The sequence below is a fragment of the Chenopodium quinoa genome, unplaced genomic scaffold, assembly GCF_001683475.1.
Source record: "Chenopodium quinoa cultivar QQ74 unplaced genomic scaffold, ASM168347v1, whole genome shotgun sequence".
Taxonomy (NCBI): domain Eukaryota; kingdom Viridiplantae; phylum Streptophyta; class Magnoliopsida; order Caryophyllales; family Amaranthaceae; genus Chenopodium; species Chenopodium quinoa.
This window is the reverse complement of record NW_018745413.1, coordinates 839,282-911,370: the sequence shown is the minus strand read 5'-3', so window position 1 is coordinate 911,370 and position 72,089 is coordinate 839,282. Positions and strand designations below refer to the sequence as shown.

The window sequence follows — 72,089 nt, the reverse complement described above, 5'->3', positions numbered from 1 at the left end:
ACCAAAACTCTTGGAACGTATATACCTTGAGTATGAACATATGGGGGGAGTTATGGGGTTTTATATTTAACCATAACTTCTACTGGGGGTATAGGATGTTGTACTTTCCATTTTATTATGCGCAAGAAATTCGCCACTTACGAGTGGTTCTTTTATACTGGCACGGTTATCTCCGTGTTAGTACCCCTTTATTGGGGCAGGTTAGGGGGGAAACCTGTTCAATGCGTAATCAAGTTAAATATATAAATTAGTTATTTATTGGATGGTCATGTTGTATGTTTGTAAACGGGTGCAACAAGGTAATTTGTGTGATGATAGGGTGAAAGCATGTTGTAGGGAATAATTTCAAGCCTTAATACCACTAGCTTGAACCCCACTGTGGTCATACACTAAAGTACGGTGGCGTCCAAAAAGGAAGAAGATAGAGCAAAAGAGTCGCCAACAAGTTTTTTTTTAGGAACCTGTAAACCGTCCATAGGATGAAGGTTACACCCCTTAACGATCCAAGAGATCGTCAACTCCATAAGGTCATGAACCAAATAAGGGTTCGGGGATGATGGTACAAATCCAACCTAAAAGAGATTGAACTTGCCCTAATAATAGGCCTCTACTTTATTCTGATCGTATTCATGTGCGCTTTTTAATAGCATGCAATCAATAGGATTAACCCTAAACCTGTTTATCTATGTTGGTTGAATATTAATGCACAAATAAACTATTATTGGCGATCACTTGAATTATAATCACAATTAACCCTAACAAGATTATTAATTATCTTATTAAACATGATTACAAGTACAAATTCCCTTTAAACATGCATAAAAAGGCGTGATCAAGCAATAAAAATAAATATCAAGCAACAATAATAAATAATCAATATCATGAATAATAATCATAATAATAACCATAATCATCATTATAAAATTATAATCATCATCAAAATAATAATAATCATAAATAAAATAATCATCATCAAAATAATAATAATAATAATATTCATGTTAATATTAAAGCATAATAAAAGCAAGATCCTAGGCATGATACTAACAAGATTAATAACAAACCCTAGCATGTCACTAAGCAATAAAAATCAAATCTTTAACCCTAACACGATACTAACAATCATAAATATTAGGAAGAGAATAAAAGGCATCATAGCAATCATATTTAATATTAAAATTACCCTGGACATGATACTAGGAATCAAAATCAATCTAAGCATGATTTCTATATCATAATATCAATTAAAACCATTAAAGCACTTACTTTGATGCCTCGTACCTCTTTCTAATAACAAAAAACACACGTTAGTAACTTCAAGGAAAATAATAAACAAAACAATCAAATTAAATAATTGAAATAGAGATTTGGGACCAAACCCTCAGAAATTAAACCTTTCACGTCTATAGCGAAGGCAACTTCAAATATGGCTAGGTGTTTCTAGGTCTTGCGAATACGGAATTTTGTATGAAAACACAAAGTAAGAAGAATGATGAATGAAGAATGCTAATTAAAACTAATTGTAGAACTTGTGAATGATGAGAATTGGATGATTAGAGAGAATGGGTGATGAATGAATGAATGTAGATGAGAATTGATGATGAATGGTGAATGAAAACGGAGTTTTTAATACGATATTTATAGAGAAAATCAGCCAAAAAGATAAATTAAACAAAACAGAGTCAGACGCTCAGAAAACAGAGCTGGCGCCAACCCTGGCTAGCTGGCGCCAGGCACCAACACTAGCGCCAGGCCTGGGGTCAGACGCCAAGCTTAAATTTAACGCGTTTTCGAAAATCCGATAAGTTTACCGTACTAGAGGATAAAATCATATAATTTCTTCGAAAATGCTACTTGATTTTAATTAAAACTATGAAAAGTCAACAAAAGTCAATTTATCAATGCTAATTGAATTAGGAATGAAAAGAACCTTCTAAAAGATTCTAGAAGACTAAAACCATTCCTAATTGCATTAGGAATGATAAATCATATTAGGCCCTCCCCTAGATCATTGGGCCGCATATAAAGCTCAAACCGGGCCCATTTTAGTAAATTGGCCATAACTTCCTCCATATTCATCGGAATTGGGCTTATAATATATCGTTGGAAAGCTCTTGTCAAGCCCCATCCAACTACACTACTACTGGACCCATATCATGGACCAACCAAACTGGATTGGCTGTTTTCTTAAAATAAGTTTTCAAAAACAGGGAGAAGAGAAAGGAATTAAAACTATCCGCAACGCTAGACTTTCCACACTTTCACTTCATTCGATTATGATTCGAAGCGAAAGGTACTCATCACCGGGTTTTGTTTTGGGGAGACACAAACGGGTGTCTACAGAAGCCCCCACTTTGACTGAGTTTGGAGAAACGCCAGTTTCAAAAACAAAAGTCAAAGTGTAGCGATAGGGACGGAGAATGATTCAGAACGTTCTGCAATCCTAAATCACTCTTGTAACGCCGATACCTGCAAAACTAGCGTTAGTTAAACAGATAAAAGAGTTAAGAAACGCGTATCTTGCACCGTCGAGCACACGTCTCTGAAAGTAACCAATTGTTTTGATGACCTCCTGCAAGCTAGAGAATGCCATCCCGCTTGAAAACCGCTACGCATGTAACTGCTTCCAAATTAGAAGATTAGTTCGCCTGAAACGATCCTCCTCCGCATTGATAATATTCCACGTCCAAGGGAATACCATCGAAGATTATTTCTCTTGAAACAATCTCCATCCGCATTGATAATATTCCACATCCTAGGGAATACCATCGAAGATTATTTCTCTTGAAACAATCTCCAGTTGTTTGTGACAACTTTCCGCAAGCTAGGGAATGATGTCGAAGATTTCTTCTGAAGTCATCCTCATTTGATGCGATAATTTTCCAAAGGAAATTACCGAAGATCCACGCCTGTCGATCTTTAAAAGTTCGCCTGAACTTTGCTTCCGGCATGCCTGTACGTCGGCACTTTGCTGCTCGGAACCAGTATGTCGGTGCTTTTGCTGTGATGACAATCCTCTTTTCTTTGGGAATAGTTGCCAACACAACTCTTGTATGATGTATGACAATCCGATTTAGGAAAAGTTGTCAATGCTTCGTAACAATCCATCCTTGGAAATGTTGCCACGATGAAACGACAATCCGTACCTCGGAAAATTTGCCAAAATCCCATTTTTGAGAAAAGTTGCCAATGTTTCGTAACAATCTTTCATAAGAACTTTGCTACGATCGACAATCCACATCTTGGAATATAACTCTTGAAAGCAATCCACCTTGGAAATTTGCCAACGCTATGCAACAATCCTTTTGGGAAAATATTGCCACTATTGACGATTCGCGTCTTGGAACATTTGCAAAACAGATTCGACCGACAATCCACTTCGGGAAATTTGCCACTTATTGAAATGAATGACAATCCACGTTGAGGAACCTTTGCCGAAATTTATGATGAGTAGAGACCTACGACAATCCTTTGGGAAATTTTGCCATAGGGAACTGGGTGTATGACAATCCAATCTCGGAAAACTTGCCAGCGATCTATGAATGTATGACAATCCGAACTTGGAAAAACTTGCCAAACAAAGAAGGAGCACGACAATTCACGCTTGGAAACTTTGCCAGAGTTGACAATCCAATTTTGGAAAAATTGTCGTTGAAGAAGATGCACGACAATCCATTTTTGGAAATATTGTCAGTTGGGGATGACAATCCAATTTTTGGAAAAATTGTCATATAAGTGCTTGCTTTTGAACCGATTGTAATGAGCCAGTGTTTTAGGCTCTTAAGCTAAGTGAGACAATCTTTCATCAAGTCGACCACTTATTACGATTGTAATCGAGCCGACTACTAATCATGTCAAATTGCTTATAGGGGCTAACTGGCGTACCAAGGAACCCGAAATTGCTGCATGAGGTCGAAATCACCTTTCTGAGAGGCTTTGAGCTCTGTCGCTGCTGAAATATCTCTGGCGCCAAGTTTTGGAGTAGGGTCCTCCTTATTCTGCTGCGCCTGTAATTATTTTGACTATAGAACTTTGCCAATCTTTTTAATTATCTTAGGGTTGACCTAAGGCTTAATGTTGCTTGACTCATCAACTTGACACGACTCAAGGCATAAACTTGACTCGCTGTGATTGACTCGAGGTTGACTCGACTCAAAGTGTTTGACACATGTATTAGACTCAAATCAAAGTGATATGACACGACATGACTCAATGTGTACATGACTTGTGTGTGCATTGTAATGTGATCGTGCGACTCGAAAATGCAAAAAAGCAAAAATTTTCTGTCATTTTTGTGGAGGGTACCGACTTTCTCCCGAAAAAGAAAGACGCGAAAAAAGAATCGAAGTTTTCGAATGCATGTTGAATGAGCTTAGTCAAATGTTATTTTATACTATCTCTCAAGGTGCAAGGATTAATCCATCCTAGGCTATCTCAATGGTTGACTCAATGATGAAAGTATTTGGGTAACTTAGGCACGGAGGCTAAGCACTTCATACTTCTATGTAATGACAATTATGATTGATGGGTGATTTTGACGAAGCATGCTTCAACGTTAAGATTTCATGACAAAGGGTTCCTAAGGGAAGTATATTTGGTCATGTATCTGTGCAATGTGTGACAGTAACACTAAAGCTAGGCCGCAAGGGCTAAGTGTGTGGGAAAATATTATTTTTAGAAGAGTCAAATGATGGTGACTCTTAGGCTAGGTAATCTAATGATGTAGGGATCAAGCCCCCAAGTCTAGCTCTAAATGAATAGGGATGAGCATAGGAAATCCCTTGATATGATCATGGTGTAAGTGTGTGAATGTGAATATGAATTCATGTTTATTACGGCCGCACCTCAATGTGAGGTTGCCTACGTATCCGTTAGGAATCAGGCCGAACGTAGCTCTAGCCGAACCTCGCACAAGTGTGTATACCTCAAAAAGGTCTTTTCAAGGGTTGTAACGTGGTTAGGCTAAAGATTTATAAAAGAAGGGGATAAAGGCTCAAGACCCTAGATAAGCCCCCAAGGTGTGCAACCTCGCTTTTGAATCTTTATATATTTATGCTTGAGTTCCTACTCTCTTTTTTAGCTCACTTTTATCTTTTGCTCTAGCATATATTTTATTTTTATAAGTGTGGGCAATCCCGATCATGCGGTCTATCACTCACTTGGCATTCATGTTTCTCAGGCACGGTACCGAGCACTCGATAAGAGACGCAATCTGAGACGTGTTCATATCAAAGATATTTTCGTATCAAAGACATTGGAACACTTGCCCTTTTATACACTTTTATTTATTTTTGCTTGCTTATTTTTGCTATTTATTTTGATCATTTGAAATCACTCAAGCTTTTTAGAATTGCACAAGTTGCACACCATCCCATCCCAAGGTTAGGTAGATGTAGGTTGAAAAAAGAAGGGTTTATCGTTATACGAGGCTCAAAGTGGTTTATGAAGAAAGGATTGCATATTTGAAAGGTGAAAGGGGATATGATGTGGCTACAAGGGTTGCCTTAAATCATTGGTATACTTTGTGCTTAATTCGACATTGTTTTTTTTTTAATGCAATGCAATGTGATGATCATATATAAGGAAATAAATGCTCATTTTATTAAAAGAAAATAAATAATGATCCTACAAAATAAATCTAAAGGAAAAGAAAGGTGTATATGCTAGACTTATTGGGGAGAGGGTAAAATAAAAAAGAAATAGAAAAAAAGAGGTCACGAAATCTTGTCGTTGAAGCTCGCCTCTGTCTTGTGTTGTTTGCTCCGACATCATTCAGTCTTCTCGCTAGCTAGAGGCAATGGGATCTTATTTTCCTCTATGAGATCTTGAATGAGGTTTTGAAACCTGTAGGCATTTATCAGTAGTATGACCGTTTCCTCGATGGTACTTGCAATAGGAATTTGGATTCCATCTCGAAGATCAATTTTCTGGTGTTGGATCCTCGGTAGGGCCAATAGGTTTGATTGATCCTCGATCATAGAGACGATCGAAAGCAACATCGTAGGTCATTCCAATGGGTGTGAACTCTCGCCTGGGTTTCCTTTTAGATCCTTGATTGTCCATGGCTAAGACACCATTATGGTCAAAGGTACTAACATTATTACTAGAGTGGGCGTTTTCTGAAGAAGAAGGATTGTCGTTCTTCTTTCCTTTCCAGCCACCGTGGTTACTATTGTTAGTAGCTTTTTGCTTTGCGAGGTCGTCTTCGATTTCAATTCCGATGTCATAAACGGCCTTGAAAGTATTCAAGTTGTGTTGATATTTTAAGTGCTTTGAATACTTTTCTTGGAGATTCTTGACAAACATCCTCACATACTCCTTCTCGGTTTCAACTTGAATATTTCACTTGTATCTATCAACGAAAGCGTATATTATCGATTCCCAGGTAGAGGTTTTCTCTTTGTCAAGGGAGAAGTACCATTGTTGGCAAACGGTTTCAAGAGATAGTGAGAACATAGAGGGAAAAACCTTCTTATCGATACCCTTAATGTTCATTATGGTTTCAAAAGCTCTTAGATGAAAATAAGGGTTATCTGTTGCCTTGAATTTTGGGATGTCGTTGGCATTGAACTTCTACGAAAGAAGATCTTTGTCCACCGAGACCCCTTGTGATGTAAGCTCTTGAAACTTGTAATCGCTAGACAACTTGCTTAAACTCTCTTGCATGAGGTCAATTTGTTGTTGCTTCACGGGATCATCGATCCTAAGTGCGAGAAGCTTAAACGTCTCATTCACAGTAGCCAGTTGGTTCTTAAGATCATTGACTTCTTCTTGAGTTGCCATTATCTTCTTAGCCTTCCTCTTTTGACGAATCGGTTTATCAAAAAGTGAGACTTGAATAAAGAGGTTGTCCTTGATTAATCTCCCTTCTCTCCTCGACCAAGTACTGTGGAAAAGGAATTTGGGGATACTTATTGTTAATTATTTGACTCAAACTTTATTCAACATGCAATGGATGGAGGAAGTGAAGAAAGATGGAAGAATGTGAAGAAGATTTAGGTGGAGGGATATGAAGAATTAGGAATAGAATGTATCCCCAAACTCAAATGACGGAAAGACCGACTCATGCATGAACCTAAGACATGGTCAAGGTGACATATACTCAAAGTGTGCGCTAAGACTAGTGAGTGTAGGTGACATGTTGAGACTCGTGTCATGACCATGTGGCTAGACTATGTGACCAAGACTCGATTAATGACTTGACAAGGTGTTATTAATAGCGAAAATTAACCGAATGAATTAGCAAACTAGTTAATTAGACCCTAGGTGATGACTCGACCAATAATCCGAACTGTCGGCCAAGCGACAGGACTGACGTCACACTGTGGAGCTTGGCGCCAGACAACATAGTTGTCGTCAGGCGCTACACTCCATAGTGTGGCACTACAGCTCAGATCTTGGCGCCAATATTGGAGCGTCGGTCTGGGACTGTTTTCGGTGTTATTAATCAACTGGGGTATGCCTAAAGTCGTACTAGGTCAATTCCGATTAAAATATTAGACTTTAGACTCAAATTAATTAATTAATTAATTAGGCAAAGTTCTTTAAGTCATTAACTAATTTAGTCTCAACACAAGTCAACAAACGGTTAAGAGAAACATAAAATATATATGCACAACAAATAATGCACAATTAGTCAAGTAGGCACAATATGATGCAATGAGTTTGCAACCTAACCATGGCTCTAGTTCTCTAAAGTTCGGGATATGGTTTAGTCAATAGAGGGTCCATGGTTAATTGTCCGGATGCACCGCGCGGAAGCCTAACCGTGAAGGGTTGGCGCGAGTGGATGGGACACCGCGAGTTTTAGAAAAAACCCGCTTCCATGGTTTGGTGAATTCAACATCTCGGATGTACCCTTTGTTGCACGGAGCGTTCAATCGGGTAGATGGAGCAAGAATTCCCATAGGGTTATGTCCATATGTAGAACACATATGGGTTTCAGAAAAGTGAGAAAAAAATTCAATCAGGAAGTAGGATCGAGCAAACAATACGAAAAACCGGTCGAAATTAGAACGCATATTTCTGGCTCGGTATTGAGGGAAATTGGCACCAGCAAACAGAGATTGGCGCCAGTTTTTAACTGTAGCGCCTGGCGCCAATGCTGGCGTCTGGCGCTACGGCTAAAAGTCTGGTGCCAAGCTCTGGCCCCTGACGCTACTTCCCACATGCCTCAGCAGCTTTCTGTGCTCGATAAAATTTTCCAGTTTCGCGCGGTGTTATTTCGGTCCTAGTTGTGAAAGACATTCCTCAAATTTCCTACGTGTAAAAATCCTATGTTTTTAACTCATTACAGATGGTCTTTCCAATGAGATCTTTTTTATGCATATGACAATAATGTTAATCAAAATTACGCACATGAAATACTTAGAACTTTTTGAGTCTCATCCACTCATTCTAAATCATTGCCGAAACAAATTCAGGAATTAAAATAGAAATCCTCCCCAGTGGAGTCGCCAAAAACGGTAGGAAATAATTTCAAGCCTTAATCCCACTAGCTTGAACCCCACTGTGGTCATACACTAAAGTACGGTGGCGTCCAAAAGGGAAGAAGATAGAGCAAAAGAGTCGCCAACAAGTTTATTTTTAGGAACCTGTAAACCGTCCATAGGATGAAGGTTACACCCCTTAACGATCCAAGAGATCGTCAACTCCATAAGGTCATGAACCAAATAAGGGTTCGGGGATGATGGTACAAATCCAACCTAAAAGAGATTGAACCTGCCCTAATAATAGGCCTCTACTTTATTCTGATCGTATTCATGTGCGCTTTTTAATAACATGCAATCAATAGGATTAACCCTAAACCTGTTTATCTATGTTGGTTGAATATTAATGCACAAATAAACTATTATTGGCGATCACTTGAATTATAATCACAATTAACCCTAACAAGATTATTAATTATCTTATTAAACATGATTACAAGTACAAATTCCCTTTAAACATGCATAAAAAGGCGTGATCAAGCAATAAAAATAAATATCAAGCAACAATAATAAATAATCAATATCATGAATAATAATCATAATAATAACCATAATCATCATTATAAAATTATAATCATCATCAAAATAATAATAATCATAAATAAAATAATCATCATCAAAATAATAATAATAATAATATTCATGTTAATATTAAAGCATAATAAAAGCAAGATCCTAGGCATGATACTAACAAGATTAATAACAAACCCTAGCATGTCACTAAGCAATAAAAATCAAATCTTTAACCCTAACACGATACTAACAATCATAAATATTAGGAAGAGAATAAAAGGCATCATAGCAATCATATTTAATATTAAAATTACCCTGGACATGATACTAGGAATCAAAATCAATCTAAGCATGATTTCTATATCATAATATCAATTAAAACCATTAAAGCACTTACTTTGATGCCTCGTACCTCTTTCTAATAACAAAAAACACACGTTAGTAACTTCAAGGAAAATAATAAACAAAACAATCAAATTAAATAATTGAAATAGAGATTTGGGACCAAACCCTCAGAAATTAAACCTTTCACGTCTATAGCGAAGGCAACTTCAAATATGGCTAGGTGTTTCTAGGTCTTGCGAATACGGAATTTTGTATGAAAACACAAAGTAAGAAGAATGATGAATGAAGAATGCTAATTAAAACTAATTGTAGAACTTGTGAATGATGAGAATTGGATGATTAGAGAGAATGGGTGATGAATGAATGAATGAATGTAGATGAGAATTGATGATGAATGGTGAATGAAAACGGAGTTTTTAATACGATATTTATAGAGAAAATCAGCCAAAAAGATAAATTAAACAAAACAGAGTCTGACGCTCAGAAAACAGAGCTGGCGCCAACCCTGGCTAGCTGGCGCCAGGCACCAACACTAGCGCCAGGCCTGGGGTCAGACGCCAAGCTTAAATTTAACGCGTTTTCGAAAATCCGATAAGTTTACCGTACTAGAGGATAAAATCATATAATTTCTTCGAAAATGCTACTTGATTTTAATTAAAACTATGAAAAGTCAACAAAAGTCAATTTATCAATGCTAATTGAATTAGGAATGAAAAGAACCTTCTAAAATATTCTAGAAGACTAAAACCATTCCTAATTGCATTAGGAATGATAAATCATATTAGGCCCTCCCCTAGATCATTGGGCCGCATATAAAGCTCAAATCGGGCTCATTTTAGTAAATTGACCATAACTTCCTCCATATTCATCGGAATTGGGCTTATAATATATCGTTGGAAAGCTCTTGTCAAGCCCCATCCAACTACACTACTACTGGACCCATATCATGGACCAACCAAAATGGATTGGCTGTTTTCTTAAAATAAGTTTTCAAAAACAGGGAGAAGAGAAAGGAATTAAAACTATCCGCAACGCTAGACTTTCCACACTTTCACTTCATTCGATTATGATTCGACGCGAAAGGTACTCATCACCGGGTTTGGTTTTGGGGAGATACAAACGGGTGTCTACACATGTTAGTGTGTTTTAGTTACGCTTATGTACTCAGCATTGATGATTGTGTGTTTTTATGTTTATTTGGCCTTGTCTTTGCTTTGGCCCTACGACGACCCATTTCTAATGGCGAGTAGTGGGGACAAGTAGAGAGGAGCTTTTCAGGTGATGAAACATATTCATGATGGGCATGAGTGAAGAGCGAAGCATGCTTAGTTTCCATAAGACTATGATGTGATTCATTGTTTTATTTATTATGTTATATTATGCTTGTGAGATTAACGCAAAAGTTTTAAGTTTTTTTGGTTTTAATAAGGGCCTACAATGGTTCCAAGTTGTAAGTTGACTTCGTTTGACTTTACTTTGATTTTGGTTGACTTTATAGTTGACTTGTTTTGAATGTTTTTAAAGATAGTCTTTCGATGTGTGCCTTTGATAATTGCCTTAGCTGTTTTCATAGTGGCGGTTATGTCTTAAATTTTCCTATTTTTAGTTTTAGAAGAGCAAAACAGGTATTTTAAAGAAAAGGAATTTCTAGGGTGTTACAAAACGGTTGCGGGAAAGGGAGGGAGAGGGTTCAGGTGGGTTGGGGTGCAGATGCATCGCCGATCGTGGGTTCGGGGAGGGTAGTGGTGGGATGTGGTGGGGCTGTGGTGACGCTGGGGTGGATTTATGGCCCACTAAACGGATTCCTAAATGGAATCAGTTAAGTGGTGGCAAAATCCATTTTCTTAAAATTTGTCTGGTGTTAAAATATTTTTATTTATGAGAGTTTTAAAAACCAATTTCTTTTTTTTTTTTTTTTTTTTGTTAAAATCTAAAACTGATAAGGGCTCCTTTTTTTTTTTTTTTTGCCAATTAAGACTTAAAATTGAATATCTGAACTTAGCAACTTTATGGGCTTGTTTGGTTGCACAAAGAAAATGGGGAAAGTGGAAAATCATGGGAATTTGCAAATGAGTAAGTTATTTGGTTGACAATAAAGTGTAAATGGGGGGATTGCAAATTCAAGGGAATTGTGACTTCCCACAAAACATGGAAGATAATTACGTACCTAACCCTCTAGGTAAATCAAAATTCCCATGATTTGCAACTTATTTCATCCTAACCAAACAAGTTTAGACAATTCCTAGGAATTAGATATAAGTATTTAATTCCCATGAAATACAAATTCCTATGAGAATTAAATTCCGAGATGCTACACATAAACCAAGTTTATGTGGGGTAGACATAAACTCCCAGTAAAAGAAACTCTATGTCACTGCAAGCCAATAAAGAGGGGGAAAATTGAGCCCTGATACATTTTCGGTGCCATGGAGCTAGACCAGTGAGCTATTACGCTTTCTTCAAAGGATGGATGCTTCCAAGCCCACCTCCTGGTTGTCATCGCTCGATCACTTCCTTTTCCACTAAGTGATTGCTTAGGGACCTTAGCGTACGATCTGGGCTGTTTCCCTCTCGACTTTGGAAATTGGAGGGGGGGAAACATTTGGCTTTAGGCGCCTAAAGTCATTGTTAGGCGGGAGAAAATGCTTAGCACCAATCCCCATTTACTGCTCACAATCCCACCAACTTTTATATATAACTAGTCGTTGGAGCACGCGCGATGCGCGTGCTCCCCCGACGGTAAGATAAGTAGAATTCGTGGTTGTCTTCATTTTTGTGATATTATCGTGGTTGTTGTTCGGGTTTTGTAATAGCAAGGATGCATGAATTAAGTACTAACAAGGAGTAGTGATAAAGTTTTTATTGCGAAATAGCTATGGGAAAACAATTGTTATAAGTGAAGTTATCTAGAATTTGTTATAAGTGAAAGATTTAAAAAAAAATTTACTATTGTTTTAGATATTATTTTAGAACACACTCGTTCTCTTATTGAGTACCTAATTAATTTAAAAATAGATTCGTTTTAAAATGATTTTGATAATAAGAAGTAATAATAAGGAAATGCAAAGTTATGTAAAATGGATTAAATGTAAAATATATGATAGAATTGTATATTAGTTTATTACACTTTTTGAAGTAGATTATTTTCAAGTGGTTCTTCTACTGAAAAATACAGTAGTTAGAATTTGTAATCAATACGGAAAGTATAAAATTAATGATAAATATTATTTGTGTATGCCTTAAAGTTTATTTGCCGGTCATTTATAAATTATTATATGTTGAGAGGGAATAGCTTTACACTTTTTATATTTTAGATTATAGTCGTTGGAGCACACACGTAGACACTACGTGTGTGCCTCCCCAATGTTATGATATGTAAGATTCGTGGTTAAGATCGCATTTCATAGTTTGGTGTATTATTAACATGATAAATTGATGTTTACATGATCTTATTTGTGTGGTAGTCACTAATTTGATTTTAAGTTCTTCCTATCTTTTCTTCCTTCATATATACCGTCTCTTATATTTCTTCCTCGTCTTATCTCATTTTCCTTTTCTATTCATCCTTGCTTTCGTTTGACCTTCTTGTTCCTTTTTTTTCTCCAACCTATCCCCTCTCTTGTGTAGTTGGAATTGTTTAGTAAGCCTCTCTCTCTCTCTTATTCTCACCTGACCCTTCTCACTTTCCCGAGTCATCTCTCTCTTTATCACTCTATCTCATTTCTCTTTTCTATTCATCCTTGTACTCTTTCCCTTTCTTGTTCCTTTTTTCTCCAACCTATCCACTCTTCTAGTATAGCTCAAACGGTTTACTAAGCCTCCCTCTCTCTCTTATTCTCTCCCGATCCTTCTCTTTTTCCCGACTCATTCCCCTCTTTATCACTTTATCTCTCTCTCCCTGCCCCTCAGTCTCTTATTTGCTCTATTTCTTTCTCTTCTGACCCTTATCTCTCTCTTTTTCTCCCAGACACTCTCTTTCTCTCCCTCCTCCTGGCTCATCTCTCTTTCTTTCACCTTTAAAAGCTTAATGTACAGCTATTGAAAAAAAAAACCCAGAGCATAATGTACAACCAATTAACAAGTTAACATGCAACTTCCACTCCAAATTATCCAAAACAAAACAAATTAATTATATTCATAGATTATACATGTATCCAAAAGAACATATTAACACAACGAGTTGGACAAGAATCAAACCAAGCTATATAGAGCACATGATAAGAAGATAATTTACAAAGAATATAGAATTCCGGGCCTAGAAAATTCTCGACATAAAAAATGAATCTCAAAATGTGTAAAAGAATAAGCCAAAAAGCTACGAAGCTCAATATTATTACTCCGTACTACATATCAGTGAACTCTTTTGAAGCACACATTTTGTTTTGCCTGAACGACAAGATAAAGAAAGGCAACCTGTTGCATTTGAAGTCATAATTGTCATCGCTATATGCTTGATGCAATGAGCTGCAGTTGCTACTTTAGAGTATTAACCTGAAAGAGTCAGGCCAGAACTCCAATTAACCAAAACCAAATATTTTAGTTGAAAAGGAATTCTTGATATCACACTTGTAGTGTCATCATATAACTTCTTCCACAAAGTTAATACGGAATAGTATGTTACAAGCTTAGATCAATGCTGAGATAGTTTTCTTGTTTTTCCAAGCATACCTCATTGTTTTATCTGTAAACACACTTATTAATCCCTAATCAAAAGCATAAAGTGTAATAATAGTATAATACAGGATTTCAAGTTAACAATTACATAAACTACAGAAGAAATTATACGGATCGTTGAGCACTCTGCTAATAATTTATAATAAAGTAATACATGGCTGTCCATTTTGGGATCAAGAGTGTGTTATAAACGTTTAATCATTGAAGATAATTCAAAACAATTAGTTCAATTTTGAAATCATACAATCTTTTAATTAAAAAAAATATTAGAGTCATCTTTTATTTAAATGAAAATTTACCGAAGAGCAACAGTTCCAAGATGGTTACGCGAGGGTTCTTGAGTCTTGACTCCTCTGCTTGTTAGAGCAAATTATCTAGCAACCTTCATTAAGAAAATAATCACTTAGAAATTTAACGATCTTAATCAAAAAAATAAATAATGCCCTAAATTTAGAATGCTGAGAAATCAAATCTCTATTTTTTACATATACATTAATCCTCATCATTTTGGCAAATTATCAATTAGTCATTATCTAAATAGTCATTAATCAAAATTGGCCACATGTTAACTTTATAACTAATGTGTAAATAAATGGAAGAAGGGAAGATAAAATAAATAAGAGAAGCCCAAGAATTCATTTTAGCACCCCAACCAACTCAACACAACAACACCACATAGGCATCAAATGAGCAATAACAACCCGCTGCGATAGAACCAGGGTAGCAGACCGCAGTAAATTCTAGAAGGCATAGCTCCTAGCACACAACTCCAAATCGAGAAATTCTTAAGCCTAGATTGAATAACTTTTCAAGATCTAAAACATTGATGAAGAGACTATGAGCTAAAAACAACTTCAGGTCGATGATTTTTGGATTAACAGAACAGCAGTAACAGGGCAGCACCAAAACCACAGCGGCAACAGCGTGAAACAACAGCTACCCTCTGTAGTCACCCACAACAACAATATCTAACTTGAAAACATAAATTTTGGCAGCAAAGACCATATGCATATAAGCAAATTAAAGAGAGAAAGTATTGGGAGAAAATGGAAAGATAGGGAAAAATCACAAATAAGCTATTCATATTAAAGGTTAGATGAAAATTGAACCAATTAGTACAAGAAAGAGAAAGGGGCGATATAATAATTGTATCTGTAGATCAACAATTCTATTACATATCAGACAATAATGCTACTAACAATATAAAAAAATCAACCCAAAAAAACGATACATCACTCAATTTCAACCAAAAAAAACTGCCACACCTCTTAACTGAAGCAAGCAACACTGCCCAATTGCAAGCTCGTTTTTTGAAACCACCCCCAACCCAACATGTGATCCAGAGACCAAATTATTAGCGTCCACATTTAACATGATTATATCTTTAGGGGGGATCCAACCTGATGCAGAAGGGTAGTCATGAGCTGCAGTTCTAACGAAAACTTTGTGTGAACTATGTTCAGTGTTATGTTTTCAAAGATGAATTTGTTCCTGCAGAACCAAATAGCACACATCATAACAAGTATAGTTGCGAGTCAAGAAGTATTATCACAGCAAGGATAGGAGGAGTTTTCCCTGAAGAAGCAGCACGGTTTGGAGCCACATCCTTCCTTTTATCCCCTGCCATAAGAAAATTTCGGAAGATTTCAAGCCTTCAAGGCATAGAGCATATAAGTCTTATGATCTAGTACTTTGAAAGTGTAAGAATCAACACGTGACAGCAATCATCATGATACTTGCACAGAAGCTAAATAGATAATACAAGAATATGTTTCAAACTGATAATACAAAAATAAATGCATAACAAAAGACATACCATCATTGTGAACACAATGCAAAATTTTGGCATTCTCACAACTTCGCCAGTGATGCCTTTATTGTAAACTCAAATTTCAATGTCACCCTTAACATAAACTGAAGAGCTGCAACAATCCCAACAACATATACAATGGAGTAAATTATACACCTAAAGTTACACAAACATACTTTTCCACAAGTTGCTGAACAGCATATGCACCAAGCATTTCATTATGGACAATGACACGATGCCATTGGGCTGGCATTGTGTGAGACTATGATCAATGTATGACCGTCACTATGTGAATTTACATACAATTAATCCAAATATTCCTATTAAAACTGCAGAAATTTACTCAAATATCCAAAATACGTCCAAACCCTTATTAAATGCCAGAATCTTAGTATACATAAAAATACTCCTATAAAACTGTAGGAATTTTCTTAATTATACAAAATACATCAAATATATGCACGCATATTCAAGTATCAAATCTCAGTCATTCGACCAATATACTATGTTCAGTAACTTAATTAACAAACAGCATTAAGCACCTGTTTAGCGATTGTTAGCTCGAATCTCAGTTATTCTTCCATATCTCAGTATATAGAGCAGCAAAATCAGAGAATAAATTCAAAATAACAAATACAAATCGAATTAAATCTTTTATTTAGACAGATTTCCGCAAAATTGAACATCTAAACCCTAAAAACCAGAAAAAAAAAAAAAAAAAAAAAAACAAAAAAAACAAAAAAAACAAAAAAAAAAACAAAAAAAAAAAAAAAATTAAAGAAAACACACAAACCTGAGTAGCTTTGTAAGCATTTAAAGTATCTTCAGTAGCAGTTTTCCTTTCATTGGCAGATTAAAACTAAGCCAGTTCTCTCCTCTTTTTTCCTTTCTTAGGTCAATATCAAAAGGGCGAAATCACCACTTCTTCATCAAGAATTAGTTCGATTTTTCAATCGAAATTCAGAAAATTAATTAAGAAGAATTACCTTCGATTTTTCAATCGAAATTCAGATTATTAATTAAGAAGAATTACCAAAAAAAAAAAACATAGGACAAAAAAGGATTAATGGACTTCTATAAAATTATAGCTATACCCTAGATTGTTAAATTGATATTAGATGCTTATAAAAAGGATAAAGATCTTACCCCAATGAAGAACTGAAGCCCCATAATCATCATCAAATGGATGATCGGTGATTGCTGAAGGTGTCAAAGGTTTCCCTCCATAGGTTTCTGAGGGAGAGCGAATGAAATCGGTGAAAGGAGAACTGAGGAAATGAGAAAGAGCAGCCAAGCATCAACCTACCTTAGCTGGCAGTCAAAGGAAGGCCTGAAGAACAGCTGTATTCTCCACAGATGGCAAGCAAATGCACAAAGCTAAGCAAGGGCAAATCCGGCAATTCATTAAATGTAGGGGTGTCTTTGTAATAGCACCAACAATTACTATTCATAAGCTACAATAGCTACTTTTGCATTTTTATAATGGTTATGGATTATGGATTCATTTGCATTAGATTTTATATAATTCATTTGTCAGTAGATATTATAATTCATTTGAATACGGTATATGTTACAAAAGCATATATCCCCAATATCAATTTACATATTATTGTTACTAGAAAATGTTTTATCTAATATCATATGTAAAGGCATCACCAAGAGGTCAAATTTACTAGCTTGTACATAACAACCAACATGGGAATAACAATGACCGATATTTACAAACTAAAATTTAGGTATTGAATACTATTTAAATATAAGTTGTTAGAAAAGTAAATTCAAATCTAAAGTTGTTTCTAACTATTTTTACAAAGATAAATACTTACAAAGTAAGAATAACTCTTCAAATGCTAAATGTTTGCTTCAAACATCCAATATTAATGACAAGACTTGAGTTGAATTATTAAACGACTAAAGTAGTGAATGGTTAGAATCAAATAGTGGAGGGGTTTAAAAAAAATTCATTTGCAATACAATAAGGAAAATTTGCCAATTACTACCGCAAGTTAATACTACTTTGTAAACTACTACCGCAAATTTAAAAAGTTGTGAATTACTACCACAAAAAATTTGAAGATGTTGCGATTACTACCAAACCTCCATTAAACCCAACTATGACGTCATTATATCACTCTAACCCATGGTTAAAGCCCTTAACCATGACGTCATTATATCCCTAATCAATTTTCTTTTTTTTGGGGGGGGGGGGGGGTAGGGCTGGTTAAAGCCCTTAACCATGGTTAAACACGGGTTAAAGGGATATAATGACGTCATAGTTGGGTTTAATGGGGGTTTGGTAGTAATCGCAACATCTTAAAAAAATTTGCGGTAGTAATTCACAACTTTTTAAATTTGCGGTAGTAATTTACAAAGTGGTATTAACTTGCGGTAGTAATTGGCAAATTATCCATACAATAATTAGTTATATATGAAAATTAAATAAATTTTTTGAGATATATTGATAATAAAACCTATACTTTTGGAATCTTTGTTTATATCTTGTAAGTTGATTTCTAACTACTCATTATTGTTTTATTAATTATTTTTTTTCTATATGTTCATTAGCATTACTAGTATTGTCACATTCTTTAATACTACTTCTGTTTCATTTTTTGCGATGATTTGACATAAAGTAGAGAGGAAAAACATCTAATCGTTGCAAATAATATGAAATGGAGATAGTATTAATTTAAACATAAGATTTCACGTGAGAAAATTATTTTTAAATGGAGGATATATAATATTAACTCATTATCAGTTGTGAAATTTTTATAAAATCGAAATTATGCTTCTTAGTATTTGTAATACCCCTTATGGTTGATTTAAAACTATTTAATATACTACTCATACGAACAAGATGCATCTTTCATTTAGGGAGCTCATATTATGCTAATTTAAGATACTTCTAAGTTAAGTGTGTTTGGCTGGGAGTAGTCTTGAATCTTGATAAAATATTTTATACTACCTCCGTTATAGGTTATGTGCAACGATTTGACATAAAGCAGAGAGGGAAAGTATATAATCATTGCACATAACCTGTAACGGAGGTAGTAGATAGATTATATTTCCTCTATTTTTTTATAGTTGCAATACTTTCCTAAAATGGAAATGTCATAATAATTGTAAAACACTGTAGTTGGAAAGTGTTTTATGTCAAAAGTTGTACTATTACCCTTATTATAATCTCATGGCCCACTAAATTATACTCTTAACATTCTCTCTCCTCCATTTTAATTGTTTTAAACCACATGAGATCCACTTTCTTAAATACCGTGAAAAATAGTGTATTGCAACTATTAAAAAACAGAGGAAGTATATATATTATGCAAAAATAAAAATCTCAATTTTTACTAGGAAATTTTGTCAATAACTACCAATTAAATCACGTGTTTTGAAAACAACTACCTATTAAAAAAGTTTTTTAAAAGAACTACCATAAAGTTGTAAAAAGTTTAAGTAGCACTACCATTCTAACAAGTTTAAGTTGTGAAAAATAGTCTCATTTTTTATCACTTTTTACCTTTATGAAGGGTAATTTAGTCAATTTAGATGATGATTTTATGAGGTAAAGGTAAAAAGTGGAACCTACATGCCAAATATTCTACTTGGAATTATCAGAGTGGTAGTGCTACTTAAACTTTTTACAACTTTGTGGTAGTTCTTTTAAAAAAAAATTTAATAGGTAGTTGTTTTCAAAACACGCGCTTTAATTGGTAGTTCTTGACAAAATTTCCTTTTTACTACAACCACCCAATTTAATTAAATTGGAGGGATTAAATGAATTAGTGAAGGGTTAAAATCAAATAGTGGGAGGTTGAAATAAATAACATTTGGAATACATAAAATAGTTATCGGTTACTAATATATATAGCGTTATGTGAAACAAAAGTTTCAAATAACATATTTATACTACCCCCGTTACATATTAGTTGTAACTTTGAAACTATTAATTTTTCACCAATGATACCCCAAATCTATGTTTAATTATCCTTTTACCATGTAAGAAGATCTATACCTAATCTATATTTTATTATCCTTTAATCATCAATTTATACGGAGATTAGTTACCATATTAAAAAATAAAAAAATCATTGATTTCATATTGTTTGCAATACTAATATGATCTTATTCCTTAATATTAGATAATCGATCGGTTAATCCAAGCACAAAAATTTTTAAACTTGTTGTGTACACATAATAATTCTCGATCACTTGTTATTTTTAAAGTGAAACGATACTCCTTTATAATAATAATATAACGAACTATTAAATCCCGATCAATTGTGTTACCAAAGAGTGAATTACGCTACTTAATATTAATATTGGATAATAATTGATAATTAAAATGTTTAACGATTATTAATATTGTAATATACAAAAACTAACATTCCATACATTGTTTAAGCAAATAGTGAGATTATGCAAAAATAGTCATTTACGAAATGTAATAGTGAAAGTTTAAAATAAAATGGTTGAGGGTTATAATAAAGTAAATTTGGTTTACAAATAATAGTGACAGGGTAAAGTCGTATCCCCTAATAAAAAATAAATACCTAAATCCTCTAACTAAAGTAGATAGGGAAGTAGGGTCGATCTCCACAGGGAAACAAGTATTTTTACTCCTAATTAATTATTATAATCTAAATTATCTAAGTAACCAATATTTATGTTTGAGTATGAAACTAAACTACAAAGAATAGGAATAGGGAGAAAACAATATATAAAAGGATCTAGGGCATAGGTTCACCAATAAATAATACTCCAGGGTAAAACATAGTAATCAATCATTGACATTGCATAAATAACATGATTAACAGGCTCTCGCAATTTATTAATCAACATAGATCTAACAAGCTCTCGCAATTTACTAGATCTAAGTTCTTATTGAAAATAGCCTTTAATATCAAATTAACATCTGCTCGATTCATCAATTTAATATTGCTATACTTTTACAAGCCGCAATTGCAAAACATTAAAACAATCCAATAAGAAATTATCATGCAATACCAATAATCAATAATAGTCAATCATCAATGCATCAGTTAACCAGATTGTAAAGGGCTTTCGCTACATATTACAATCACATAATTAATTTACCGGTATTAAATCTCATCTCTCGAATCTCGACTTAACCATTTATAAATTAATCTACCTATTGAAACTAGACCTAAACATTAATTCTCATCTCTCGAATCTTGAATCAATATTGTCAAACTCATGCATAAAAGATAGGCCTAATCTAGTCACAGAGCATTAAATCAATCAATAGGAAATTAATCTAGCATTGATAATCAACAACAATAATTTACCCCTTCATATTATTTATTAGATCCCCACAAACCCTAGAAAGAAAACTACTCACACATAATTAAATATAAACTAAATAAAGCAATTAAACAAGACATGATCAAGGAAAGAGATTAAATAAAGGATGAAATTAAACCAAGAGTTGTAGAGAGAGAAACAAAAGAGAAAGAAATACTAAGAGTTTAATTAAGAGGAGAGAGAGAAAAGTTAGAGAGAGAAAAGAGAAAAGAAAACTAAACTTAAACTAAAACTAATAAAAAAACAAAACTAAAACTAATGAAAAGGAAACTAAAAACTAATTAATCTCCCAACCCCCTACGTAGTACGTACTACCTCCTTTTATAGGAAAAGGAGTTTGATTCTAAGTCAAACTCTAATTCCACTATCAAAGCTGCTGAATTAGGAGCCCACTAGAGCCGCAAACCGACTTAAAGAATAGCTGAAGTAAAGCCCAAGGAAAAAGCGCGTCCAACTGCTTATTTATTTAAGTGATTGGGCCCGATTGCTTGGAGCTGCGAGCTGGGCTTTGTGCTTCTTTTGTTGCCCATTTCTTCTCTTGTTTAGTCCGTGATATAATAACTTATAAAATCTTAGACCTTCTCTCGTATCAAGCCCTTAATTGTCAGATTAAATTTCTCTAACTCGGCCTTGGGTTTTAAATATATGGTCATAAAATACGATTCGACTCTAATATCTTTGTAGTGGCTCAATAAGCTCGGGAATTATCATAATTCCGCAAATTCCTACAAAATAAAACCATTCTCTACATAAACACTAGACAACGTATATTAGTAATAAAAATAGCTCCGTAGAGCTCAAATAAGCACAAATGTGACCGTGAGACGGGGAATAAAATATATATAAAATAGACTCATCAAATAGTTATCAATTACTAAAAAAATATCTAATTTTGTGAAAAAGGGTTTTAATTAAAATGCAAAATAAGTAAAAGTTTTAAAACATATTAATAATAATACTTTAAATTTCCCAAACTTTGTTTACATCTTATAAAGACATTTTCAACTACCATTGCTAGTTATGTTTTCATTGTTTAAAATTTATATTATTATTAGATAACTAATTATTATAAGGCACACCATTCATTAATCTTGTAATAAAATAGAAACTCTTGATCAATTCTTGTTTTTTAGCAGGGAAATTATATATGCTCCTTAATATTGAGATATTTTACAACTAAATCTCAATAACATGTATTTATCAAAAACTAAAATTATGCTCCATAATATTTATATTAGATGATTATTATAAGGTGTTTTTTTTAAAAAATAAATAAATTATATGGACAAAAAACACATCTTGATCAATTGTTAATTTTTAAAAGGTGAAATTTTGCTCTTTAATATTAATAGTACTACAATCATGTTTTAAACTTTAAAATTGTTAATTGCATCAATTACCCAATACGCAAAATATTCACCATGTTAACATCTTTATACTTTATATTTCTGTATAGTATACAACTGCCATTGTTTGAAAACTATAATGTAAGTTTTAAATAATAATTAAATAATTATTGTTACTGTAATATAATTAATGAATACTATTTAAATAAATATTGTTACTAAACAAATTAGAAATTTACAATCATTACAACCCGTTTTATTTTTAAGATATCATGTTTTTTTTTTTCCTTTTTTTTTAATTTCAATTTTAATTATCAATTTATTGACTCCAAGCATTTCATGAATAGGAAAGCTTGATGTTTGGTGCTAAAAAAATGACTATTAAATTCTTATTAATACATCATCTGATAATTCAAGGAGTTCAATTCATTGTGAATAATCCAATGTCTAACATCTATTACTGGTTAATAATCTAACATGAAAATTGTTCTTAGAACATTGAAAATAACGGATTTCAATTCACATAATATAATATCATTTAATTGACACAACTACATGATTGGGGCGAAAATATAACATTATTTATCTTCAAACCAATTTAATAATTTGAAAGATCAATATCACAGAGCTAATTAAACACAAAAAAAAAAAAGATCTAGATTTTGTATGAATGTTATGTTTCAAGAAAAAAAAAAAAGAGCATCCCTTTTTTTTCAATTTTGAACATAACATTCATACAAGTCAAAAAAATTTCACATACTTGATCCGTAACACAAAGATAAATAAAAAATAATTAAAAATTATTGTATAACAAAACATTGTATGACTTTATTGGAAAAACAAATAAAATTTTTAATCAAAAAATGAATTTTTTTTAGAAAATCTACAAGAATATGAAGAATATAAGAAGAGATAGAATTTAGCAAATCGATATTCAAACCTCAAAATTTTTGTAGCCTAAAATAATTAGTGGAGAATTAGTCGTAAGACATGATAAACATTATATAAAAAAGAGTGCTTTCCCTTAATATTGTTGGGAAGAATTGCAATTCCATATATACAACTATTTTTTTTTTTTTTTTATAATTCCCAATATACTATCCACCTCAGCCATTTAATGATTTTTTTTTTTTTTCTAGTTTTTTTTGGTGAAACCGCTATTTGAGATGGCGGTTTAAGTAGGAACACCGCAATATGAAGTAGCGGTTTCCACTCACTAGTCACTATCAAAATTTCATTCTCATCTCTCTACTCTTTCATTCTCAAAGTAATCACTTTTTCGATAAAACCAAAGTCCCCAATTCTCCATTGCCCATTATCCATTATACCTCACTCAAATTTCAGATCTCATCACTCTACTTCTCTCATTAATTCTTTATATTTTCTTTCTCAATTGCCTAGGATCCTCAAATAAAATTTGTTTGGGGATTTCTCATTTCTCAAATAAAATTTGTTTGCTGACTTCACCACAAATATCATTGTCTTCATCCTCACATTAGGTGCAACAAGGTTTATAAAACTTTTAATTTTAGTAATTATGTAGTTTAGATCTAACCATGAGATTGTTTTAGTTTTCCTCATTGTAATATTTTACATAATAATGAAATATATGACAACTTCTCTCTTGTTCTTGCACTTCTCTCTCTAAAATAGGAGTACTCTTCTTTTTTTTTTTTTATTTTTTTTTTTACTAACAAAATTAAGATTTGATTTTGTTTTTATTTGATTTGGAGTAGTGTAATTAATTTTACAGGATCTCGTTTCCCTTCTATTTTTCATATGAATTCTTCCTTGGATTATTGTAGAATTTTTTTTAGAGATTTTTTTTACATGAAAAGGAAACCGCCACTTGAGTTGGCGGTGTTCCCCCGATTGAAAACCGCAAATTTCGAGGGCTTGTTTGGCATCAATTTTTGTTTTCAGTTTCCTGTTTTATTTTTAAAAACCAAAAACCAAAAACAGGAAACAAGAAAAAGATGTTTCCACTTTTCTGTTGTCAGTTTTCAAAATTATCATAATTTTAATAAGTTAATATAATTTTTGATTCATTATGGGACTCATATCATATAATTTTAGAAAACAAAAAACTAAAAAACAGAAAACCACAACAATGCCAAACGAACCCTCAAGTGGCGGTTTTGTGTTAAACCATTAAAAAAAATAGGTTTAATTCTTAAATGGTGACGTGGACAATAGATTGAGAAATTATAATAGTTTAGCTGTATTTATGGAATTGAAAATAATTGGAGCATTATTCAAGGAAAAGGACTCAAAAAAGTTGTAGAAAAAATCAGGGAAAAAAATTAAATTGAAAACATGAAGAACAAGAAGAATGCTAGAAGAGAGAGAAGAGAGGAAAATTAGATAAAATAAAATTAGCCAAAAAAAAAAAACTGAGAAGAGAGAGAATGAGATAGTTGGGAAGTGGGTGCATTAATCATGTATAGAAAATACCAATCATATTTGAATTTTGATTTGAAAATTTAGTTTGAATTTTGAATCAATAAACCTATAATAAAGGCGAAACCAGGAATGACACTTATCATTTTCTGGTTAAAAATTTTTCCGCCTTTTTTTCCTTTCTTTTTTAGTTTTTTGACAACATATTTAATCCAATTATATTTAATTAAATTTTTTATATTTATTTAATTTATTAGGAAACTTTTAGTTACAAAAATAATTGATTGAAAATAATGTATTGGAATATATTCTTTTCCAAAATTTATTATCAATATCAATTTTTTTTCTCCAATTTTATCATTTGATAATAAAATTTATTTTGATTAAAAAAGAAAAATAATTTTGGTAGCATACTTTGTATTAATCTTAAAATTATACGTAACATTTTAAAGAACAAAATAAGTTTGTTATAGTATACTTCGTACACAAACATATATTGAAAAATTATTTAATTATTGTAAACATTTATGTGGTTATTACTAAAGATATATTTAAAAAGTTGATTATTGAATACAACTTATCCTAAAGTAAAATGAACTCAATTAAAATTTCATACTATGTCGATCAAAGTGACAAATGTATATGAATTCGTATATGGGTACTAACCTAAGCTAATATTTTAATTTTCTTACATAAAACCTTATAGCTTCTAAGTTTCTATTACTATGTTTATTTATTTATTTATATAATCCAATTCAATAACCTTTACATATTTAGTATTAGTATAAATTATTAAAATTCAAGTTATTTTGTTATAATTAATTTTTTTTTGGATAAATTATCGGTCGACTTAACACTATTATTTATTTGTTATAAAATTTAATTATGACTGTGCATGACACGGGACTTAACTTAGTGATTTATTAAAATATAGTTCCTCTGTTTTTATTTACTTGCAACACTTCTCTTTTCACGCTTGCCGATGCATTATTTCAATCGTTTATATCTTTAATTATCAATATGTAAAAATTATAAATGTTAGATATTAAAATAGTATAAATCGAGACGAATCTAACAAGATCCCACATGACTATATTTTTGTAAAAGTCAAACTGTTGCAAATATAAGAAAACGGAGGAAGTAATATTTTTGGGCCCAATATATAATCTTTACCTTATCAAACAAACAACACCTATTTTGAAGTATCTAAATTTAAATATCAAATTATTGACATTGATATCATTTATAAAAAGTACATACTATCTCTCTCCTGAAAATGGTTGTCTAATAAGTCCACATTTTATAAAAGTTTTTGATTTATTTACTTTTTTTTTCAATTTAAACTTGTACTCTGTATTTTTTGATTGATTGTATCTTTGGTTGTTTTTAAAAACAAGCCATTTGTAGAATCTTTGCTCTCACTGTCGCGTACGATCGCTCCTGCCACTATACAAGCTCAGGGCGACGAAAATGGAGGTTTTACCGACGATCATGGTAACCAACGACGATGGTATCGACGCCCCTGGCTTGCGAGCATTAGTGCGCGTCCTCGTCTCCACCAATCTTTACCATGTTCGAGTTTGTGCACCTGATTCGTATGTTTTTCACTTTTTTTGTCTTCAATTTCCTATTAATTCTCTGCAATTTTAATACATTATCTTCATAATTGAAATTGCTGTTACGTTATTTCTTCTGCTGGATGCTGTTTTGATAATTGCGTTTCTGAATTTGAGCATAGAAAAGGAATTTTGTGATTGAAATAGAATTTAATTGAATTCTGAAGAAATTCTTTGTATTTTAGTTTAGGGATGTCGTTACATCTTATTGTTAGAAGGGAAAAAATGGATAATTTGCCAATTACTACCGCAAGTTAATACCACTTTGTAAATTACTACCGCAAATTAAAAAAGTTGTGAATTATTACCGCAAATTCTTTTAAGATGTTGCGATTACTACCAAACCCCATTAAACCCAATTATGACGTCATTATATCCCTTTAATCCGTGTTTGACCAATGGTTAAGGAACCAGCCCCCCCCCCCAAAAAATGGATTAGGGATATAATAACGTCATGGTTAAGGGCTTTAACCGTGGGTTAAAGTGATATAATGATGTCATAGTTGGGTTTAATGGGAGTTTGGTAGTAATCGCAACATCTTAAAATTTTTTGCGGTAGTAATTCAACTTTTTTAATTTGAGTTAGTAATTTACAAAGTAGTATTAACTTGCTGTAGTAATTGACAAATTTTCCGGAAAAAAAAAATTTGTCACCTTTTATATTGTATAACTGTTGAATTAAAATTGTACTCTGATGATTTACTAACTTACAAAATAAAATTACATGTATATAAAAATCGAATATATGATAATTTATTATTTTATTTTGGTGTTAGAGATTGATGAAGCATTGTTCTTGTCGGATTAGTTTTTGTAGTGGTCTGCAGTCGTCAATCTACCTAAGCTTTTAATTTGGTTGGTCTTGCATGTTACTTATGGTATTAAGATAGTCAATCAATCAAAGTCTTAATCCTATAAGTGATCGGCTACATGAACCAAAAGTGATTATTACTTATAGTCATCTACTAAAATTTACCCCCTTCATTCCTTATGATCAAATGCCTAATTCTCATGTAAAGCCATATGCTTCATATCCTTTCTAACTCTTTCCAACCAAGTCATTTTTGGCCTTTCTCTTTCTCTCTATGGTCACACTCTTCCACTTTTCGCATCAGTGCACCCTCCAGACTTCATATTAAATGCTTGAACCAACACATGCGATTTTCCCTTACGACATCCATTTTCTTTTCTAGCAAACAACCTCATTTCTGATTCTATCTCTTAGAATGTTCCTACACATCCATCTTAACATGTGCATTTTTGATAACCTCCATCTTTTTATTGTAATTCTTCTTAGAAGCCCAACATTCTTTATCATTCCTTACCATTGAGCAACACTGGTCTTATAACAGTCCCATAGAATTTCCCTTCAACTATAAAAGAATGCTTCGGTCACGTAACACTCACGTGGCCGCTATCCATTTGCTATAAAGATCAAAAGGTTTAAAATCATAGCCATTAGTTTAATGTGAGACTTCCTTCCCATCATCAAGCTATATAGCCTAAACTACATAAACCAACTTCTATTCTTCTAATGCGGGACTTATTTCCCCCGTTATTAAATATCACCTATTAAGAAGACTAATTTAACGATCCTCCACTTGCACACATATTGTAGCACCCGAATCATACCACCTATCATCACTTATAGTGAGCATTGCAATTCTTGATTCATGCCAATGTTTAATTTATAAATCATGGCAACAATATCATTGGTGTTATTCTATACAACATTTGCGTCACCACCTTCCTTCTTGTTATTTTTTAGTATTCTTAGGATTCTTACAATATTTCTTATTGTGCCCTCTTCACCACATTTGTAACAAACAATATTAGATAAATTCATTTTAGGCTTCTTGCTAAAATAATTCTGCTTATTTTAAGTTGTAGCCTTTTGTGTTTCTATTGTTAGAGCAGTCTGCATAATATGTGTTATTTTAATGATGGGAAATAAGTATCACATCATATAGTTTATGGAAGGAAGTCACACATTAGTAGAATGAAAGAAGTTAGCTTATTCTATTTAACTTGATCTTGGGAAGGAAGTCCCAAATTGGTGAAATAGAAGAATTATAGCTTAGAGTAAGTGTATAAGTTTGAATATTTGGAGCATGAACAATTTATCGAAAGTGAAAGACTTTGACCACGGGCCGGATTGGGCATGCAACATATTTAGAAAACATATAGGTTAAGCGCCTAATAGGGTTACATTAGTCTAATTGAGCAGAAACCCAAACTTGTTTTCTAATTGTTGTAAAGCCCTTTTGTTTGTTAATTTTCCTGATTGGCCAATCACGTGAGTAGTCTAATTGCACTCTTTCAGTTTAATCGCTCGATTAGGTGAGTGTGCAATTGGTAGTTTCCTATGAATAATTAAGGAGAATAATCATGTCCAGTCATTAGAAAATCAGATTATCTTAATTAATTTAGGGAGTGGTGACTTTTGACTAAAACAAGTTCAAACTTTCATAGTCTCCTATTATAATTTCAGTTGAAATTTTCTTTCTATCTTTCTTATTTTATCCTTAGTGTTCTTAAGTGCTTTGAGGGAGTTTCAATTATGTTGCTATAGTTGATCTCATTACTTGGGGAAATCCTCAAAGCATATTAATTAAAAACCCATAACATTCGTAGTGGGATTAAATTTTCTTTAAGGATAATGTCAACACGTCCGTAATTCTTCATTCCCAATAGGTCTTTTTCAAACAATCTTAAAGCAAATTTTCATGTTTCTATCACCGTGAATGTCGTGAAGAATGTTGGTGATGCTAGAAAACTTGATGTGTTTGATGGTTCCAATTTTACTCTATGGAAAAAGGCCATGAAGTTCTTTCTAATGACTATGAAGTTATTCATGTTGATCTTAAGCCCAATTCTCAATCGTAGGAAGACGAAATTGATGTTGTGAAGGCTAAACGCAAAAAGCCTAAGGATGAGGCAGAGGGTAGATTGCTTGTATGATATCTACATACTGATGAAGAATCTAAAAGGAAATTTGGGACTCTTTGGAAACAAAGTACAATTCAAAAAAGCAAGGGGTAGATAAGTTTATTACTATGCAATTTTTTTGAATTTACCATGATTGATTCTTCTTCAATATTAGACTAAGTGCATGAGTATCTTATCTTAGCCTCTAAATTTAAGGGATCTTGATATAACCATTTCGACAAAACTACTTGTGGGGGGAATGACTGCAACATTAGCTTCTAGTTGGAATGATTATCAGAAGAAAGTTTTGTGTACTTCTGGGTATTTTACTTTGGAACAATTTAAAAAATTTACGAATTGAAGATGAAACTCGAAACCGTGATAAGATACTTGATGGTGGTTCTAGTTCTAAAGTAAATTATGTAAGTAATGATTAGTAGGGGGAGGGCAAGAAAAGAAAGGCTAATAGAATGGAAAATATTTACACAATTTTTAATATTTTAACACAACATAAATTTGACTTAGAAACTAATTGCGACCCATTGACCCATCTTGCGTCCCCTATTTATCATTTTTCTTTATTCATTTAATAATTGATCTCTTATGAAGGTCTTGCACTCTTTCCTAATCCAATGTATTGGATGCTCTACTCTTAAATTTTGTGAAAGACTTTTCTCTAAGAAATGTCTTTAAATTGGAATATAGTTGAAGAAGCATTAAGTTTGTGTTTTCTGATCTTGATTGATATGTGGCTGTGGAAAGTTGTTATTAAGGTATACAATTCACTATGTATGTGTCCTTTGTTGTTACATTAAACATAGTGCTTGGTAGTTTATTTATTTAGGAAATCACTCGGTTTTTTTAGGTTTTTCCTACTTAAAGCTTTTCTTGTAGTCTTTATGTTGCATCCTTGATTTTGAAGTTCCTGGTTTCACTATTGAAGATTATTGTACTATACCATAAACCATCAATTTAGTAGTATTCTATGCAGTATGCATTTATGCACTATTAACCTATAAAGGAACTAAACCAGTTTTTAAGAGTTTGTCCATAGAAGGTTATTGTGCTCATCATTTGCATTCTACCTTTTGTTTATGATCCTAATGACTTGGTGGTCATGGCTTTGAACTATTAATAGGTTGTTAACTAGATAGATTAAAAATTAATTCTGTGAAGTACAATTTACTTCAGGAAAATTGGCTTTAAATAATGCCAACTATTAGCGTGTGTGCAAGATATATATATTTTTTCACACTAGTTTGAATCCGCTTCAGCAACGCAACAGACTCCTTCTCTAAATCCCCAAGCGAAGAAAAGGTGAAGGGAATGAAACCATATCCAATCGCCAGACAACGAGCTTCATACTTAACCCGCTTTCGATGAGCCGCATCAACCACAACCCGTCCCGGAACAAAGTCAGATAGCCCTGTGCGTGTCAAAGGAGAAGACCCTGTGAAGTCGACACATACATCACGACCACGATCCCATGAATAAAGTAACACATCGCAGGTCTGAGGGCCTCGTCATTCCCTCCAGACAATCCTATGTCAACCTCCTTTCTTGCTGAAATCCCAGATCTGTAGCAAATATCAACAAATGTATCCCGAACAACATTGTGCCGATGTTTAATACCTACAATGCCAGCGCACGACACCGCATGGTCACCAAATACATCCCTAGTAAAAACCCGAGAGCAAGCAGATCACGGTGTCGAGATAGAGAACAATGGAACACCCATCCGATAACACAACACACATCGGTATGTCTTATCGTTCATCGTCTGACCCAATCCAGAAATAGGGACTGCCCGAAGCAAAGCAGAGGTGTGATCACCCTGCTGCGACTTCCACAATGCCAACTGTCCAGGAGACAAAGAAAAGGTGGATTCCGCAGAAGCGGTAACCTTTGTGAAATATATATATGACAATTTCTTCATGAGTTTAGGGGCAGCGACCTCACAAGGATTACATAAAATGTCAGACTCAACCATTCCAGTAAACAAACTCAACACATCTCCAAAAGGTTGACCAAGACCCACAATACCAGTACGACGCAGAAGCTGCGTCTGCAACCGAGAAGCAAGAAAAGCATAATGACGAACATCACCTGCGGAATAAACACCAAGCCCTCCAAACGCAAATGGTAAGGTGGCAAGCCGCCACTGCCAATCACCAAACCCGGGCCCCGAAGCAGTAACAATACGCTCCAAGGAAGATCGAAGAGCCTCATCGAAAACGCGCTGAGCCGCCTCGAATGCACCTGGAGGACAAGTACGCAAGGAAAAGTAGAGTTTAGAAACTCCAGTACATGCCCTAAGTAACAACAGCTCATATGAGGATTATCCAGCATAGCAATCTTATCCATAAGCGCAATGGTCTTGGTCAACCTCTGCATCACAAGCTCGCCACTAAACCTGGAATCAGAATTAATAAGACTACCAAGCAACTTAACACCATGCAATGGTTGAGCAATAGAAGGGGGAAAAACACCCACAAGCCTGCTTCGAGGGTCTTGTGTAGGCCAGAAAACTTCAGTTTTTTCCACATTGAGATACAACCCAAAACGAGGTCCTTCCTCCATACTCAACTGTAGAACCTTCCCTACCACCAAAGTGTCTCTAATAGTAGTGCCGTCATCTAAATACCACGCCTGAAGACATACCTCAAAAGCATCTTTGATTTTACACACAAGAGGTTGTAAAACCAAAGAAAAAAGGAGAGGACCAAGGAAATCACCCTCCTGAGACGATCATAGGGTGTGGTCCCCATAATACAGTCTAGCTGGATTAGAGTAGCAGAACTCAACCCACCGCGAAATACCGGGACAACGACGACGGACTTCACGTAACATGACCGCACGATCAACTAGATTGAAGGCATTTTGAAAATCCACCAACAACATAGAAAGACCAACGTCAGAACCACGCTCCTCAATCAACCGATTCACAGCATGATGAATAGCCTCACCCCTGAAGAAACCCCAACGCCAAATTGAAGACCATCAAAGTAACTGCCCAAAGACTGGCAACCATAACAACACCGACCTTCGAAACCAAACGTCGCCAAACAGTACCCACAGCTATAGGACGTATACCACCACCGGGCTTGATAAGTAGATTGAAGGCATTATTATTGTTATTGTTATTGTTATTGTTATTGTTATTGTTGTTATTGTTATTATTGTTATTATTATTTTTTTTCCTTAACATGAAACTTGTTTATAAAATTTCTTAACTGTGATTTATTTAACCTCTAATTTTCCTTATTTCTTCTACTTACTCTCTAACTCTCAATTAATTATTTAATTAATTTGTAAGTTAAAAAAAACAAAGACCACCACCTACTCGGCCATCCATTCCCTTTCCCCTCCCCTGGCAGTCAATGATGCAAGGGTACGCCAACCTCTTTCCTGTACCGGGGATGTATCGGGGTCGGGTACAGCCCGGATACGTCCCCAAGGCGTACCCTTGAAGAGTGGTACGTGAAGAAAATTTGGGGACGGCAGGGAGCACCTTTGGAAACGTTTCGAGGACGGATCATGTCCTTTTCCGACATCCCCAATAGAAGCCCAACCCACTTTTTTTTTTAAAAAAAAAACCCAATTTTACTTCTTTGATTTTGATTTCTCGAAAACCCTAAAAATTGAAGAAGTCACCTACAGCATTGCAACCCTTGGAGGCGACCACATACAGGCAACACTAGCGGCCAGTGATCTCCAGGCAGCCATTACTGAACCTTTCGAGATAGGAGAGAAAGAAGATGGTTTTTAAAATAAAAAAACTAAGGGCTTGTTTGACATTGTTTTTTGTTTTCAGTTTTCAGTTTTTTTGAAAACAAAAAAACAAAAACAGGAAACAAGAAAAAAGTGTTTTCACTTTTTTGTTGTCAGTTTTCAAAATTAGCATGATTTTAATAAGTTTGACTAATTTTTTATTCATTATATGACATATATCATACACTTCTGATATACAAAAAACCAAAAAACTTAAAACTGCAACAATGCCAAACGAACCCTAAATTATTTAATTATCTAACATTTCAATTGGTAAAAGGTAAAGTAGTTGTAATAATAAAAAAAAGGTAATTAGCTGTAATTCTGTAACTTTTTTCACTCTCCTTTTATCTTTTTATAATATTTTTAGTCTTACTTTTCTATTACTTTGATTTGTACTCAGTAGAATTTAGGAGTATTTGTCTTTTTATAAACATTGCATGGATTTCCTAAAAAAAATAAATAAATTGTATGTTTTTTTTTTCCTGAATTTTAATTTTTTTGATTTTTTTTGCCGTACTTGTTTTTTGGAATTTTTATTTTGCCGTTTTTCGTCCCCGTACCTGTTTTTGTACCCGTATCCGTTTCTGTGCAACCTAGGTGGCATTAGCCCTCCTCCCCTATCCGAGCTGTTGTCTAGAACCCTTCACAACTGCGACCTACCTCCACCGCCGAGCCCAACCCCTCCCTTTCCCCTGTACCCTCGCCTCGACCACCCTCCTAAACCCTAACCCGAAAATCCCACCCCTTCCCACCACCACGAAACAACCCCTTCCCTTTCCCACACCTCAAAGGTCGAAACAACCCTCTCCCTTCCCTTTGTCGTTTCGGGAAGTGGAAAAAAGATGGGGGCTGTTTCGTGGAGGTTGAAGGGAGGAGGGAGGGTTGTCGGGGTTAGAATTTAGAGAGGGGTGCGTGATTGCAACGGGGGTAAGGGGAAAAGGGAGGGAATTAGACGGTGAAGGTTGGTCGCCAAGAGTGGGGGGTTTCTAGGTGACGGCTCGTAGGGGTGAGGGGGATGGGAAGGGGTGGCTAGTGGTGGTGGGGTTTTTTTTTTTTTTTTTTTTTTCTCTTTTTACAAAAAAATTTATGCATTAATTTAATTATTAAGTAGTTAAGTGAGAGTTAATAGGTATTTAGAAGAAGTAAGGGAGATTAGAGGTTAATTAAGTGTATTAGAGGTTTGTGTTTCAAAAAAAAAAAAAAAAAAGTGTATTAGAGGTTCATGGTTATCTTCAACAAATTTTTTTTTATAAACAAGTTTCATGTGGCCAATAAATTTTTAAAAGGTTTTCCCGAACAAAAAAAATTGCTAAAGGTTTTTTTAGACATATTATCCTAAATTGTACTCCCTTTGTTTCCATATGATAATCCCATATGGAATCAATCATATAAAATAAGAAAAGAAAAACGTTTGCATTCTAACATTAAAGTGCAAGCACAATTTATAATTAGTTTTTTCCTTATTTAATTTTTTTTTTTACTTTATTTTGTTTTGGAAATCATCAACCATAATTGCATAATTCAAGGGAGAGATTCCCTTACTTAGAGCCATTGCATCAATCAACAATCAATTAATGTAACCAATCAAAATTTAATATGTATAAAATAGGAAAGAAAAACTAAGTTAAAAATAAAATATATTCAATATGGGTAGATTTTTTTTGAAACGCCTAAAATAGTATATAGGACTAACATTATGAAACAGAGGGAGTTACATAATTCGTCTGTTTACATATTCTAATTCTTCAAATAGCATGTCAAGAAGGTTATTGCAAATATAAAAAACAGAGGAAGTATAGTGTTAATATTGGTTTTAAAACAATTTTTGAAACTAATTATATCAATATAATAGTGCATTTAAACACCCTATTTACTTTTTCTTTTTCTCTTAACATAACTTAATTACTAGCCTAATAAAGCGGTGGAGCATTATTAATTTGGGTAGGAGGAAGTTATTAGCATTAAATGTATTTCGAAAAAAAAGTTATTTCATATTAAAAAATAAAAATAAAAATAATATAATAATGATTATGGATAACATATTCCTTAAGATGCCTTCCCCTGTGGCCGGCGTACCATTTTGCACATGTAGTACAAAAAATTACTGCTTATAGCAAATAGTCGAGATTGTATTATTTTGCACGCATTGTTAATAGTTGTGATTATTTTAAGCCATTTTTTCTTTACTTTATGATATAAATTCCATTGCTTTTCACTGTCATTCAAACATATTGCTAATTAGACTATTGTTTTCAACTGCTTCATACTAGTAACACACTGGTGCTTACAGGGAAAAATCAGCTGTTAGCCATGGGATCACTTGGCGTCATCCTATTGCTGCCAAGAAAGTGGAGATTGAGGGTGCCACAGCTTTTGCAGTTGCAGGTTCCATTTTGCTCTTAAGATAGTTCTGCTTTATTTATTACTTATTAGTTAATTAGTTGGTTTCCGACCTTTCTGTCTTTCCTTTACTCCGATATGACCCCTCACTGAGCCATTAAAAGTCGCATCTGTTGAAGCTTTGTTTTAAATGCTTTGTTGACTGTATTTATGTGGAATCAACTATCAATTATATTTATGTATTTAGGTAAAATAACAAGTATTGGGTTTCCTTATCAGAGGTATCGACTAAAACAAATTCTGATACAAAGGTCAACTAAAGAGAGATAATAGTATTAGATAACAGTATAAGAGCTACTACAGGGTAAATGTATCTAGAGTCTTATATAAGCCCTCATCTACTGAAATTGGTCAGCTTAGAAAATGATCTAATTACTTATGGATGCACACTACAAAATGTTCATGCATTTTGTAAACTGGTAAATATGTTGTTGTTTAGTAGAATGCCAGTTTATGGGTAAATGAGGCAATCAGGATCAATAAGTATCTGGTTAAATTTTGTTGATAGGGCAGAGTTTGCTCCACTTGCTGTTTTATTTGGTGCTAAAAATGACCGGTTGATGCTTGCATAAGCATTCATACTATAATTTCATGCTTACCAAACATAATTTTTGCTATGTAATTGTAATCTTTCGTAAAGACCACTCATGGACTCATGGTAATGATGTGTACTTCTTGCAGGCACGCCAGCAGATTGTTCTTCTTTGGGAATCTCAGATGCTCTGTTTCCATCAGTTCCGGATCTGGTAGAATTTAAAATCTCTTTCTAAATACTTTTTACACATGAACTTTCCTTTCAAAATCAAAGGAAAAATGCCGATATCTAAAATCCTTTTATGAGTTTCAATAATTATCCTCAGTAAATCAACCAAAGTATGTATCCTCATCAAACTAATTAAACAATGGAAAAGTAGGTAAATTGTTCATTCTTCAGTAGTTTTGCTCAAACAATCATACAAGTGAAAACAAGTAATTTCTACAGTTGCTTTTCTACATGTTTCTATAAATTTACTTTTCCATATAATTTCTACTACCTAAAGTCCAAAATAAAATTGTTATTGATTGGTGCGTTGGTTGTGTTGGAAGCAGAGGCCAAGTTTGCACCTTTGAGTTTTTTGTATTTTAGATATTAGAAGGCATGATTGATTTACAATTTGCATTTTTTTTCTTCTCTATCTCACATAGTAATTTCTCAATTTTTGAAAATCAGTGTCTTGACATGCCAATAGCATTTCAAGTTAAGGGCAAAGTAAAAAGGTTTTAGACAAATATGGTATTAGGACAACACCATGAATTGACTAAACAAATACAAAATCTTTTTTTTTTCTAATTGGATTTCCTTTTGGGATGTCCCAGATTAGGTGAATATCTACTGTTAAACTTAAGCTATAGTTGGGGTCCTGGCCGCCAAAGGCCCACACAGCCACCCGTACCCACCATCTCAATCTTTACCTCTACTTTCTCCTTAATCTTTGTGCAAAAATTAGATGTTACCTTGAATATGGAATGAAGGTAGTACTTTTTATGTATTTCTTGGAACCGGCCTTGGCAACGATGATGAGATCATTGAAAACAAAATCTGTTATAATGTGGAAATTGTTCTCATCCATTTCATATATAGATTAAAACACTTTTTATCAAGTGGTTGTGGTAAAGAGAAATACAGTAGAATTTTTGAACCATTTTGAATCTTCTTGCAAGTTGGCAATATTATTCTATTTACCTGCTTGTACCCCCGTTTTTTTTTTTTTATTTTTTATTTTTTTAATTTTTTATTTTTTAAGAGAGAGAACTCCCAAATGATTTTTGACCAGTGCTTTCCTCCTCCCCCAGAAGACCTTTATTATCTCAATTCTTGGATGTTGATAAGTTGGCTCTTTAATTGCATTAGTCAGTCATCTCAGATTCGGCCAACTCTTTTTATGTTTGCCTGCAGGTACTTAGTGGCATAAATATGGGAAGTAACTGTGGTTATCATATGTAAGTGACTATGCAGCTTTTTTTCCTATTAAGCTTGTTATGCTGTATGAATTGGTGGCAGAAAACTGGTCCGACATTTATTTTTCGTAAGAAGATAAGATAATGCCTTTGATGATCTAGATTGGATGTTGATGCTTGAAATTGGTGTCAGATTTGATGCTTAAACATGTTGCCCTTCCTGGTGTCTTAGTCTCATCACTATTTGTGGATCTAAGAAGGTAGTGAGGGGGGAGGTGACTGATCTTGGAGATACTTGGTGCAGTTTATTTGTCAGAGGCAAGAGCTTCAATTTGGTGAACCTATCTGATGAAGATTTGGTGTGTTGCACTAGTGCACATCATAGACCATTGGATTATTTTGAGTTAATTAGGGTACCGTATATAGTTCCTAGTCACTATTTTGTAGCTCTGTTAGTCTCTCAGAAACTGTAAGTTTGTTCATGATGGTCGTTTAGGGATGCCCTATCTTGGCTGTGGAGGATGTGAGATAGAATCTTAGTCATTCTGCATTGGGTGATTAATTTTTCTTCTTGATTAGAAAAACTGTATGATACAATAACATCTTAACAAGGCTAAAAACAGTATTCTATCCATCGGGTTCTTGTATCCTGCACTTCTATCCAGCAAAAGCCAATTATTCTTCTGCAGCCTCAAAACCTATATACCTTTCAGGCATGTCAATCACTTTAGAAGCTTTCCCCCTTTCTTTAAATTTAATTTTTATCATTATAACTCAAGCATAATATAAGAGATTAATGGTTGAAATTATGGATTGGTAAACTTGAAAAAACAGAAATGTTGCAAGTTTACAAATTTTTTTTTTTTTTTTTTGTAATTACTTATGGATGCACACTACAAAATGTTCATGCATTTTGTAAACTGGTAAATATGTTGTTGTTTAGTAGAATGCCAGTTTATGGGTAAATGAGGCAATCAGGATCAATAAGTAAAGAAAAAAAAAAAAAAAAAAAAAAAAATGGAGGAAGTATATGTTTATGGTTGCAACCCTAGTGTTTATTGCCCCTATGGGTGATGCAATCTATAGTTGAAAAGTATGCTTACAAGGCCTTTTGAGTTGGATTTTAGGAAAATGAATTGTACATTGTCCAATTCTTGTTTGTGTTGTTACTTTATAGTCATGGTTTCCAATACTTATGTTATGCTGTTTGATTCTGTGGTAATGCATTTTTTTCTTTCATCATTTACTCAGTGTTTACTCTGGGACTGTAGCCGGGGCTCGAGAAGCATTCTTCAACAATATACCAGCAATATCTCTGTCATATGATTGGTATGTATCTGAAATTTTATTATCTTATAGTTTTTGGTCAATGAAAATCTTTTAAATGCCAAAATCAATGGGTTTTATCAACAGTATATGGCAATATCTTATGCTTTAATATTCCACTTTTAACATGCACATGTATGCTGATTACATTATTTGTCAAGTATTCTGTATTCTAGATTAATAAATTCCTGTTGATTACGTGCCTAAGACATCTTACGCTACCTCAGTTTGCTGAGATAGAAGTGTAAAACTGCATGTAAACTACAGTATGAGGACACACCAATAAATTAAGTCCTAAAAAATCCTGACAATAACTCAATTTCAGTCCTACTGATATTTTGTTCGTAAAAAAACTTGAATCTGTCCTTAAGGAAAAGAAGTGCGGGGGAGAAGCTTTCATATACTCTGCTCTGTGAGTTAAACAATAAATTGCTGCCATCCAGATACCGTTTGTACTTTGTAGACAATTAGGGACACCTTTGTTTTGGTCACTTGAAAATAAACCCAAATTATCTTGTGATCATGGACAATGAGAATATTTTCTTTAACATCCTTTGTTTAAATTGGCTGCACTGGTTATCGGTTTCTTCTTCTTTACACTGAAATGAGTCACTTATCTACTGTGATTACAAGCAGCTAACATTTTTTGAGAAAGCATACTCGGAGAAGGTCCTAGTAGGATATAATGTGTAGGGTGCACATTATCATTTCTTGATGTTACATGCACGCATCATTAGATAAGGATGTAGCAAACTAGTTATGTGCTGAGCTGACGGTGTTGATTGCTATTCTATTTTTCTAGGGTTGGAGGTGTGAGCAATATTGATGACTATGCTTTAGCTGCTGAAGCATGTCTACCCATCATAAATGCAGTGCTAGCTGAGATTAAAAATAAAGCCTATCCACAAAGATGCTTTTTAAATATAGACCTGCCAACAAATATTCGGAGTCACAAGGTACTTCCTGCATCTTATTAGGCTATCTGACACAACATTGTTTAGGAGAAATAGATGTCCTACTTATAGAATGTCTTCATATCTTGTTTTCCATTTATTATAATTCCTAGAATATCTGATCAATTATTTCATCAACTTTTTATGGGTAATCTGAACTCTGGTGAAAAGAGAGGATGACTATATAGGACTTTCCAAATGTTTTTCATGCATATATTTTTCTTGCCTCTGATTAGCTGTTGCATTTAACTTCTCTTAAGGCTCTGCATGCTTTTACAGAGGGTCACAATTTCTTCCTTGTATGTTAGTGTGCAATATCAGAAGAAATGGATCATTTTTTCTGTTTGTATTATGAATGATTTACTCTACATCTGGGTCAAATCTCAGAGGTTCTTTCCCTGTATTGTAGCTATACCAATTATCAAACTATTACCATTTTTTTCCTTGATTCAGAAATTTTTAATTCAGAAATCACTTGACTTTTTACAATTCTCCTACCTCCCCCCTGCCCGACCATGTTTTGGGGAATCATCATGTTTATTTTTGCTGATTTGTGTGAAACTGATTAGTGAGCATATCCTACTTCTAGTGGGTTGAAAAACCTGTCTGCCTTATCTCTCTCTCTCTCTCTCTCTTATTTTTTATTTTTTATTTTTTATTTTTATTTTTTTTCTTTTTTCTTGGTTAATTTAGTAGTGCCATCTGCTTTGAAGTACTTTCCATATTATCATCACTTACTTTCTGAAAAGTGGTTACACTGGGATTTCTGAAACAATTCTTAAGTCTGTAACTTTTGGGGTGATCCTGCAATTCTGTTCTTCAGTATTTGTAAATGTTAGGGATCAGTATTGGTCATAGACTCATAGCCATTGTTGCATTAGCTTGATAGTGGCTTGTCAGTCATTCCTATAATCTTCTGCCATCCTATATCTATATATGTGTACTTATATATTAAAAAACGTTCTTAAAATAGAATATGTGCCACGTGACACCCTTCACATGTATGCCACATCACCTTTCTCATGTATTGTAGGCCACACCATCCATTATAATATAAACATGTCTCAATGGCGATAAAAATAATCACAAGGTTCGAACACATGACCTATAAGAAGGAATTAATGTTCTTACCATCTTAGCTATCTTTTGATTATGTTTCATATCAATTTTAATGTACTAAATACTTTGTATGAAGCATTGATTTGAGAACACTTATTTAGTTTCATAGTTATTATTGTTCTCTCTCTCTCTCTCTCTTTTTTTATACATATAATTTATATCTAATAGTTCAAATGATATTTATTGATATTCAAAGTAAAACCCGATGCATTCTCCAGGCCACACACTAGTTTGATGTCAAATGTCATTCATTAGTAATTTCATGAATCAGAAACTCATTTTTGAGGATATGAACTTGCCTATTAAGTTTGATGATAAAATATATTGTCATTGATGTGGCAGGGTTACAGATTGACAACCCAAGGTAAAAGTATCTTCAAAATGGGATGGAAGCAAATTACATCCACTGCCCAAGGAAAAATGTTGTCAACAATGGAAATGGATATGGACTCATCAGAGTCACTGGATGTCAAGTCATCAACAGTGTCTCAAGGCCAACAATTTTTTAGGAGAGTGGTATGTTTATCTTCCTTTATTATCTTCAATGAGAAGACCTTTACCTTATTTTTGGTTCACACATAAGAGGACTGGGGTTTGAATTTAAAGCATCAACTATATCTGAGGGACTGCCATTTGCTAAAAGTGAAGAAAAAATGGTTCTCTTAATGTAAGTTGTAACCACTAAATACATCATGCAATCTACTTCCTCGTTCATTTTGGTGATTAATGTTAGATGAACTCGTTGGCCTTATTGAGTCGGTAAGAATGGATATGTATATTAATTTCAGTGTTCGAAGATGTGGTATCAATCGCATTCCATTAATGGTCACAATGTTGTGGAAACAGAAATTATATGCTAATATCTTCTTAGGTCACATTTGACGTGGTTCAACTTTGTTTATAAAATCTATTTAGGTGTTTTTTCACTATATAGTTTCATGATCTCATCTTTTGGTTAACTAGAAATAGTATCAACTTATGGTTGCTTTTGCTATATAGTTCACATGAGAACTATGCTTACCACATAAGGTACATGCAATAAAACTAAAATATACATTTTTTTCTTAGTGTGATGTACCTTACAATTTTTAAGGCATATACAAAGAACTTTTATCTTACAAGTATGTACCTTATAACTATATGACATATGCCTTAAAATTTTGTAAAATTAAATAAAAAGTTCTTAAAAAAAAATTGGGAAATTCTCTTGGGTAACACTTTGTTTTTTAATTTCTCTTTGGTGAATTGTAAAAAAACTTATTATCTTTGGTAATAATAAACTACTTATACAACTCATGACATTAGTACAAATTATTATGTTAAAATCTAACTACATCTATTTTTTATTTATTTATTATTTTTTTTACAATTAAATTATTTATAAAATATTTTTTTTTTTTAAAAAAAAAAAAAAAATTTAACCCATCCCTTCCCATGCCGACAGCCCCTCCCATATACCTTAGCCAGCCACCGACACCCTCAACCCTCCTCTTTTCCCCACCTCGACTCCCCACCCCAAATTCAGCACAAAAAACAAATAACTCCTCCCTCTTACACCAATTTCTTACCCCATATTCAACCCTTATTATCACCGATAATGATTCCATCACCGCAGAAGTCGTCGAAAACCTAGTCAAAGACCATGCTAGCTTCTTCGATAAGCTTGTGGATCTAATTTCGGTGAAGTTTTGGCATATGAAAACGATGAAAACTTGGAAAGCCATGGTTTCGAAGGTTATTGAAATCAGCGAAAGCAGAAGTGAAGCTTAAATCGATTGAGAACATGAATATATTAAGACATGATCGATTAGACCGTGAGAAATCGTCTAAATCAACCCTAGATTTATTGGAGGAGTCAATTTGAGTGTAAGAAATCTGTGAAGAAAAGGATTATGATAGTGGTGAAAAGTTGAATTTAAGGTGGGATGTCAGGGTGGGGAAAGGGAGGGATTGGGGGTGTCGACAGCTAGTTGGAATTTTAGGGTGAGGTTATTGGTGGGGCAAGGGGGGGGGGGCTTCCGACAAGAGGATGGAGGCAGGGTGGAAAGGGGTGGCTAGCTAACAGTGGAGGGTGTGGTTTAATTTAAAAAAAAATTATTTTAAATGTTAAAAACCTAACCATGGTTAAGGATCTTAATTGAAATAGTAATTATCTTTGGTAATCAATAATACAAGATTACCAAAGATGATATATTTTTTTCTATTTACCAAAGAGAAATTAAAAATTAGATGTTAAAAAGAATTTCCTAAGAAAACTTTGGGTTTATTTTATTATATTTTACTTAATGTGATGTACCTATAATTTTAAGGCATACACCTTATACACGTACCTTAAAATTTGGTTAAAAAAAAAAATCACCAATTTTCTTAGAAAATAAAAAAAAAAAAATGGTTATGTGCTTTATTCATTTAGGGTATGTACTTTATACCTTCAGGCATGTACCTTATACTTGTAAGACATGTACCTTATATGTATAAGACTTGCACCTTAATATTTCAATAAAAGAAATGAATTTTAATTTGAAATTGAATTATTTTATTTATTTTTATCTTTTACCTTATATCTACGACTCTACGTACCATATACCTTATGTGGTTTATGTCATAAAACCTCCTTTTTCTCTCCTTATACAATTAGGGTATGCGATCATGTAAACCAGAGCGTATGGTTGTGCTATCTAGATTTGGCTAAGCAAGTTTGATTATTCTCATAATTGCACTTGTGCAAAATTGCCTATAGGAATGTTCATGATTGTAGGATTTTGGAATTTCCCATAGGGTCTTTAGGATTGTCCATGATCAATAAAATCCCATCAACAATAAACCTAAACTCAAAAAAATCATTCAACTTCCATCGTTGTTCATCGTTCACAACTCCGGCAACCACCATCGTCGACGTCACCGGCCACCACCACCTTCAAGACTCCCGACTTTGTCACCGGCCACCACCAACATCCTCTCTCGCGCGCTATCTCTCTCTCTAGCGCCGCTCTCGCTCTCGCTCTCGCTCTCGCTCTCGCTCTCGCTCTCGCTCTCGCTCTCGCTCTCGCTCTCGCTCTCGCTCTCGCTCTCTCTCTCTCTATCTCTTTCTGCTTCTCTTAATTAAATCTTTGGATTTGATGGTTTAGGGGTTGGCTGGGCTTGTGTTGGGTGTTTTGGAAGGTTTCGAGTGCTTAAGGGGGTTTTCGGGGTGGTTTGACGATGGTTATAGCTGGTTGTGGTTGTGGGTGGTTCTGGGCTAGTTCGAGTTGAGGCGGTGAGTGGTGGCGGTGGTATTGGGATAGTTCGAGTAGATCGAACCGATTTTAGGTGGTTTAGGACTGGTTGGAGTAGATCAGGTTGAGTAGATTAGGCTGGTTCTAGGCTAGTTCAGGGGTGGGTGGTGGTGTCGATGGGTTGGTTTTGCGGTGATTCAGGGTGGTTTATAGTGAGTTAGGTGGTTTTATGGTGGTGCCGACATTCGACGAGTTGGTTTGCTGCGGTTAGACGATGGTGGTAGCCTATCTTGGTGACTGTTGTTGGTAGTGGTGGTTAATTATTTCCATTCTCTCTCCTACCCTTAATTACATACTCTTGAATCCATTAAATCACAATTATGAAATTTTGTATTGGGTTTCTTGAGAGCTCCAAAGTTGCATCTAATATGTTTCGGAGGTAGTATATAATACATACTTGCTTATCTTTTACCGACTTAATCTTATTTAGTTTTCCACTCTTAAATTTAATCAAACCCACCCCATTCCTAATAACTCCACCTCTCCTTTTCACCTCAATTATACCCAACTCCAAAACCACCATGTCCAGGACCCATCACCACTTAACCTCATTACCTAACCGCGTCACACTCAGAAAAACCACCACCTAATCTCATCACCTTCACTAAAGCCACCTTTATTGACCTTCACCGAAATACCACCACCTACATTCACCACCACGCATCCTCCCTAACTCCCCACCCTCAATCTCACGTTAACTACCCACCATTACCACTCTCACCAAAACTACCAAGGAGCCCTAGCAGACTCATTAAAGCCGCCGCATATTAGCAGACGAAATGGCCTATGGACTATGGTCATTAGATTTGGTCAAAGGTTCCACATTTAACACCGCCATGGCCAAATCTAACCATTATGATGTCCATCTTGTGAAAGACTGAAAGGAAGACCGAAGACTAGTAGATTAGGATTGCGAAAATTTCACTATGATGTTTATAAAGCCACCACATATTAGCGGATGAAATGGCTTACGGACTATAGTCATTGGATTTGGTCAAAGGTTCCACATTTAAAACCGCCATGGCCAAATCTAACCATTATGATGTCCATCATGTGAAAGGAAGACTGAAGACTAGTGTAACAAACTGCTACAGCTACACAATAACCACACACACAAGCAACAACTAGGGACTGATTTCAGAGAAGAAGGCAACAATTTTCGTTAATTAAAGGAGCAGTCTTTCTTACAAGGAGGCTTTAGGCCACCACTCTCACGTAGTGACTTGAGGTCACTACTCTCCACCCTCAAATGACTACTAATATCTGGGTACCTAGCACACTCCTCCCTCCCCTTTCTTATACATACATAAGCAACCAAAATAAGGTAATGACAAAAGACAAAAAGTGTGCTGTTGTCATCATATGATATGATAGCAGCCCTGCCTTGACTGCTCGCTGTTTTTCATGCTGCTGCGCCACTATTCCTACTCTTGGCCGCTCTCCCTATCCTCTCCTGCTCCTCCTTGTGTATGTGATCCACTGCTTGCTGGATGCCCTTGATGCATTCGTTACATCTCCTTCCACTAGAAACGCTACCTTGTCCTCAAGGTGCAGAGAAGGAAAACGGTCTTGGATCATTGCTGCTTCCTCCCAGGTTGCCTCTAATGGTGGTAACCCCTGCCATTTAATCAGTACCTCAAGCACTTCCTGCCTATACTTAGATGCTCTGGTTTCTAGCACACTCTCGGGTTTGACTTCCACCTCAAGTTCCACCGATGATAATTGACTAAGGATGTTTGGGTAAGCTGTGTGATTACTAAGTGCTCTCTTAAGTGCTCTTTTAAGCTGAGACACATGGAAAATAGAGTGAAAGCGGCAAGTGTCGAGTAATTCTAATTTATAAGCCACCTTTCTGATGCATTGGATCACCTTGAAGGGCCCATAGAAGCGCGGAGCTAGTTTCTCATTCAGCCTTTTTACCCACGATTTTTGTCTGTATGGTTGTAGCTTCAAATACATACAATCTCCTAGCTGGAATTCTTCTTCTCTCCTTTTCATATCAGCATTAAACTTCATCCTTTGCTGGCTTGAATTAGGTTCATATGCAAATCTTCAAGCACCTAGCCATTCTATTCTTCCAAGCTGTCAACCTTGATCTCATCCGTACAACGCCTTAAAAGGTATGAACCCAGTAGAAGCATGTTGTGAGGTATTGTAAGTATACTCTCTGGGCAACCACTTACTCCACGACTTAGGCCATTCACAAAGCATCGCAAATATGTCTCGAGTGTCTTCTTCACATTTTCTGTTTTCCTATCCGTTTGAGGATGGTATGCAGTACTTCTCTTGAGGTCTATGTCCTGTAGCCTAAATAAATCTCTCCAAAACACTCATGAAGACGCGATCACGGTCCGATACTATCGATGTTGGGAACCCATGCAGCCGCACAATCAATCTCCACAATCAATCAATCTCTTGAAATACCCCTTAATGAACTTCTTGTAGTAGGCGGTGAGTCCTAAGAAGCCACGTCATGGAAAAAAAACGCAGTCGCGGTCGCGTTTGCAGAAACAGTCGCGTTGTCGCGGGAACGGCTTGTAACGGTTAAATAGAACGGATCGCGGGTTTCGCGGCGTGAATTTTTTTTAAAAAAATCACATAAGCAGATTTTTTAGTTCGTAGACCCATATTCTTTGTCTTTATACCATATTATAGCCAAAACTATACTCCATAATAAATACTAAAGACATTATGATGCAGACCATGAAGTAGCAATACTATCTACAGTAATATTCTAATCTAAAGATGTACTGCTTAGTTCAATACTTAAAATACTTGTACGTGTACTATTAAAGTTATTAAATGATTTTTTTTAAAAAAAAGGGATAATGGAGGGTGGGTCCAAAAATATTAAAAATAAAAAGAAAAGTTGATTGAATGTGGGGTCCAAGTGTCTAATATTTCAGCCACTCATTTTTTATTTCTCTCTGCTGAACCAGTTTGAGAGTTTGACCGTGAGGTCCGTGACCCATCTTCAGCCTCCATCTCCGCCATTAATGAAACTCCAAAAGCTTGAAGCCGTGAATTCGCAAAAGCATAAAAGGATAGTATGAATTACTAAAATTAAACGGCCGCTAAATGCCTATAACGGTTCTAGAACGCCGTTCCACCTTTATGGAACGGGAGATGCCCCGCGTTGGGTGTGATTTTTGACTCACCGTTATATAACAGGGTTTTTCGGTTCAGTCTCTCTGAAACCCGTTACAAAGAGCCCGTTCCATAACCGAACGACCGAGTTTTGATTCCATGAGCCACATAGGTCCTTCAAACTCCTCGGAATAGGCCACTCCACTATCGCCCTTACTTTCTCCATGTCCGCCGCAACACCCTCCTAGGATACAACGTGGCCCAGATAGGCCACCTTAGGCTGTCGAAAGTCACATTTCTTGAAATTAGCTTCTAGTTTGTGCTCTTTCAGCTTCGACAGCATGTGCTCTTTGTGACTCTCCTGGTTGAGGCTGTAAACGAGAACGTCGTCGAAGAAAACCAGCACGAACTTCCTTAAGTACGGGCAAAACACATTGTTCATGAGAGCTTGAAAAGTTGCGGGAGCGTTAGTCAAGCCGAAAGGCATTACAAGAAACTTGTAATGTCCTTCGTGGGTTTAGAAGGAGGTCTTATGGGTGTTTTCCTCCTGAACCAATATTTGGTGGTAACTCGACTTAAGGTCGAGTTTAGAGAAAATGGTTGCCCCGTGAAGCTCATCCAAGAGTTCCTCGATGATGGGAATTGGGTATTTGTCTAGGATGGTCTTGCGGTTTAAAGTTCTATAATTGACGCAAAAACGCCATGAGCTATCCTTTTTAATAATGCCTGCTTCCAGCATTTCACGAATCAGCTTTTCGATCTTATTTTTCTAGAATTGTGGGTACCTGTAAGGTCTTACACTTACCCTCTTTCAACACTATCGAATGTTCGTGGCCTCACTTGGGTGGTAGCCCCTTAGGAACATCAAATACCTATGAAAATTGCCCCATCACATCCTCCAGGCACTATTGTAGCCACTTCCCCTGTCTTGCTACACACCCTTTCCACCTCAACTTTGTTAATCTCTAGCCAAATACCTCCTCCTTCATGCCGTAATGTTCTGAGCTTCGAATGCTCTAGTGAAGGATTGCCTACCAATGTGGTGGTCTGACCATTCACTTCAAAACTCATTATGTGAGTTTTCTAGTTAGTGGCGACAGAGCCCAACTTCACTAACCATTGACTACCTAGAATTAAGTCGACATTCCCTAGTCGAAGTGGTAAGAAGTTATCCACCACCATGAAGCCGCCCTTGAGCAACACTCGCACTCCCCTACACACGCCCTTTTCCCAAATTGATTCACCATTTCCCAGGAAAACTCCTAATTCTCTGTCACCTACCACCGGCACGCCTACTTCAGCAACCAGGACGTTTGAAATGAAGTTGTGAGTTGCCCTTGGATCTATCATTACAACCACTAATTTCGGGCCCACCTTCCAGGGAAACTCCCATCGGAACATCCTCCTCGGTAGGTGTCTCAAGTGGCCCCGATGAGCTTTCTCCAGACTCCTATTCCTCCCCCATTAATAACACACTCAGCTCCTTGTTTTTTCACCGGTGTCCAACGCTCCACCTCTCATTGCACCTAAAGAATAGTTCTTTCGCCTTTCTATCTTGATGTCCAACTTCCGTTAACCGTCGTAGCTCGCTGGATTTCATTGAAGTGAAGGGCATCAATATTGAATTTTTCACCGATCCTTGCGATTCAGTGGGTGGTTTTGGCCATCCCTTAAAGCTTGAAGCTTGCTGGGTGGGTGTTCTATAAGTGCTTACTAAGCCCGGCCCAATTAAAGGTTTACTTGTATTCCCACTTATTATGGACTTGCTAGATCCAATTACAAGGGGTCGTTTTTTATACCTACTAACCTGCTACTTCCATGGCTTGTTCTAGATTATAGAGGTTTATCAGTCTAATCTCAGCCTTGATTTCCTCCTTAAGGCCATTAATGAAGTGGCCTAACATTATAGTTTCAGGTATGTCCATATGTCTTCTAATGGAGCAGAAAGTTCGATGAACTTCTTGCGATACTCTGTGGTCTCTTGTTTCGCTGCTAGCCATTGTTCGTGAAGGCTTTCCGGCGTGGGTCGGCCGAAATTGGCACAGAACCCTAACCTTCAAGCTTTCCCATCCTTCTACCGGTCTCCTACGGTTTTCCCATTGAAACCACCGTAAAGCATCGCCTTCCATGGCCATAACGGCTGCTTGTAATTTATGGTCCTCGTGCTGAAAGTATTTCTCCCCTCAAAGTATCCAACCGTCGGGATCGGTACCCTCGAAAACGAGCATCTCTAGCTTCCTGGGTTTTTAACGGTGACCACCCCCGCCGCCGCCGCCTTCTCGGTCTTGCCAGCCTCGCATTCTGTTATTGAGCTGTTGGCCCTACTGTTCGTGGTTCCTCTAGGCCACGAGGTTGCGGAGCTCCTCGAAGAACTGAGCCTAAGTTGTGTTGTTCATTGTCATCTGTGCGTCTTGGTGTTGGCGGAACAGCTCGAATCGACCGTCGAGTCTCGGAATGGCCTCATCCTGTGATATCTCGAGGGATTCTTCTTGAGTCTTCATCGTTGCTTTTATCGTTTCGAGTTAATCATGTACTCCGGTCATTTGGTCTTCCAGAGCGTCGCACCTCTATGTTGCACAAAGAACCATTTTTAAAAAAAAAAAAAAAATCGGAATTTGTGGTGGTTTTCGGCGTCGGCATTCGCAGAAGCGCCGCTCTGATACCACTTGTAACGAACTGCTACAACTACACAATAACCCTACACACACAAGCAACATCTAGGGACTGATTTTAGAGAAGAAGACAACTATTTTCATTAATTAAAGGAGCAATCTTTCTTACAAGGAGGCTTTAGGCCACCACTCTTACTTAGTGACTTGAGGTCACTACTCTCCACCCTCAAATGAATATCTGGGTACCTAGCACACTCCTCCCTCCCATTTCTTATATAGACACAAGCAACCATAACAAGGTAATGACAAAAGACAAAAATTGTTCAGCTGCTATCATATGATAGCAGCCCTACCTTGATAGCAGCCCTGCCTTGATTGCTCACTGCTGCTCCACTATTCCTACTCCTGACTGCTCTCCCTCCTGACTGCTCTCCCCGTCCTCCCCTGCTCCTTGTGTATGTGATCCATTGCTTGCTGGATGCCCTTGATGCATCGGTTACAACTAGCAGATTAGGATAGTGAAAATTTCACTATGATCTTTATAGAAGGTTAGGATGAGGGGTTGTAGGATGAAGGTTAGGGTAGGGCTCCCCTTTGGCCCATTCATTTGTATCTTTATATTTAAATTGCCGAGCTTTATTTATTTGTATGTTTTTATTCTTTCTCTATCTTTAAGTGGTTGTGGTGGGTTAAGGTGGTGTTAGTATAGGAAACGGAGGAGTGGGGAGGTGATGTAGATGGAAGATAAGTATCGGGTTTGTTGAGGAGAGAAATCAAGAGTGTTTGCATTGGGGCTGAGGTTGGGTGTTATGGGAGCTAGTTATGTATTAGGTAAGAGGTGACGTTGTGACGGTGGTTAAATTGGTACAAATCATCATGGGTGTTGTCGTTTTGACAGTGTAGTGATGGAGGGTTTTAATTTAAGGTGGTGATTGTAATAACACCTTGGTAAGAAGGTGAAGGGTAGGAGCTAAATGGGGTGGGGAGGTGGCTATTAGGTTGATTAATTAAGTGGGTTTGTATTGTTTTCTTAAAGTCAGTGCCTTAGGCCTGTTATGGTACGTTTATTTCAGCTCTACTCTAATCTAATAAGTTAAGTTCAACTCTTAATTTCCTTCTCTTATAAAATATTTATTTCAGTTCAGTTCAGCTCTAATAAGTTCAGTTTAACTCTAATAAGTTCAGCTCAGCTCACCTCAGTTCACCTCAGTTCAGTCAATGAGAACAGGCTGTCACGGTCCGAGTATTTTGATACCAGAGTTGTGCGGCACAGTCTTAGCCACGGTAGACGAAGGTGCAAGCGCCAAGTGTTTGGAATGGCTTGTGGGCTTGTGGCACGAAGTAACATAGGTAGGATAGGCTGTTGATAGACACTCTTGCCTATTGGTGGCAAGGGTCGTTCGATATAAAGAGCCTTAAGTGGATCCAGTGGCAAGTTGTATTGTTTTAAGGGTCTCTAGGGGGGTTGCTTTGATATTTGTGAGGAACTAGTACAAAAAGCCTTAAATTAACACACAAGATTTAAAGAAAATGGTAGGAACCTTAGATTTTATTAAACACCCGGTCCTTGAACAGCATTGTTTTGCAAGTATAGTACTTACCGGAGACGTTGGATTGACAAAACACAATGATTGTTTAATAACGCCTAGCATATTCATAGGAAACTCCTTGAAAGCATCACATAAGGGAATTACATAGAAAAGAATTTTGTCAGAAGTGCTCTCTTATTGTTAGCAAGCTCTATGGATGATTATTGACTCAATATATCACTGTTTACATTGCTTCAATAGCTTTGTGGGTTTTTGAAGAATGTCACTAGTAGATGACATACAATTATAGCAATTTGGTGGTTGACAACCTTAAATTCATACGGAGAAAATCACGTGTAGAATATTAAAGAAGAAACTTGTAATGAACTGATGTGGGGGGATGGTCATATTAGGAGCATACTATAAATAAGAGAATATTAGGAAGGGGATCAATGTGTTGAATATTTATGGAGTATTTTGGGTTATCTTATTGAGCTAAATTGGGGGAGAATCCAAATTTCAAAAGTGAAACCATCTTTTACATTGGCCATAATCATCTTCGTCTTCCCATTTTTTGCTGATAATGAATGAAGCTAAAGTTTTTATTTATTTATTTATTTGTTTGGAAAATGATGCTCAATTTAAGTTTACTCTTTGCAAATGTTGTTAGAAAATAGGAGTGACAATCAAAATCTTATTTCTTAGGTTTTCAAGTGACAATCAAAACTTTATTTCTTAGCTTTTCTACAAAAAAGGGAGATTCCTCATTTCCTGAGGATAAAACAGCTCAGCTGAAGACTAGAATACACATATCATCACAACATCCGGAAACAAGTAAAGATCTATAGCAAACATCATTTTCTAATCTGAATCCACAGATTGTAGAATACCTCAACAAAACACATATATAGTGTAGCTTTGCTGTTCTTCTTTCTAATGGCTTTCACTTCCAACTAACCTTTCTTAGGAATAATAAAAACTGGCTTAGAGCTCTTAAGCTGGTCCATTCTTCACCCTACTTCCATAGTTCCATTTGACAATTTGAGTGCATACGCCTAAAAATGGTCCTCATGTGGTTCAGGAGCAGAGCCACACAACACACATGATGGATTTGTTAGATTATGTTGCTATAAAAGCCTAATCTTACTAGCAAGTCCAGATTGAACTGCTAACCAAGCTACAAAATGCTTTTAGGGCTAGCCATGCTGTTGCAAAACCAATCTTTTTCCGGGGACCTTATTTAAAGCTACCCATGGGTGACACTTTACCTTCAAAATAACTTTACTTATTTCCTGAAAAAGTATAGGGTGCAATGTTTTTTCTTGAAATTATGATTTATTTTGTATTAGAAATTAAGATAGTAGAAGGAAAGTTGGAGTTGTAGACGTTGAGGATAATATAAGGCAGAACAAATTGCGTTTGTTTGGGCATGTCTGGTGAAGATCAGAAGACATACCTCTAAGGAAAGTAGAGGGTTTCCCAAAAGAGTTGATAAAAAAAGCATATAACATTGGACAAAATGGAATGGAAGGAGGTGATAATGGTTGGCAAGTACATGAGATAAAAGTTTGGTTCATGTAGCTAACCCCATAATTGGGATTAACGATTCGATTGTTGTTTTCGTCAAACACGAGATTTTTCAAAATTGTTTCCCCTATATCAATTCTCTTAGGTTGTAGTGCAGAGATTTGTTGCTTGCATTTATCTTTTGTATTCATCACTTTTGTTGCCTTAAATCATCTATTAATATTTGGAGTTTTATTTTTCCATGCATACATCTTTGTATTTCTCACTTTGATTCCTTAAATCATCTATCGAGCATTTGGAGTTTTAATTGTCCATGCATACATCTTTGTATTCATCACTTAAATTGCCATTCTCACCAAAAAAGAAGAAAGAAAAAAAAATCACTTCTATTGCCATAAAATCATCTATTGAACATTTGGAGTTTATATACTCACAGGCAATAGAACACTCAATTCAAGATACTGATATTGATATCCGATCTCTCCAAGAAGGATATGTAAGCAATTCCTCCAATGTTCTATTATTATTTTCGTGTATAGCTGCTATAATGCATGTATTATTCAGATATCAGTTACCCCTCTGGGTGGAATCTCGCCTGCTGAGGCAGATTGTCAGGAGTACTTCAGAGGTTGGCTTCCTGGTGTCATGGAGCGCGCTTTTTCAGCCTCAGCCTTGTGATTAGGGAGTTCCATATAACTTCTCAAATGCTATTCATCCATTAATTTCATAAATATTGTTTACTCCAATTTATATCGAGTGATATATTATCTTGTTGAAATCTTGACTTTGACAGTAGATTGCTCTTAAGCTGTATGAGTATATGATAGTGTCAGTGTCTAATAATGTTTTCATCATGTAATTTACCGTCAGAGTCAAAACCTCCAAAAATTTAATCATCACTTGATAAAATCGGGAGTATGAATTAAAAATAAATATCCCTGTTCTCTTCAGGTGGCTTCAATTTATATATTCTTCATCGACTTTAAGGGCCGCTCAGATTAACTGAACTGCGCTGAATTGAACTGAACTTATTCGAGCTGAACTGAATTGAACTGAATATTTTATAAGAGAGGAAATTAAGAATTGAACTAAACATATTAGAGCTGAACTGAACTTATTGGAGCTGAAATGAACTGAAAATAAACTGAAGAGAACAGGTGGTAAGTATCATATTTCGCTTGATTTTCATAAACAATATTTTTTTGAACTGTTTCAAAAACAATATAATTATGTCCCTTTTAATGTAAATTCGCTATTTCCTATAATCACTTCAGCTTCCATTAAAATCACAACTCCTTGAATTGAAGAACGACTTTACTTTCATCCTTTAGTTAGTTGTTACAATTATCTGTTTTCACTTCTTTTCGTTAAATATGTGTACTTCATCCGTGTGTTTTAATAAGTGTTACAGTTTGACTTTTTCACTTTTCACATAATGAGTTTGACTTGATTAATTTACTTACATATAAAAAATAATTGCAATTGTATAACAGGTTATTGGATTCGTTATAACGTAATACTTTTATAATATCAATTTTCCTATAATTTTATTGATATATGATTAGATAAATTAATGATTAAAGCCATGTCTTGACATGTGTGTTTGGTTAAACTGTAACACTTATTAAAACACGGAGGGAGTAGAACTTTAGATTAGTTTAGATAAGGGCTAATATTAAGTTCTTATACAAGTTCAATTCACATTTATTTATGAATTAATAAGATATTATTCTTGTAATTTATCCATTTGAAAAGCTACCAATCAACTTTAATTTAGTCATTTAATATATATATATATATATATATATATATATATATATATATATATAAAGGGGAGTTTTTTCACGAGTTTTTAGAGAGCCACGTAAGATTTAATTTTTTCAGCGCGCCACGTAGGATAATAAATTTTAGTGGTAGCCAATTAAATACGAGATTATTAATTTCTTTTAGAATTAAATAATTTAACTGACACGTAAGCAAAATTAGCGAATGAGATTATCCAGTTTAAATTAATTAAATATAAAATATTATCTTTTAATATCAGGAATTTTATCTAAATATTTAACAATTTTTAGCACATAAATATGTATGTAAAAATATTATTTTAAAAAATTCAAACAAACCGTATATCGCACGGGCTTCATCTAGTAATATATATAAAGTGGAAGCGTTGTCTTTTGCTAAACTGCTTGACACCGCAGTTTAATAATGAGCTATACACGTACCTCACGAGACTATCAATTTTTTTTCTTTAGAAAATCACGAGATCAATTTTAATTAAAGAATACTTTGCGTTTTCATTTCCCCAGCTTTAGCAGAGGGTGGACGGCTGATTTTTATTTTTTTAGTTTGTTTGATGCAAATAAGCAAATCATGAAGACAGTACAGGATGGTCATAGACGTCATAGTATATCGTAGGTATCGGCGTATAAGACGATTTCTTGACTTCTATAATCATTTGGAGATCTCTCAAACAAGTAAGGGTATGTTCTCATCGACTGAAATGAGCTGAATTGCACTGAAATTATTAGAGATAAACTGAACTGAATTGAACTTATTAGAGATGAACTGAACTGAACTTATTAGAGATGAACTGAACTGAACTTATTAGAGCTGAACTGAAATGAGCTGAATTTATTAGAGCAGAGCTGAACTAAACTGAACTTATTAGAGCAGAGCTATATGAAATGAATATTTTATAAGAGAAGAAAATTAGGAGCTGAACTGAACTTATTAGAGCTGAACCTGAGCTGAATTGAGCTTATTAGAGATGAGTTGAAATGAGTTGAACTGAATTGAATTTATTAGAGATGAGCTGAACTGAACTGCACTGAAGTGAAAATAATCGTATGAGAACAGACCATAAGTCAAGAAATATTCTTGGCTATGTCATTAACATGTCTTAAATTCAAAATTGATCCTATCTCACCAAACCCAATTCAAATATTCGAAATGACACCAACCATGCGCACGGTATAATTGTATTACAATCGAATTTCTCACAAGTCTCACTTTTATTTGTAATTTTATTTATTTCGTATTTTGTTTTCTAAAATAGAAATATTTCGTATTTTGTGTATTTATCTATCTATTTATTTATTTATACTTTCACTTAGAATAAAGTTATTGATTAACACAAATTCTTATATGTGACAGGCAACAAAGTGACTAGTCATGGGTGATACTTTGTAGTGTTATAAGAGTTACCCGGTCAGTCTTACAAGGGTTACTTTGTCAGCGTTAAAGGGGTTACTCGTTCAATATTTTAGGGGTTACTCCATCATTATTATAAGTCTTTTATAAGCGTTCACTAATTGATGATTTCCTATTTCTCAGTAGATGATCCGGAGTACTAATAATACTCACTAATTACTTTGAACATTCAAAAAAGAGTTTAAGCAAAACAAAAGTTTATTACGAAGTACTAGTATAACTTCGTACTTCATTTGTGGTATTGGTTAGTTAATTCCATGCAGAAGAAGAAAATTTTGAGAATTAAGTTGAGACATTTGGAGCCGATTGATTTAATTCATAAAAATAATACAAAGTAAAGTTTAATATGCTAAGTAGTGTACCTCGTATTAGTTTTGAAAATTGTACAATTTTATACTTGCCATCATATATAGTGAAGGTTTATTAAAGAGAAGATTGGTTTATGGGTCATTGTCATCTAAGATTTGTGTAAAAGTACTATAAAACTTATAAGTTGTCCCATCCATTCCAAAGCAAATCTTATATGACTTGAATAAAATCTTTTTAATGGCATTTTCAAAGAAACAAACTACCTATCCACCGTTGAAACCGACAAACTAACAACGTGAAAACCTAAAATTATAAGTTGGTCGCTTAAAAAATGTTCCTTCCCATCTATTGCAAATTGGACTTCTTTTTTGTTGTTGGAAGGCAGAGAAGGGTTTCATTTTTTCTTCACGTCCGCATTGTAAGCTTGTATAATTATATATGCTTGTGATACGATTAAGAAGATAACATGCTACGGAGTGTTACACATTTACCTTAAAACTTGTCATCAAAACAACATTATATGTTGACCAATTAACTAAAAACTTATTATCAAAACAATATTATATATACTTTGACCATCTACATTGTTTTGTATAACCACCTAGAACAAGCTTATCTCGTTTAAGCAGTTTATATACACTTAAAAATTATAAATAATATCTAGATTGAACAAAAAATTGGTAAGTTATCTTTAATCACAATATAAGTTAGATCGGATAAGATCTTCTTTATGCATAAAATGCACAACTTAATTAAATAAAAAGACATCCAAACTTTGGAGCATTTGATGGGAAAGTGTTTAATTTCAAAATTACGGAACTTCTTATTCAATCTAAGTTGATGTTCACACTGCAAACCGAAAAAAGGCTTACATTATATTATAATATGTACCAAAAACACATTAAATTATAATAAAAAAAAAAAAAAAACCTATGTACAAATGGAAACCCACCAAAATGATATGATTGTGTGTTATCCTCTCTCATTAACTTGTTTAGGAGGTGGGCATAGGAGCTTCGCTTGTGTAGATGGCAATAATGCTGCTGGTTTATGTGACGACGACGATTCCACTAGTATCGACCACAAAACATGTACATCTTCATATTGGCAAGACTTCACATCCTCATACAAAATGTATATCCCTCTTCCTATTTTACGATCAAGTCGAAAAATGTTAGTACAAAATGATAACATTGAGAGAACAAGTACATTAAATTTATGGTTATGCATGGTATGTCTAGAATCACTTAAAAAGACTAGTAACGTGGCAGCTGAATCAAGACAGAGATGTAATAGCATGTACATTATTAGAAAAAGATTGAGTTGTAGGATAGATGGACTTACTCTTGTTTTGAGCCGAATGAGTGCGAAGCCATAGTTTCTTCAAGGGAGATAACAAGGATTGTAGCCACCCCATGTAGGAGAGAAATGGGTGTGGCACCAAATTAGGTGAGGCACTTCATGAGGATGGAAATAAAAGGGAAAGATAGAGGGATAGTTTGCTTAGACAAGGGTGAAGTATGAGAGAAAAATCACTATTCTCATTGGTTTTATAGTATTTATTACTAAGAAATATTTATTATATGCTTTTCCCTTAAAAAATAATCATTAGAATTATTATATTTATCACATTTTTCTTGTAACTTTGGTGAAATGTCATCTTCTACGCCTTTTTCCCTTGTTAAAGAAGATGAATCCCAGCCAATGAGCCGAGTTTATGCACACTTTCACAGTTTTTCACAAAGTCTTTTTCATCCTTTGGTGTTTTTATGTCCGTTGCCTTCTATCTCAAGCTACTTCTTTTTGTTCTACGTGGCATGAACAAATCGGAAATTATATTAAAATATTTTTTTTTTCTTTTTCTTTATGAACTGTTACTCTTTTTAATTTGGATTATTTAATAGGTTAGTCTTGTTCGAGTTAGCAAGTTAATTATTTTGCAACTGGGGAATTGAAGAAGAATAAGCGGATCTACACCTTTAAAGTGGTCATACTCCCTTTTTTTAAGTGACACACTTTTCTTAAACGACTTTTTTTTTTTTTTGACATACTTACTCTTTTAGAAATTCCTTACATTTTAATAATATATCTTTACTCCACTATCTCTTACTTTATTATTTCTCACTCCTTTCATGGTCCCCACTTCCTCTCATATTCTTTTACTTTATCATTTCTCACTCCTCCAACTTACCCCACTAACATCTTATTTTATTAAAGTCAATAAAATCTCCTAGAACTACGTGTCTGTCAAACCGTGTCACTTAAAAAAACACAGAGAGAGTAATGAAAATCGAATCTATTCAAGATTAAAACGTTACCCCCTCCGTTTTTACATACTTGCTCCATTTCTCATGGGCACGTATGTCGATGTTAATATTTGATCAATAATATCTTTAACTATCAATAAATATAAATTCTAAAAATTAAAAATTAAATTTTTTTTTCATTGAGATGATTCCAACAAGTACCAAAAAGACTATATTTTTTCTTATATATATATTATAAATATGAGTCAAAATAGAACAAATAAATAATGTAAAAAATAGAAATTGAGCAAATATTTAAAAATGAAGGGAGTATTTTTTTTTATCAGTAGGCCAATACTTAATTGGTAACAAAAGGCTAAATTTTTTTTTTATCCCTTCCTATTTTGGTACATTTTTAAAGCACAAGACTCTCAAAAATGAGTACTGTTCAAGTATTCTTTCACTTACACCTACTCATGTGACCCACTAGAAATTGATGGTCTAATTATGTCACATCTGCCCATAATAATAATATAATTAAGTCCATGTTTCGAGAATTAAAATGACTTGGCTAATTATATTAATATTATGGTATGAACAAGTGTCAATTTAGGAGGGTAATACTTAAGATCGTCCAATACTATTCACCCAAATGTCAGTGATGTAAGCAGAGTTTATAAAACTAAATCTCAAAGCAATGACTAATGAATGTTACTAATTTTGGTGTCTTAAGTCTTAGCATACTTGAACAAAAGCAAAAGGAAAAAACTTTGTAACGTTATAGCTAGAAATTCATCGTTCGATTGTTGGAATCCCTTAAAAGATGCAACGAGGACACAAAATTTTATTTATTTATTTATTTATTTTGACAAAGAGTACTATAAATGAAAAGCAAGATTACAACCTAAACTAAGTACATAAAGCAAGATTACAGGATAAAACATTGGGGGTCGGACCATACAACTTCTTATGATTGGGAAACCAAGTATACCAGATGGGACCAGAAGCTATTCTCTTAGAGCCACTTAACCTGCAAAAGAAAGAGTTAGTAAAAAGCACGAGAGACCTACTTTGCAGAGTGGCGTATTTCCTTCTAAACCTGGGACGGGGAGACGAGACAAAACCCAACAAATTTTCAGAGGAGGACGTTGTTGGGTGAACGGAAGCCGGCAAAGGGGAAGAAACTGACGGAAGTGGTAGGAGTGTCGACGTAGCCTCACATGATGAATCTTGACTTGCCATACCTATGGCTGGATCTACTTGTATCAGAATTGAAGTCATTTCACACCTATCATGCCCTTCCACAGGGGGGTGACTAAGTTCCATTGGTGTAGAACCTTCTTGAGTTTCACCACTATCCATCTTTCTCGAAGGATTGGCTACTCGGATGGTAATGAAATTCTTTTGGGAAGAACAATAGTATTGTACTATTCTCCCTCTGGAAATCACTCCATACATTGTTGGAGTGAGATGCAAATAGGAATCATATCGCTTTCGGCTTGAGAACCGAAAACTTGACCCTGTCAGATTTGAGTTTTTTGTTTCTGAAGTTTCCTTCAGGACACAATTGTTATCAATAATGTTGGGCCTAAGATCTTGGTTGGTAGGGTTGACTTTACCCTCCAAATCCAAAGAATTGCCGTCAACATTCTTATCCATGTTGGTGTTGTCTGTCACACCTATACACCTTCGGACATTACCATCACCACGACCATCTTCTACCTTTCTTTTCCCTTTTTTTCTTAACTTCTTACTATTATCTTCTTTCCCCGAATGAGCATAATCTCTAAACCTATCATTATCCCTTGTTACTGCAAGTGCCTCGTCAACGAAATCTGGAGTCCAACCCAATAAGGATATCACCTCCTTTAGTTTTTGTTGGAACTCAGTGTTTTTAGGATCTAATTTAAGGGCTTGTGCAAGATCCATGAAAGCTAAAGAAGGTTTATTAAGCTCTAACGCTGCAATCGCTCTTCTGAAGTAAGCTTTCACATTAGTAGTATCAAAACATAAAACCGCTAAACATAATTGACCCACTCTGTCATAGTCTTTAACCTTGATGAAGCAAGCACCTAAGTTTAGATTAAGGGACACAGCTATACTCGAAAACAATAATATATCCTCATCACTACAAACTGAAGCAAAGGACAATATTTTTAGAGTAAGAGAGTATTTCGCAATAGCAGACCCTATTTGGTTTTGCTTGTAGAGAATGTTTCCCTCATCTTTTAAACCCTTAACAAAATTGAGAATACCAAAAGGATTCTCCAATTGTCGAACTAAAAATTCCAACCCATGAGAAGAGACATCATTCTCTTCAACATGTGAAATACACAACATCCCCCTTAATTCCACAAAGCTAGCCATTAAAACTTAAACACACTTATTAAAACCCCAAAGACAAAAGCTAAACTAATTAAACAACTAGGCTTTCCGATCCCTTAATTACACTAAAGGGTAGACCATTCCAAGACAAAGAGCAGGCCGACGATGAAGGAAACCCGAACTCCACTTTGTCGGTGGGACAAAGAGATAATCGATGGCTCAAAGACAACGCCGAACTACCTGCGAACCTTGATATAAGTCACCAACTATACCGAAGAAGAAACCCCCAATTGAAACCCTAACCTACCAAAACTTCGAAAAAAACCCAATCGTATGGATTGATGGTAGGTGAAACAAGTCTAATCAAGCGCAACCCTTCAGAGACTGCTCGCCGGCGACCTTATAAGAGCAGCGACGCTCAGGTCACCGACGGCAGTGGAAGATCACGGGGTGGGGGTGTGGCTCTGTTTTGAGGAGTGAAGGCAGAGCTTTTTTCTTTTTTTAGAGAGAGAAAGTTTTTTTCACAAAATTTTATTTTAGTCAAATAGAAAAGTATAAATGCATTTATGAGTGTATATTCAACCATATACTCCCTTTTTCTAAGAATAATTGACACAATATACAATGGATATTTTGCAGGGGCCATTAGGATTCGACCCATGGTAAAAGTTGATTAATAAGCCCAAACCCAAGGGAAAAGTTAGGAAAAAACAAAACTTAAGTAAGGGTAATTAGTAAGAGCTACACCAAGGTGTAGCTAACACTACCTACACCCCCCTTAAACGCAATGTATTAAACTCCTCCCACTACCATAAATATATAGACCAGCTTTTTTACACAAAATATACTCATATTACTGATTTCAGGAGCTTGCTTCATTATACTATCTTTATTTTCTCTCTCCAAAGACCACAATTCTTATTTTCTCTCTCTAAACGTTCAAAGACCACAGTTCTTCATTTCCTCTCTCCTCAAACTACCATGTCCTTCTTCTAGTACTTCAAAAGGATTGCAAATCGATCGATTGTAATTTTCCATTGTTATAAGCGTCACCGAAATCTTGTCACATTTGTCGCCAGAAATTTTTCGTTGTAAAATTTGTCTTCTTCTTCAATTTCTTCTGTAGAGCTAAAAGATGGTAAGAATTTTTGAAGTTCATATATATATATATATATATATATATATTATTGAAAGTAATATAATTAGGGTTGGATTATGTCATAATATAGAAATTCTAATTTGTGTTGAATTAATGTATGGTATATTCTTGAATTATAAAATTATTGGACTCAAAATGATAATTGTAATTTTCTAGATTAATTGAGTTATTTTGTAGGATTACTAAGGATTTAATTTTTCTTTTTGATAAAATGATCATTCTCATTTTGATAGATGTTCATTCTCGATACTAAAAAAATTATCATTCACATATTAATATATCATCATCAGAATTTTTTAAAAAGTTCATTTCTATATATATGCATCTTTAATTCTTTTCTAAAGATCCAAGTAATTTTGGCATGAGTTTGTATTATTTGGAATTTAATTTAATTTATAGTGAAAATTATTTTTTGATAAATGTTCATTCTCATTTTGATTAATAATCATTATAATATGAATATATGTTCATTCACATATTAATAAATCAAATTATCATTAGAATTTTATTAGATGTTTGTTCGTATGTTAATGTTCATTATCATATTGAAAGATAAAATTCACTTGGAAAATATATTCATAAATATAATTTGGTTATTGTTTTTGCTAATTTTCTTGATTATTTGTGTTTTCATAGAAAACTAAGATTTAAATTAGTTTTTATATTGAAAATGACTTTTCGGTAAATAATTATTTTCATTTTGATAGTTGTTCATTATGATATAAGTACATAATCATTAACAATATTACCTTAGATATACTTACCCTAGTTTTGTTTATAATCATTCACCTATTAATGAATGTTTACTGATATTTAAACAAATGTTCCTTATTTGAATTTAAATACGTACATGTTCATTCTCATATTAAAGATATTTACATAGATTATAATAACACATGTTTAACCCCATAATCCTTCCGTCCCTGAAAGAACGACTGTCGACACCCAAATGTGTCTCCCCAAAACAAAACTCAGTGATGAATACCTTTCATGTTTTGGGTTGATTTTGCGGGTATTAAGAAAATAAAAAGTTAGTAATATATAAATGTATATTAGAAAGTGAAATTCACATGGGGTTTGCAAAAAGTAAGGAGAGAAATTAATAAAAGTACATGAAAAAACAAAATTTACATAGAAAAGCTAACTTTGTACAAGTATTATTGCAAATTGGTGAATATTTTAATGCAAATGGGATGATAATTTTGGGACTAGATTAAAGCCAAAAGGGTCGTTCTTTTAAGGAGAGAGAGAGAGAGAGTATTAAATAAATATATGCTCATGAGCGTCATTTGAATATATAATACTATATATATACATTTTAACTCTAATATTGATAGATGTTTATTTGAATTTGATACATAGATGTTCGTTTGTATTTGGATATGTGTATATTCACATATATATTATTGTATGTTCATTTAGAAGTTAAAAAATATTCAAAAAGAAATTACATATTGTTCATTCATCATAGACTTTTGATAATTCCATTTTAAAATATAATTCCATTTTGATAAGTTGTATTTTGATATATATATATATATATATATATATATATATATATATATATATATATATATATATATATATATATATATATATATATATATATATATATAGAATTATTATTAACGGTCATGTACGTACTAATAATAGATATCCATTAGATTTTGATATATGTTTTTTTTTATATTAATAAATGTTCATTTAGAATTTAATACATTTGTTCATTTAGATTTTATACGTTTTCATTCTCATATTGAAAGATTTTTATATCTTTATAGCGTGTTCATTTCTGTTTTCGTAATTGTTATTCCTGCGTAAATGTTCAATTTTTAATCTTTAGATTTCACGTACTTTTGTTTGGAATGTGTTGTTATTATTAATTTTATTTTTGTAAGAAAAACTTAATCGATCTCTTATTGTACAGGATATAATCAAGTGAGGAAGTAGAAGGCGGCATATATATTGTGCTCAGATTATATTTTTCATGGAAGAAAACACACAAATATATGATTGGAAGTAGACCTGGCAAATGGGTCATTCGGGTCGGGTATGGGTCGGGTCATTTCGGGTCGGGTCATTTCGGGTTCCGGGTTGATTTCGGGTCGACTGATAATTGGGTCGGGTCGGGTATCGGGTCAACACTTCGGGTTGAGTTCGGGTCGGGTCAAGTTTGGGTCGGGTCAATTCAGGTCGGGTCAATTTTCAGGTTAACCTTGGGTCGGGTCAACTTCGAGTCGAGTCATATTCGGGTGATTCATTGGGTTAAATTCAACTCTGTATATATATTTATTTATTTACTTTTTGACGAAAAACTCACTATATTTATTAAGGCTATTTTTTTCATGGATTATAGTAATTGTTTGACTTATATTAACCTTTTTTTTTTTTTTTTTTTTTTTTTTGTTTTGTGTGTGTTTAGATTGAGAATCACTTTTAGGATCTCTTGAAACTAAGAGGGATGCTCTAACTAATTGAGTTATACCTCACTCTCTTATTGATCTTAGTTTTAATACGTACTCTTATTATCATTGTCATTGTTGTAATAATTTCTTTGAATTATTCTTATACCCTCTCCGTCCCATATTACTCTTAATGATTTGACATTTTGCACTATTTACACATCTCACTTTGACCGTCTTTTTAGCTATTATATGAAAGTCAATGTAGTCATGTAAGATGTTGTTGGGTCTATTTTAATGTATAATTTCCTAATATAAACTTTTTATAATTTATACAATTATTTACTAAAAGAAGTGTCGGGTCATTTTCGGGTCAGGTCAACTTCGGGTCTCGGGTCAACTTTGGGTCGGGTCATTTCGGGTCTCGGGTCATTTTCGGGTCGGGTCATATTCGGGTCGGGTCATCTCAGGTCGGGTCATTTCGGTTTTCGGGTCAAGGTCGGGTCAGTTCCACTTCAGGTCGGGTATGGGTCGGGTCGGGTTAATTCGGGTTTTGGGTCAATTTCGGGTCACTGATTTCGGGTCATGGGTCGGGTCATCGGGTCCGGGTCAAGATTTCCAGGTCTAATTGGAAGTGCAACAAGGAGGATATTAAATTCATTTTATAGTCGTGGAAATTATTTTTAAACAACGTTTTATTTAACAAAAAGAAGAATTCTAATACGTATGTATTTGCATACATCTTACTAGGAAACTTACACATAGCTTTTGAAATGAACATGTGATGATATAAAAATGATCATTTGTTGAAACACAAATTAACAAAAATGAACATTGGATGATGCAATACTTCTTATAATAAAAATGATTTGAACGCAACACTTATTATAAATAAATTTGCTCTCATTTTTATTTATAAAAAAATACTTGAAGTTCAATTCAAAGAGTATATTAATTTGAACAAATAACTTCTTAATATAAAAATGAACATCTAATGATACATAAATGAACATTTACCAGTACAAAAATGAACATGTTATAATAACTTGCAGGAAATTCATAAATTAAAAAGGGTGGGGCAGGACACACGCGAAGGGTGAGGAGGTGCAGGTAGTATTCCCTGTCATGGAGTGTAGGTAAAAATTTGTAAAGTAAGAGTCTGTTCAGTTCAACTTAATTTCAGTTCAATTTATCTTCAATCAGTTCAGTTCAGTTCAGCTCCTAATTTCTTTATCTCATAATAACTTCATTTCAGTTCAGTTTAGCCCCAATCATATCAATTTAGTTGTTTCACTAAATCAGAACACACCGTAAATATAATATCCCATAGTACATGACCAAATTTACGAAAGTTACACAATTCCCTTACTCCCTTGGTTATTAGTAAGTACTACATTTTTCTTACAACCCAATTCAGTTAAATATTAAAAAGTGTGTGACCTGAGCGTTCCCCCGAGATGTTAATTTGAGTAATTTATTTTCTTTTTATAAAGTGTTTGAATTTATTAATATTAATGATTTGGAATACAAATAATTTATGAGTTTTTTTTTGTTCTCAGTTTGCTTGCATGTTATTTTTTATTCTACATTTAAATATATTTATGTGGATGAATGAAGCATAACTTCTTGCTAGTTAAAATGACAAGACGTGTGTTATTCATTCCATCAGGTTAGGAATTCATAACTCTTTCTATGCATTTTTTAGTTAACATTTCCCTGGTTTGTAATGTGGCGACGTGGCACGATGCTATGGGTCGTTGAGTGCCGATGTCGCACAATGATATGAGTTATTGACAGGTGAAGTGTCACGTTGTTAGTGCGAACAAAAAGGGTATGTAAACATGGCGCATAAACGTTTTTAGGAACCATTTTATAATAATGATAATAATAACAACAACAATAATAATGATACTGATACTACCTCCGTTAACTATTATTTGCAACACAACTAGAAAACTGTTGTTTTCCGACGGAAAAAATCCCTCGAAAACACGTTGTTTTCCGTCGGAAAACCTGTTTTCCGTCGGAAAACCTGTTTTCAACGGAATTCCGTTGGAAACTGTCGTCGGAGAACCCTTTGTAGGAAAATCAGCCTTTTTCGTCGGAATTTCCGTCGGAAACACTTTTCCGACGAAAATTCCAACGGAATCCTTTCGTCGGAATGCATTTTTGGGCACTAGAAAAGTCCGTCGGAAAATTCCGACGAACACAAATCCGTCGAAAAATTCCAACGGAATTTCCGTCGAAAACTGATTTTAAGAAATTAAAAAAAACATGCCACGCCACCAGGGGCGCGGCGCATCACCACCTCAGAACACCACCAACCCTAAGCCCAAACCGCCACTCCCTAAACTAACCAAGATCCATCCACCACCACCACCAAACCCTAACCCAGACCCACCCAAATCACCCACTTATCATCATCAAACCCTAACCTAGATTCACCAACCACCACCACCGCACCCTAACCCAGATTCACTAATCACCACCACCGCACCCTAACCCAGATTCACCAACCACCGCCACCGCACCCTAACCCAGATCTTCCCAAACCCTTTTCCCCAGCCTTACCCTAACCGCACCACCACTCACCCTAACCCAAACCAGACCCACCCCCTAATCCTAAACGACCATTTCCACCACCCTAACCCACCCAAATCAATATCTAACACCAAAACAAACCCAGATCTACAACAAATCCGGCCGTACCACCACCATAAAAAACCACCACCACCGCCAAAAACCACGAATTTCAACCAAAACAAAAAAACCACGAATTTCAACCAACAACCAAAAAACAAAAAACAAAAAAAAATTAAAACCAGAAAACATACCTTACCAACCGAAGCTTCCAATTTCAACCCGAATTTGGTTTAATACGGCCAAATTCAACCCTGAAACCTCTAGATCTAGAGGTTTCAGGGTTGAATTTGGCCGTATAAACCATTAATATGAAATATCAAGATAACTAAGGCGCGGCGCCGGTGAGAATTGAGAAAGAGGAGAAGGAAAGAAGATGAGGAGAAAATAAAAAAAATAAAAGAAAAAAGGGAGAGAGGAGATCGGAGAACTGAGAAGTGAGGAAGAAGAGAGGAGAGAGAGATAGAAACTCAGAGAAGATGGGAACTCAGAGAGATAGAAACTCAGAGAACTGAGAAGTAAGGAGAGGAGAGGAGAGAGAGATTGAAGAGAGGCGGAGTGAGAAGAGAGGAGAGAGAAAGAGAAGTTTGAATATATATGGTGGGAGGGGCGCCGTTTTTAATTAGGGTTTGGGGTGTTTGTTTTTTTTTTTTTTAAAAAAAATTAATTTCCGTCGGGAACTTATAATATTCCGTCGGAAACTTTAATTTCCGACCAAATATTCCGTCGGAAACTTCCTACGGAATAAAATCCGTCGGAAAACACTTACTTTACGACGAATGTTCGACGGAAATTCCAAATTCGTCGCAAATTTCCTACGGAAAATAAATCCGTTGGAAATTAAGTGTTTTCCGACGGATTTTGATGTCCGTCGGAACCGTTCCGTCGGAATTAGACCTTTTTCTAGTAGTGCAACAAAGGAATATTTTATATCTCACAAATAATATCCCTTTGTTGCAAATAATAGTTAATGGAGGTAGTAGTAGTAGTAGTAGCAGCAGCAACAGCAGCAGCAGCAACAACAACAACAACAACAACAACAATAATAATTTTCAGCGAGGCCCTCTGACCTGCGGATGTGTTACTTTATTCCCAGGATCGTGGTCGCGATGTCTGTGTTGATTTGACAGGGTCTTCTCTTTTGATACAGTCAGGGTTATTTGACTTCACTCCTGGGCAGGTTGTGGCTGATGCAGCTCATCGAAAGCGGGTTAAGTATGAAGATCGATGTCAGGAAATTAGATATGGTTTTATTCCCTTCTCCTTTTCTTCACTCGGGGAATTAGAGAAGGAGGCTATTGCATTGCTGAAGCGGGTTCAAAAATTCTCGACAACGCAAGACATTGGGGCATGTGGTGCTCATATATTTACAAGGATTGGATTTTCTATAGCTAGAGGAGTTGGAGCCCAGGTTGTATCTCGGCTACCCACTAACTTTCTGTAGGTTGTATGACTTTGTCTGTTTTTGAGATATAATAATAATAATAATAATAACAATAATACCAATAATAATAATAATAATAATAATAATAATAATAATAATAATAATAATAATAATAATAATAATTTTTATGTCGTTCCTCTTGATTGTTTGTTCTCTAAGGGGTTTCGTACTATGAAGTCTATTCCTTCTAAGTGTCATTTGGGATTTTCTAGGGTTCAGAAAGGCGCTCTTGATAAGTTGATCTCTAAGCCTGATGACATTTCTAGTTGGTTCTCTTTGTTGGTGTTACCTCTTTGCACTCGTAAAACCTTTCGTCCACATAGCAGCTACGCGTCTAAGTCTTCGGTAAAACGCCGACTTCAAGAAGAGAGTATTTCCCATGCTATTTGTTCTTGGAGTGCACCAGGTGGTAATTTGCAGCTTGTGAGGGATAATTTGACATAGGATTCTCTTATTTTCTCAGTGGTTGACGATGAGGACCTTGATTTAGAGGAGCGTAATATCAAGCAATGTCGTAGGAAGATTTGTGATGGCCATTACACCGCTACAGTCCGCTTACTTTCTTCTTCAAGCGTTGCTCTTTATAATGATGCCACTGTCACAGATTTACGGTCTAAACACCCTACTTCTCAAGCTCCATCCTTGCCTGATATACCTATTGACCACCTTCATCTCTTTACTACTTCTGCTATTGTTTTAGATCGAATTAAGAGTTTTCCACATGGCACATCATGTGGTAGGGACGGTTTACGCGCTTAGCACCTTATGGAGTGCTTGAGTGGTGTTGTTGTAATTGTCTCAGATGAGTTAGTTGACTTCATTTTAGGAGTGGTTAATCTCTTTCTAGCTGGAAGATGTTCTATACAACTGGGAGAGTATATTGCTAGTGCTCCTCTTACACCACTTGTCAAGCCTAGTGATCACAGTACTAAGAGTGTTGGTATGGTAAATATTAAACATCGACAAAATTATTTAGGGTAAAACATACCCCAAGTACGTGGTCCAATGTCACGATGACATGTGCCCCAATAAATAGGCAACATGTGTCACCATAGGAAGATGACACGTACTAAGAGCAAGAGGGCACCTGAAATCAAATATGACATAAAGGCCTCCTTACATTAGGAGGCCCAAAATACTAGAAATGTCGCAAAACGGCGCCCCAGAGGACACATGTCCTTCACTAATTGCGCAGCCAATCAAGGACACTAAATTCTAGGTCACTTACCTTAAGAGGCACAAATCCCCACCCCTATAAATACCACAATCATTGATGATGGGAGGGGTGGATTGTGACATAACATTCAACAGAGCACTAAAAGCTCCAACTTCTCTCTACTTTCTCTCTCTACATTTATTACGTTTCCGATCACTAACTTGATCGTCGGAGGCGGATCTCCGATCACCAGAGGTTCGTGTTTTTTCTGGTGTCCGAGTCTTGTTGCCAGTCAGAGCATGACCAGTATCCCGAGGGATTCCAAAAAACCACAGGTGTCTGAGTCCTGTTGCCAGTCAGAGCGTGACCAGTATCCCGAGGGATTCCAAAAAACCACGAAACATTTGGCGCCGTCTGTGGGGATACTCGTCCATTATTATGGTCAGACACCAAGTGTCGGCCCTTGCCCCGGTGAGGACGTCCATGTTTTGAGAATATATTCACAACAATTCATTCTAGCGACCCTCTGACCGCTTCATTCCATGAGGTAGAGGATTGTCCAGTTACTGCTGGGTCGCTCTTGCTCGCTTTATACAAGCTCCGAAAGGTGATGGAGGGTAAGAGGCCATCTTCTTCAAAGTAACCGCCCAGGAGAGAAGGAGAGAACCAAAAAAAGAAAGCTCAGAGCAAAGCGACCAATGCAAAAGATGCTGGAAATAACCCATACTACCGGCATGAGCGTACGCCTAGGGTGCCTGACAGGCTAAAGTCGTATCACCTAATCAAAAGTAAATCCTAAATCCTCTAACTAATGTAGATAAGGAAGTAGGGTCGAATCCACAGAGAAACGAGTCTTTCTATTCCTAATTAATTAAAGTAATCTAAATTATAAAGTAACCAATATGTAAACTTGGATATGAAACTAAACTACGAAGATTAAGAATGAGGAGAAAACAATATATAAAAGGATCTAGGGCATAGGCTCATCAGTAAATAATATTCCACGGTAAAACATAATAATCAATCATCAATGCATACATTAACCAGATCATAAAGGGCTTTCGCTACGCATTACAATCACACAATTAATTTACCGGCATTAAATCTCATCTCTCAAATCTCGACTTAACCATTTATAAATTAACCTGCGTATTAAAACTAGACCTAAACATCAATTCTCATCTGTCGAATCTCGAATCAATATTTTTAAACTCATGCATAAAAGATCTGCGCAAATCTAGTCACAGAGCATTAAATCAATCAATAGGACATTAATATTGCATTGATAATCAACAACAATAAATTACCCCTTCATATTATTTATGGATCCCCATAAACCATAGAAATAAAACTACTCACACATAATTAAATCTAAAATAATCAAAGCAATAAAACAATACATGATCAAAGGAATAAAATAAATAACTAAGATTAAGAGAAGAGAAATCGTTACCAAAGAAATCTGGAATTAAGAATAGAGTTAAGAACAAAATGTATGAGAGAGAAACTAATCTAAAACCTAAGTAGAGAGAGAAAATCTAAAAAAGAAGGTAAATAAAATTACGTACAAAAATCGTACTTAAACCTCCCTAAAACAAAACCTAATTGAAAACTAATCATATCCCCTAAAAAACACGCGCCCGACCGGGTAAAGGGCCGCCCGATCGGGCCCGCCTTTTTCTCTGCGTACTCTTCTAAACAGCCGCGCCCGATCGAGCTAGCAGCTCACCCGATCGGGCGAGCCTTTGGCCACGCACCAGCACACTCTCGCGCGCCATGCCCGATCGAGCTAAACTTGCCCGATCGGGCCCTTGCTTCACCTCGAGGCTTGGAACTTCGATTGGGCTTATTTCTTCGGCCCAATCCGGATATCCACTTAGGGTCTTGATCATTCGGTCTTGTAGGGAATAATTTCAAGCCTTAAATCCCACTAGCTCGAACCCCACTGTGATCATACACTAAAGTACGGTGGCGTCCAAAAGGGAAGAAGATAGAGCAAAAGAGTCGCCAACAAGTTTTTAAGGAACTAGTAAAACGTTCATAGGATGAAGGTTACACCCCTTAACGATCCAAGAGATCGTCAACTCCATAAGGTCTAGAACCAAATAAGGGTTCGGGGATGAAGGTACAAATCCAACCTAAAAGAGATTGAACCTGCCCTAATAATAGGCCTCTACTTTATTCTGCTCGTATTCATGTGCGCTTTCTG

The 72,089-nt window shown here is 35.0% G+C and overlaps 1 protein-coding gene and 2 long non-coding RNA genes across 9 annotated transcripts; 1 reads left to right on the top strand and 2 right to left on the bottom strand.

The window, feature by feature from the left end:
* Nucleotides 1-13,527: 13,527 nt before the first annotated feature.
* On the bottom strand, nt 13,528-17,150 carry LOC110713342. Of its 6 annotated transcripts, none has more exons than XR_002509869.1 (6): nt 16,978-17,150; nt 16,625-16,755; nt 15,838-15,943; nt 15,287-15,641; nt 14,321-14,403; nt 13,528-13,838 (listed from the first exon to the last, which is right to left on the bottom strand). It is a non-coding gene; the product is annotated as an uncharacterized LOC110713342 (long non-coding RNA). The 6 variants fall into 6 exon arrangements; XR_002509870.1 differs by having other exon boundaries at nt 16,625-16,716; nt 16,978-17,149; XR_002509866.1 differs by having other exon boundaries at nt 13,528-14,028; nt 16,625-17,148.
* Nucleotides 17,151-26,210: 9,060 nt separating this feature from the next.
* On the top strand, nt 26,211-53,916 carry LOC110713494 (5'-nucleotidase SurE-like). Of its 2 annotated transcripts, XM_021891938.1 has the most exons (9): nt 26,212-26,497; nt 35,511-35,605; nt 36,302-36,366; nt 37,557-37,600; nt 38,810-38,887; nt 39,687-39,840; nt 41,299-41,472; nt 53,423-53,482; nt 53,551-53,916. In XM_021891938.1, the coding sequence occupies exons 1-9, from the start codon at nt 26,373-26,375 to the stop codon at nt 53,662-53,664; spliced, it is 909 nt and encodes a 302-aa protein (XP_021747630.1). In that variant the 5' UTR covers nt 26,212-26,372; the 3' UTR covers nt 53,665-53,916. The 2 variants fall into 2 exon arrangements, with proteins under 2 accessions (XP_021747631.1, XP_021747630.1); XM_021891939.1 differs by lacking the exon at nt 53,423-53,482 and having other exon boundaries at nt 26,211-26,497.
* A 3,390-nt stretch (nt 53,917-57,306) lies between these two features.
* On the bottom strand, nt 57,307-58,106 carry LOC110713371. Its single transcript, XR_002509897.1, has 2 exons — nt 57,853-58,106; nt 57,307-57,656 (listed from the first exon to the last, which is right to left on the bottom strand). It is a non-coding gene; the product is annotated as an uncharacterized LOC110713371 (long non-coding RNA).
* Nucleotides 58,107-72,089: the final 13,983 nt, after the last annotated feature.

What these genes read in the sequence shown, in the direction of transcription:
- LOC110713494 (XM_021891938.1), top strand. Translation starts at nt 26,373, where the DNA reads ATGGAGGTTTTACCGACGATCATGGTAACCAACGACGATGGTATCGAC. An exon ending in CGAGTTTGTGCACCTGATTC is followed by an intron (nt 26,498 to 35,510) that starts GTATGTTTTTCA and finishes TGGTGCTTACAG; the next exon opens with GGAAAAATCAGCTGTTAGCC. An exon ending in GATCTCTCCAAGAAGGATAT is followed by an intron (nt 53,483 to 53,550) that starts GTAAGCAATTCC and finishes TGTATTATTCAG; the next exon opens with ATATCAGTTACCCCTCTGGG.